This window comes from Scardinius erythrophthalmus, assembly GCF_964197995.2.
Source record: "Scardinius erythrophthalmus genome assembly, chromosome: 16".
NCBI classification, from domain to species: Eukaryota; Metazoa; Chordata; class Actinopteri; order Cypriniformes; family Leuciscidae; genus Scardinius; species Scardinius erythrophthalmus.
Genome location: NC_138236.1, coordinates 13,565,888 through 13,636,798, shown reverse-complemented (window position 1 = coordinate 13,636,798; position 70,911 = coordinate 13,565,888). Strand labels below are relative to the sequence as shown.

The following is a 70,911-nucleotide window of genomic DNA, read 5'->3' as shown; positions in this document are numbered from 1 at the left end:
TTTTTTTTAAATATTTTCTTGCACGGATTAATTGTTCACCACAAGACTAGTAATATGCGCTAACAAAGTAAATAGGGTCAATTTTGATTTCATGGGGACTTTAAATGTTTAACTGCCGTTTTCTCAAAATGATTTTTTTGCGTTTTTTTGTCATTCTCCAGCACAAACATCTCAGCCTATGTAGCACCTATGTACACCAAACTTTCCAGTTATACACTTAGCAGTATTCTGAAGATATTTTCAGAGGGATTTGTTAATAAATCATTCCTGGCCTGATTTATGTGACATTTTAATCAAAAAAATATGGCGAAAATCAATTTATTATGGCTATGGACAGTATATTTTGATTTCCTAGGTAATGAAAGTTTTTATTTTCATCTTGTGTGTAAATAAAATGAAAAAAGAATTTTACACCTGGCTTTATCATATGTTCAGATCTATCTACCGAAAATATATGCAAAATCGTGCATATTTAATTAGATAATGCCTAATTTGCATAATTAAACATACAAATTTCTAAAACTTGTAATACATTTTTTATATATACTTGTGTAAGTAATCAACTGAGGAAGTTTCATGGTGATATCTATTATTTTAAAATTTTACCCTATTCACCTGTAGTGTCTCGCCTTAAAGGGGTGGTTCGGGATTTTTGACATCGGACCTCATTTTTAAGTCAGCCTGGTTGTTATTCATCAGTGGAGACATTTTTTTTTTTTAAATTATCCAGTCCTTATATTTGGATAGATAGCCGATGCTAGGCTAGCGCAAGTCAAGGGTAGATGTTAGCCAGCCATTAAAAAACGTTTTACCCACTCCACAGTGCACCAAACGCAAATCAATTATAACACTAGACTATCGATGCAAATGTACGTTGAGAGAATAATGTTAGAAATCAAACTTACCTTTCATCTCAATGATCCCAAAGGAACTAGTTTCTCAGCAGCTGCGGAATTTTACTTTGCTCCAGTTAGTAATGCGGCAAAAAGTAAACACAGAAAAGAAGCGCACTACAGTGTGTGCAGTACATGTGTGTACCGGCTCACTCGGTTGCCTAGGTAATCAATATCACTCCGCTGCTGCTGTAGACAAGGCTTATGATTACAGGGAACAAATTATAACTAATGCAATGTGATGAAAGGTAAGTTTGATTTCTAACATTATTCTCTCAACGGACATTTGCATCGATAGTCTAGTGTTATAATTGATTTGCGTTTGGTGCACTGTGGAGTGGGTAAAACGGTTTTTAATGGCTGGCTAACATCTACCCTTGACTCGCGCTAGCCTAGCATCGGCTAACTATCCAAATATAAGGACTGGATAATTTTTTAAAAAAAATGTCTCCACTGATGAATAACAACCAGGCTGACTTAAAAATGAGGTCCGATGTCAAAAATCCCGAACCACCCCTTTAATTCAGCCATATCCAAAGCATGCTGGGAACTAACAAGCACCGCCCAGTTTCAGTTAATGCAACACAAAACACAAATCATTCATGTAATCCAACACAAACGGATTAAGTAAATTTATATTTTACATATAGCAGATTGAACACAATCCAATTAAATTAGGTCAAAATGTATAACAATTGTGTTGCTTAAGCTCATTTTAATTAAGCAATTTGAACAAGCAGCAAAAATAATTTTGTTCAGTGAGGGGCCTCGATAAAATACTGCATACAACCTGTCCTATATTTGATCTTAGGATCACATCTCCGCCTTGTAAACGCCGCCTAATTAATGTCATTAACATAGAGCATTAGTAAACGTCCAAAAGATATAATTGCTTAGATTTTCAAATACCATACGGCAGCTCTCTGCTACAAGGAAAAGTGCGTACGTCTGCTTACACTGCGCTTAGCACCTTTCCACGTCAAATATCGTTTTTATCATAGACTGTAAGGTTTTTATCCATAACATTGGCGTAGATTTTAGCGTATACGCACACTCTAAGTTGAAATCTGTGAAATCACATTTTATAAATGAGGTGTCCACATTCTTTTTGCAGTAGTGTTCCAAGACCGCATGCTTGTTAACTTCCTTGACATGCTTTTATTAGTGCGCAGCACAACAATCGAAGTCCCACGTCTACTTTTGTTTCTGTGAAATTTAAGATGCAACACATGACTCATGTTTAATCTACGTTTTTGTCTGTATCTTGTCAGTCACACTCCCCACCTGTAAACCACAGAGAGTGATTCAAATGTTATCTGACGTGTTTTCGCCGGTATAAATATTGTTTTTGGACTTGACATCTCACGGAAATAATGTGTGAACACTTATATAACACTTATAAAAGAAATATATAGTGTGATAGTGTTAATTATACGACATAAAAACAAACTTTGAACTTTTCACCATTTCACTGAGCAAGAATGGCACTTGGCTTAAAGGAGAACTCCGGTCAATTTTAACATTGAGCTCATTTTTTTGTACATTTGGAGTGCTGTCAATACAGAGAACAACGACAAAAATCGGTGTTGCCTACACCGAGTTATTCTATTTTTAAAATTTGCACCCTGTTGACTTCAATGGGGCAAGTTTTAAACCTGCTTTTAGCCTCTTAACATCCTTGATGTGTCATTACAAGTGCACAGAAAATGTGAGTGATTCCTTCAGAGTGAACACGAGTGAACTGACTGCAGTAGATGTGAAAGATATGTATAAAAATTATGTTATTTAAGCCAGCGCAAATACCTGTGTTTACATCCTGTTTTCGGTTGAAGTCCAAAGTAGTCGATTGCCGAGTTCAAGCGCATAGGTTTAGTTACCTATGATCACGCGCGTGAAATCGGTAATCGACTACTTTGGACGACTACTTTGCATTTTCTGTGCACTTGTAATGACACATCAAGGATGTTAAGAGGCTAAAAAGCAGGTTTAAAACTTGCCCCATTGAAGTCAACAGGGTGCAAATTTTAAAAATAGAATAACTCGGTGTAGGCAACACCGATTTTTGTCGTTGTTCTCTGTATTGACAGCACTCCAAATGTACAAAAAAATGAGCTCAATGTTAAAATTGACCGGAGTTCTCCTTTAATATAACAGCCTTTAATTAGCAATTCATAAGGTGTCTGCGTTTCACTGAACTGCTTTTCTTTGCAAATATAATGGACACCTTTGTTACGCATGAGCTTTGTCCATAAGCACAAGGGCAAGGGTGATTCTACAACTGCAGGTAGCGTACATTCGGTGTCTTTTTTTAAACGTTCTTTTTTACATTTTTAATTATTTCAATAATTTGTTAATCATTGTCATGGATCACAAGATGTTACAGGCCGTAACGATATATGTTGTGTAAAAAGTGTCTTATATAGCTGAAAATCATGATTTCTTGTCCGAATTAGTCCGTGTATTTTTCCCATTGTGTAAAATATTTAATTTTGGTAATATTTATTTTATTTATAAAATCCCTAAATAGTAATTTCCCAAATTCTACAACATTAAATTGCTTCAAAATAACTTTTATCTTATGAAAATGTGTCCATAAATCTTGCGTCAATTCTGTTACGTATCATACTTTGCTATAAATTGGTGGAATTATCTCCCACAACTATGGAAGATACAGGAAATCATTTTTCCCCCACTGATGAGATCTGAAGCACTGAAAGGTGTGCGTGCTCTCTCTGAGAAAATATTTGAATCTAAAAAGTTGTTACACTAAGAGTTTTGTAAAATGTCAAAATTGTGCTAACACAGTATCAAAAGGAAAAAGAAATTTATCACGGATCACACAGTGGGTTTTAATCATGATTTCATTAGTGCCATGTGCTCTTAGCATTTATACTGGCAGTTTTTGGCTAAAAAATTTAAAATGGTCAATTCTGTTACAGGCAAACCAAGCTAGAGTAACAATGTTGACAGTATGTAACACAATTGACAGTAACAGAGTTGACAAACAATACTACAGTATTGTTTGTCAATTGTGTTACATACTGTCAACATTGTTACTCTAGCTTGGTTTGCCGGTCTCATCTTACAATAAGATAAAGGAAAGAATTTCTGTTAGTGAACAGTTTTTTCCTTAACTTTGAAATGCAAAATGTATCTCCAATTATAGGATCACTCATAAGTTCAGCTGTTTAAAACAGTTTTTGGTCATGACTCAAGGCTGCGCTTCGCAAGAAAGCAGACTATGTTCAGCAAGGACTTCTGCACCTTATTGCTCAATTAAACCACAGTACACTTATTTAAATGTGTAACAGAACATTTTATTTCCTATATTATTTCACACAATATCAACATTTGTCCTCGAGGAAAGCAATGATCTCCTCTCTCCTCTATACTGAAGGGTTGTACCAATGATAACTTAAAACAGATGTTTTTTTTTTTCATATGCAAAAAAAACAAACAAACCCAAACTTAGAAAACATTGTACAAACATGATAAATTTTACAAAACTATACACAATTGAATGTGCTTGATAAAGTTTAATTTTACAATCTCAATGATTTTTTTGTAAATATACCGACTTTCCATTATTATAACTCTTATTTGGATCAAACTTGTTTCAAAGGAAAATGGGTGCAAGTGATTTACGGGCAGAACATGAGGAAGTAAATAATCACAACAAAAACAGAGAACAGAGGAACTTTGTGCCAGACAGGTTTCATGACAAAGGCAATCTTCTGCATGTAAAATTCAGTTGAAGCGATTAAAAAAAAAGAAAAAAATATAATAAGTTCCTTAAAGGAATCTTGAGTGCTAGTGGGGGACATACATATGAGAAAAAGTTCTTCGAATGAAGAATGCTATAAAAGACGCTTTCCTTATATTAGTATTTCACTGCACACCAAGACCATTTCACTGAAAAACTTCTTCCTCCTATCCTCAATGTATATATAATATACACATTTCACTACATCTCAACACTTTCTAACATGTGACATTAAATAAATCAAATTAAAGCCAGTCAGCACAAAAAGAAACACCACTTCAGGTGAGATGAGAAACCCAATGATATGCATACATACAAACAACTGCATCTTGGTGATCTTGTGACCACACTTAAATAGTTTCATGCGACGCTTTTAGCGCATTAACAGCATTAGCAAAGTGGGTGCTGAGAAGAAGTGGGCTATGTGCTGGTCTCCCAACAGCCGGAGCCCACAGACCGGTTCCTTCCAAAGAGAACAATAAATACGGCTATGAATCTCCATGGTCAGCAGTTTGCTGCTAGTTAACAAAACGCCAAAATAAATAGTGTAACTAGGCTTGACATGCCCTCAGGATGGATGCACTGTGAACAAACACAGTGGGTGTGGTGGAACATGAAATCAAGGAATACATCCAATGCAAATGTATCAATGCAAATACATTAGTTACTCTGTCTGGCCAAACACTACAATAGACCTTATGGTTTCTGCCACCTCAAAATTACATATTTGTTTGCATAGAAGCATTTGCTTAGCAAGAGAAGAGAACTGTCAGAGCTAAAGGCTGGGTGTTTGTCAAACATTTTGTTTTCTGATTGAAGAGGTAGTTTCACATTTCTCAAGGGACATGGAGTAAAGTTTACTTTACAGGACACCAGTGCCAATGTCTAATAACAACAACAACAACATCAACAACAATAATAATAAACGCAAGATGCTTTCTGTAAGTCTCAAATGGACTTAAACTACAGACTCTGAGCTTTGCCCTCCTTGGTTCACCTCACAGATCTTCTCTCTCGATAAAAGAGCTTGGAAGATGGGCAGGATGGAAATAGAAGATTTAGTGGGTTGGGTTTGGGGGGGGCGCAGGTGTCATCTCTGCTGTGAGTAGCAGGTCCGGGCCTCCGTGTCTCGGAGCGAGGCTGGAGCGGAGGTCCTGCGCTGCAGAGAGGGAGGGAGAGGAGACTCCAAGCAGGATGGAGGAAGCAAGGCCTGAAGATTGGCCAGAAGCACAGGTGTAAGGGTTAGAGCTGGAAGCCCTCCATCGGTCCCTCAGGCTGCTGGAAAATGTACTGGCCCTGATTCTGATCCACCTGCGGAACGATGCTAGCGTCCTCCTCCTCCACCCCGAAGTAGTGCTCGATCAGGTCAAAGGCCTTCTGGTAAATCTCCTGGTTCTCGTGGCTCTGCAGGAACTCAATCTTGTCTAAGCCTGAGGGGGAACATCAGTCAAAATAGAAACAAACAAGTGTTTGCATGAACGAAAAGCATGACAATTCAAAATGTTTACATAATTAAAAAAATAAAATAAAAAATAGGCCTGCAAAAAACAGCAGCTAATCAAACACAAATATGCTATTATTTAATAATAATAGAATTATAACTAACAATAATAATGTTTTCAAGTATAAAATAATAATATCCACCACCGCCAACCTGATAATCATACGTTGTTCCCACACCTCTTTTAATAATACATTTCCATTAGTTTTCCAGTTGTTTGAGATTATTGGATAATGATTTTTAAATCATTTTCTAAAGATTCAATTGCTCACAAAAGTAAATATTTTCAAACTTAATTACAAATATTTATAATGTTGAATTTCTAAACCTGGAAATCAAAGTTCTCTAAAAAAAAAAAAAAAATGTAAAGGTGACAAGTATGAGGTGACGCATGCCTACCGTAAGCCTCTTCAATGAGGGCACAATAAGGGTTGAGGCCTGATCCATTCTGTTTGGACTCTTGTTCTCCCAGTCTAAGAATGTTCTCCAGACCGTTCAGAGCCACCTGCACAATCTTGGAGTCCATTACCGTGAGCAGGTCACACATGGGCTTTATGGTGTTGAGAGAAACCAAGTACCTGAGTGTAAAACAAAACATTACAACCATTTAAAAAGTATGCTTTAAACCCCAGAACACATAGCTTTCTCTCCTATAATGTACATGTAGGGTTAAACATAACATATCTAAAATTTAGTAATTTAGGACTTCTTGGATCACTTGGATTTTGTTTTTCTGCATTTTAACATGATTAATAGAGTTCATGTTTTTATTATTAAGTGAAGTAAATGACTGTGTTAAATTGGCAGCCCTAGTATTTACATAAGCACAAAAAATATTGTATAAAAAAATAATAAAAATCACCTTAATGATGACTATTACTGCCATCTACAGGCCAGAAATGTACCATGCACTTTGATCCTACTCAGTGGTTTAATGACTGTTATTAGTCTAACTCAAATCCCTTCATAATTTATGGAATGATATTCCGGACATTATTCAAAAGGAATTGCAAATTGTATTTGCAATTGCGTTTTCAAATTGTGCACGCATAAAATGTGACATAATCCAAACGCAAATGCAAATCGCGCATTACCGTTTGCATTTTCGTTTAAGCGAACGCACAGTGACAGCCAAATTTAAAATGGAAATGCAAAGTCCGTTTGCAACTGTGTTTCCCATATCTTACGAGTCTTGACCCTGTCATATTTAAATAGCAATTTCAATTACCAAGTCTGCTTTTTCACTTTCTCAGCGTCGCGTATGTAGCCAGCCAAAACTCAAATGAAATCGCAATTCCCTTAGTATTTCCATTTCCGATGCCTTACACGGAAACCTGTCAATCAGCGTCAAGGGTGGGATTATGCTATGGGGCGTGTTCATGTTGGGACGTGACGTCACTCACAGTCGACGGTTAAGAGGTGATGCCCTGAACGACAGACGCCGATTTATTTTAAACAATGGAGGTAGTTGGTGAAATTGTGGAGCATGTTGTGGAGGACCTTATGATGCTCGCGCAGCAAGTTGATGACAGTACATCCTCTACAGATGTAGGTAATGTAACAAAAGTCACAAAATTCCATGACACCGAGATAAAGATTTGGTTTTGGTTTAGTTTAAAATGAATATTTCTTAAACCCTCATGTTGTCTTTGGGTTCTGTTTGGATCTCATTTGATATTTTCCCCCCATTCAAAAAAACATATCTCCCTTATCTCAGTGTCATGGAATTTTGTGACTTTTGTTACATTATTTGTCTAAACACACAAAAAAACCTGGGTTTGATTTAATTGGTCTGAAAGTAGCCTATGTATAATTTTGTTTTTGTCCATTTCACAGTTGAGATTAATTTAAAATGATTAAATCCCACATAAATCTAAACAAATAGACTACACCATAAATGTAAAGTGGAACAAACATTCTCTCTCTCTCTCTCTCACACACACACACACACACACACACACACACACACACACACACACACACACACACCAGCCGCGGCGCTACATTTGAGGTCCGGGCCCATCCATTTCTACTATGGTTTTGTACGTTTCTTCATTCGGATCTATTTGCGATCCATTCAATTCTAAACAACGCAGTTTACATGCTTTGTCCTTGTTACATTATTCATTAAGTGATAATAATAATTATAATAATAATTAGTGACATAATTATCAGTGAACTTGATAAATGTTGCAGATATGTTTTACTATGCATGCAAACAAATGCCTTTCAACTTATGCGTGCAAAATTCAGAATAAAATGAATGTGCAGCAATTTGTACAAATAGAGAGTCTGTATACTAGCCTATACATGTTGTAGCCATTAAATAAGCTCATTTAGTTTCATATTTGTTAAAATATTATAATGTTATTTTTTCATCTATGTTGATTATGAAAAGTGAACCGCACGAGTAAGATAGGATGCGCAATATATCGAGAGATGTGGGTCAGACATGATTTTGACCACTTTTTGTTTTGTAGAAAGCCTTTTTAAGTGAATTTCGTTTTATATAAATTGTATCTTAATTTTAATATTTTTTTTATCAACCAATAATTTTTTTATTGCCTGGATTTAATAAATTAAAAAGGAAATATAGCAGACAATAAAATCATTGAGGCGCCCACGCGGTCATTGCATTGCTCGTGAACAGGAGCGCATCTCATCCTAACTTAACGAAACTCAACGTATGCCTCACAGACATGAAATATATCTTAAGAAAGCCCAAAATGTATTTTTAACAATTTAAAACAAAAAGAAAAAGGCTACTCTCTGATTATGTAATCCATGATGTGCATTTCTCTCTATAGGCGCGTTCACTATATGGAGATGACGATCGTCAACTTCATCTTTACAGCTGTTGTTGCTGTTAATAAACTAAAAAAATAATAGGCCTATAATTTTATTAAACAATAAATTAAATTAAACTGTAATTGTCTTAAAAAAGCAGCAAAAAAAATCCGTTGTTTTTTTTTAAACCTATGCTAACTACGCATTAAATTCAGGTATAGTTAGTCGCTGTCCTCGGTGCCGCAGAAAAGCACTGAAACGGAGATGAAGGGGAACCCGTTTTTTGTTTTTGGCTTATTTTAACTGGCCCATCCAGTTTTCTGGAGGCCCACCTACAATCAAAATCCTGCGCCGCTAGTGACACACACACACACACACACACACACACACACACAGGTTTAACTGCAACAGACAGCATTTTTATTGAATTTCGCAAATTGAGAACACTTATTTGAAGGGGTGAGACCTAGCACCGACACTCATCTCTTGTGGTATGTCCAGTAAAGGACGTCCAGGTTCTTTAGTTGTCCTGTCCTTCACAAAAAGCCTATTAGCTACTTCACTGAGGTTGGCGAAGACAACATTACTGATGTTGCTGTTGGTCAAGGCCACGAAAACATTTAACTTATCCAAAATGAAATGGCTTCTGAGTAAGAGGACATCTGTAGAGGATGTACTGTCATCAACTTGCTGCGCGAGCATCATAAGGTCCTCCACAATTTCACCAACTACCTCCATTGTTTAAAATAAATCGCCGTCTGTCTGTTCAGGGCATCACCTCTTAACCGTCGACTGTGAGTGACGTCACGTCCCAACACGAACACGCCCCATAGCATAATCCCACCCTTGACGCTGATTGACAGGTTTCCGTGTAAGGCATCGGAAATGGAAATACTAAGGGAATTGCGATTTCATTTGAGTTTTGGCTGGCTACATACGCGACGCTGAGAAAGTGAAAAAGCAGACGTGGTAATTGAAATTGCTATTTAAATATGACAGGGTCAAGACTCGTAAGATATGGGAAACACAGTTGCAAACGGACTTTGCATTTCCATTTTAAATTTGGCAGTCACTGTGCGTTCGCTTAAACGAAAATGCAAACGGTAATGCGCGATTTGCATTTGCGTTTGGATTATGTCACATTTTATGCGTGCACAATTTGAAAACGCAATTGCAAATACAATTTGCAATTCCTTTTGAAAAATGTCCGGAAAATCATTCCATAATAATTACTAAGCTCTTCGAGTCCTGTCTTAAGACAGATTATGGGTAAATGACAACCTGAGGCAGCATGTGGGTGGTTTACCATGCGTTATATAAGCAAACTAAGATCAACATTCTCAGAACATTCGAAAAATAATGAGCGGCAATGAGTCCTCCTCAATAATAATTAATCCTTTCAAATTCCTAGAATGAGGTAAAAAGCAAAGCAAGAGAGCCCACAGTGCACCTCATCTGCTCTGGCGTGCCTCCCGAGGTGGCGTTGGTTATTGCCCACGCGGCCTCCTTCCTTGTGCGGAACTCTGCTTTTTGCAGAATCTCGATTAGCACTGGGAATATGTTGGCATCGATCACCGCCTGCAACAGAAAGAGCATCAAGCCACAGGTGTTCAGATACAATGTGTTGTGTAATAATCTTCTAGTGTCACAGTCTGGCTGAAGCACCTGTATTTGCACTCTGTTCCCAGCAGTGATATTGGAGACTGTCCAACAGGCCTCTTTTTTGATGGATTCCTTCGGACTGCTGAGTAGATGGAGCAGGCAGGGCAGAGCGGAGCAGTTCAGAATCACCTGACATAGGACAGAGCAGCACAACAGATCAGAAAACTGCTCCTATTGTTTGACTATGTGGACAACTTAGCATGTCACAAAGGAGCTACACTACCTGGGTCTGAATATCATCTCCTGTTACAATGTTCCCCACCGCTCTCAGTGCAGGAGACACCACTTTGTAATCACTGTGCCTGTGAATGGCCAACACACATGGATTTTATGCCAAAGTCAGTGGTAAAACAGATACAAGGTTTATTGCTTGTGTTAGCATGCCTGTTACTCACATGAGCAACTCCACCAGCCTGCGGCACACGCCCGAGTCAATTACTGTCTGGATTTTGTCGTTGGGTCCATCTGACAGATATGAAAGTGCCCAGCAGGCATCTGCAAGAACATCAGGATCACTGCTGAAGAGCAATCTGGAGAGCACGCTCAGACAGGGCGACACCTGTGTAGCAGGAACATTTGCTTGTTCAAGTATATGTATCATGTTTACAGAGGAAAAACGCTTGATAGAACAAAGAGTGTGTTTGTGTGCATGACTGAAATGTGATAACTATCCATTTAGAATGTGGTTTCTCTAGAACTGGTTTGCGAACTCACCTTTGCAAAGTCCGGAGGTGGATTTTTCCCTCTGCACAGGTTGGACAGCGCCCACACGGCGTTCCGGGTGGTAGTGAGCCGATTAGATTTGGCAAGCAACCTGCAGAGACGAGGGGATTGGGGAGAAATAAAACCGATGTACTTCACAATCAGACCACTAGATGGGGGTCATGTTACAGACAAACTACCGATGAAAAAATGCCATAGCACAGTGAAACATAGGCCTACCATCTCAAGTAACAAAGCACACACCAGCAATTTGATAGTGGGAAACATCAGAATGACATGAGGAAGTGAGGTTTATTCAGTGTCAGCTGTTCTTATAAGGACATGGCTCATAATCAAAAGACTTCAACAAGATTTTAATTCTTTGAACACGGAGAGATTCCATGATTTTTAACCCCTTTAAAATCCATACAATGAGAGAAAAAAAAAATGTAAGAACAGGAAGGGTTTTTTTGGAACCTAGAAAACAAACCAAAGTGTTATGGTTTGAACTGTTAGCTTGGTCCAGTTAGACATCTGGGGGCGCATTACAGAATACAGATACTAACTTAAGAATCCTATCTTATCTGTTTGGTAACCATAGCAATTTCAGTTAGGCCCTCATTTAGGACAAAAGCTAATACACAATGACATTTCTTAAGTGCATAATATTATCTCAACTACTGATTAGAAAAGGGTATTACAAAAGCATCCTAACTCCACAAAAAATCCTAAAAACTGTCTTAACTTTAGGACGACAGTGGAGGACGAGAGAGGAGAGAGCCTGGCTTATTTTGCATTGTGTTTAGTTTAAAACAGAGTTTTTCTAGTCTTGAGTTGGAAACATAAGTAGCAGCCTAATGTTAACATGGCCGATCGCTCTAACATTAATGTTAACCTAGATAAATGTGCGCTTTATTTGTGTTTGTGCGTTGTGGAAGCTAAATTAGTACGTTTACTGCATGCTTAACTTAATGTGCATTTCCTATACTGTGGAGATGACGAGTCAGAAATCACTAGTTTATTAATAAATTGTTCAAACGTTCAGCCTCTCTGCCGTTTTTTCCAACACATTCATAATCATTACTGTTGCCGTTGCGCTGCAGCAAGCTGTGTGTGCAAGCTTGAGTGCTTAATTTATATTTTAAATGCTCATTATTATAGTTTAGAGAGTATTACTCTGTAATGTAGAACAATGTAACAATATTCTGAAACCAGTTTCCGATGCCACTCCATATATTCAAGTAATTAAATTAGATCATAAACTTCAGACAAGAAAACTTTGTAGTCGGTGGCAGCCCTAGTTAACGGTGTCCAATTTGTTTGAAGGGCTCTTTTAAACCGACTTATATTTTCCATGTCTATATTTAACGTCACAGCTCAAAATATTTGCTTGTTCAGGGTTTGGAACTGTGTGCGTTTATGCCATTTTCATGACATTAGGGATCGGGAAATATGTAGGGACCTGCGCTATTGAGATAACGAATAGCTTCCAGCAGGTATTATGCACTTCTTTAAAAGCAACGAATATAAACGCATGCAATTGCAGTTTTGGGATGAGTAGAAGGAACTCACTGCTGAAGAGAGGGCAAGATGCCACAGTTGAGGACATAGTCTCTGCACTCTGCATTATCCCCAGCAATATTTCCTAATGCCCACACTGCCTGCAAAAACAGTTATACACAACAGATCACTTTCATGGTGCTGTGGAGATCTAATAAACCAGCTATTGGCTGAAAGGCATGAACTAGGTTAAAATCTGCAAATATCACCTGCTCTTGTACATCCTCATACTCTGAGTTGAGCAGCTCTATGAAGATAGGCACGGCCCCTGTCTCAATGACCACCTTGGTGTGTTGGAAGGTCCCTGAGGCAATGTTGGTCAGGGCCCAGGCTGCTTCAAACTGGTAAAAACAAGCAACAATACCATCTTAAAGCTAGGCTGTAATGGCAATTTAGCTTTCAAAGGGCTTTTAATATGACATGTTCTTACCTGCAGAGTGCAGTTATCACTCCTTTTTAGGAATTCAACAAATCGGTTGACAACACCAGGTGTGAGGATGACCTCATCAATGGGAGGATTGGGCTCTGAGGGAAATTAATAACATCTTAATCTTTAAATGATTGTAATCCTTGAATCTATGAGACTTAGGAATGAAGCCACCAACCTTTAGAGAGTAACTTTCTGAACTTCTGAGTGGCTATGAGCTGCTGGTCTGGATCCTCAGAGAACATCATTTGAATCATGTCTTGGGTTATAACTCCATCCTGCACAGATTGACACAATAATGTTCATACTAGATGTGTTTTTTTAGTTAAAAAGGTTTAAAATGTATCAGGAAAATGGACAAAAATGTGCCAGTATTGGTTTTGTAATGCAAGATGTAAATTAGGGCTGCACAATATGAGGAAAAGCTGCGATGTGCGATAACATTGTTTAATATTGCGATGACGATATGACTTGCGATAAATATTCAAATGTGAATGTTAGCTATAGCTAACAACAATTCCTGAATTTTTTTTTTTTTTTTTTAAATAGACATTGTAAAATAGAATATACTGTTCCCATGTCTTAGTGCTTTAATAGGTTATTTGCGTGATAGGTCAAACGTTTATTACCAGCCTGGATTACTATTTAGCGCGAGTGAGTGAGCGAGGGACAGTGTGTGTGTGTGTGTGTGTGTGTGTGTGTGTGTGTGTGTGTGCGAGCGAGCGAGCGACAGTGTGTGTGTGTGTGTGTGCGAGTGAATGTGTGCGTGTGACGGCACGCGATGACTGGTCGGAAAGCAACGTGTAGTCTGACATGTTTCTTGTCCATGACACGACAAGATTTTAGGAGTCAAAATCGAGTAATCTGACACCGTGACTATCGTAACAGACAAAAATCTTGTAATCTGAACCAGGTGTTATTCATCGTGTCAGGCTGTCTGTTGCGATGTGTTCATCGCGCGAGTTCATATCGCGATGACGATGAAAATTCGATGTATCGTTCAGCCCTAATGTAAATGTGTTTCCACAGAAATATTAAGCAGCACAACCGTTTCACATTTAACACTGGTATAAGAAGAACATTTTCTTGCGCACCAAATCAGGATATCAAAATGATTTCTGACAGATCATATGACATTGAAGAGCAATGGCTGCTGAAAATTAATTTTTCCGATCACAGGAAAAAATGTGAAAATATAAAAATAAAATAAATCAACATTTTAAAATGTATAAAAATGGAAAACTCATTTTAAATAGTAATAACTTTTCACAATATTTGTTAAAATGTATTTTTGCACCAAAAAAGTGCAACCTTTGGAGTATAAAATATATATGACTTGATGATTAATTTATATTAATATAATGATATAATTTATATTACATAATTTTATACCATGCTTCCTTATTACACAACATTTACAGCTGTGCTAGATTTAAAGTGCTGTATAGTCAATATGCTTATAATTATGATGATAATATAAATATTTAAATATAATAAATATATAAATATGGCAACCATGGCAAAAGTACTGACACTTATGTCTGTTCTCTGTGAATTTGACTGTAATCATCTGTGTAAGGGAAAGATTGTTTAGATATTGTTTGACTGGATTACTTACACCTGATACAGGTACAGTGGAGCTGATATCAGGGTCTTGAATGGGGCATTCAAGCATGGACTCATCACCAGGTGGTATACACACATTCCTCCTCTTGAACAGCTACAGAGAAGATATAACAATTTAATTTCCTATGTACAAAGAACTGATATGTTAAATAAACAAATCCAGTAATATAACCCTTCAATATACACAGTTTTATTCCATAATGTACAATCAATCCTTCATAAACACAAATGTAATTTAATGTGTTTGTATAATAAGGAAGAAACAATGATGGCAAACCTGCTCCTCCCTCTTCTGTTTACGGAGCTGTATCCCCTCCTCCTCTCTCCGTCTCCGCATTTCCTGGGTGTTCAGGGCTTTATTCTTGTAGCTCTTCATTCGATAGTTTTCTTTGCCCGGGCTTGCCATTGCATCTTCAGATTAGAGAAAAGAATGAGGTCAGATGCACATTCTGATACTTAATTTCTGTTATCTATTCTGCACATAAACTTTAGAAATGCAATGCATACAAGATACATAACTGGTTGAACCAGTATGCAATTCTCCTCATAATTTGAGCCAAATAGCATGTGAAGACCAAAGGAATGGTTTATCTGAAATCAATTATGGTTTTCACATTGTCAATACAAGCATTTCCTGTGTAACACCAGTGCTAACTGACACTTTGCATGCTGAACTTCCTTCATTATCCGTTTAATGTTCTTCTTCTTTAAGAACAGTGTTGGGTGTAATGCATTACTAACTGTAATTAATTACTTTAATTTAAAGGAATAGTTCACCCAAAAATGATAATTCTGTCATTATTACTCACCCTCATGTCGTTCCAAACCCGTAAGATACTCGTTCGTCTGAGCGATTTCTGTCCCTCCATTGACAGCTACGCAACTACTATTTTGAACTACTTATTTTGAATGTTTTATTCCAAATTCTCTGAAGAGACACGATCACTTTATATGATGAACAGATTGAATTTAGGGTTTTATTCACATAAACACTGATCAGTGAACATAAACAGAAGCTCAACCGAACTTGCTTGATGCACGAGAACAAACCTCATTGGTTCTCTAACCAAGCGGCAACCTGCTGTCTGTTAGCTGTCACCTCACCTCAGCTAACTGACCCTTCGCTAAGCCATGCCCAAAAACCGCCTCAGGCCAATTGTGGCTTAGGTCTGGCAAGCTTTCAAGCGAGGGAAACATGCCGAAGCGTTGTGCGTATGGATTGTGCAAATCTGATACCCGATATCCTAAAAGTTTGGACGGGGGGTGGAATATTTTCCCTTCCCGAAACCTAAAACCTAAGGGGAGAAATGCCGGGCGTGGATCAATCAGTGTGGGAGGCCCCATTCACAACTAAATGTCGACAGGATTAACAAAAACACAGACGTTTGCTCCAGGACGTGTGAGCAGTAGTTTGGCACGCTAAAATATAAGCGGGAAAATGTTATCATTGCAAAGTGGTCAGGCTAATAATGTCTTGTGTTAATTCCACAAGATTTATGGATAAGCTGTTTGATTTATAATTATTAGATTATTTTCAAATTTCACTTGCTGTGCATGAACATAGCTGTTCCTGAATTTGTGTTTCCCATTTGAATGGTCAGCGTATGAGGCGGCGGCTGCTTGCACTGGGATCTATAGGCTTTAGCTTCAATTGTGATGAAATTATTCTCTAATCGGTTGCATATTATGTCGTGGATATATCCCTCGAATGCATACTGTAGTCCCTTTTGTCTTGCTCTCTCAGATACTTCACCTGTTCGCCAAAAATGACCAATTATCTCCTTAGGTCTGACACCGGTGCATACATACTGTAATAGACGTGCAAGGCGCAAAAGCTTGTCAGGCGTAGCAACAGTAACTAAGGAGGGCGGGGCTTAGCGAAGGGTCAATTCTAGCCGGTTAGGGTCTCTGCCATGTTTGTGCGTTTTTTCAGGATTATTTTATACAATTATCAAATAATATGGCTTGCTATGCAGTTAACTGTACTAACAGACCATCCAAGAAGTCCAGGCTCTATTTTATCCAGTGAGTGAAATTCTAAGATGATATTATTTATTAATTTATTTTTAATAAATAAATGTATTTATTAAATACCCACGTCCCGCCTCTTATCCCATTTTCAAATATACAGGAGTGAGGGACAGCCAAGATAGGGACGGCCAGGTCTGTCCACTTTGGGCTTCAAAAATGCTCTTCAGAAACCTACGGGTGATGTCACAGACACACCATTGTTTTATACAGTCTATGTGAGTAACACAAGAGAATGAACCTCATTGGTTCTTACAGAAGCTCAAACTTACAGCGTAACACACGGGAATGAACCTCATTGGTTCTTGCGGAAGCCCAACGTAACACATGAAGAATGTACCTCGTTGGTTCTCGCACATCAAGCGAACATAGTTGCGCTTACGTTTACCACAACTGATGTGTGAGTTGATGAATGTGTTATGTGAACAAAAGCCTAAATTCAATCTGCTCATCATATAAAGCAATCGTGTCTCTTAAGAACATTTGGACTAAACCGCTCAATTCATATGGATTAGTGTTACGATCTCTTTATTAACTTTTTAAAGCGTTAAAGTGGTAGCCTAGTTGTGTAGCTGTCAAAGGGACAGAAAGCTCTCAGATTGAATCAAAAAGATCTTCATCTGTATTCTGAAGAAGAACGAGTCTTACATCTTTTGTGTAACACAGTGGAAGAAAGAAAATCATTCTGGTTGTGACTGGAACAACATGAACACAGCAGTTTCATTTTTAGGAAAAACCTTCTATTTAAGGTTCAAACCATACGTCCATCTTCTCTACCTTATAAATACTCGGTTTAGACAAATGCAGCACTTGTAAACGATGCTGTTTTAATCGGATCAGCTTATGTTGTTATGTATGAATATGGGAGGACTGGACTAATACTACACATAAAATTTGACCACACACTACATAAGCAATCATGGTTCTCATTAAACGTATAAGCCTTAGTACCAACATTGATACCACAGGTTATTTGGCTCGTCAAACAACTACATGTTCCTGGTATCCATCTATTTCCGTTGCGCATTAGAACATATTTAGTGTGCAATAGCTGGACAGTTGGAACCAAGACCATACAGGTCACAAATCAAATCAGTCATATAAAGCCACAAACACACTTTTAATACGTTAGAGGTTTATAATCACTTAACTCCAGCAGGCTTTTCCACTTTCATCCTAAACTGTGCTCTATGCTAACATGCTAACCGTGTTATGCTAGCTTGGCATAAACGTCAAAATGTTTAATTACTCTGTCTAAGGGCCATGTTACCTCATTCGCTCCCTGAAAAGAAAAGACATTTACATCTTAGATAGTGTATGATTCTCACCCATTAGTCGTGGTTCGGAGAGGGAAACGCTGGTCGTGTGTTTTTAAATATCTCTCAAGACCCTCCCGCGTTCATCCAGCTGAGGGCAATATGGCGTCGACTGTTGGCGTGAACGTCACTTCCGCTGCTGTTTCCGGTTTTCATGAGCGGCCTCATTCAATAAAAATAAATGGAAAGCGAAACGGGTTATTGTTCAAGTCAACATTTCTACCTCTAAAAAGGTAACTTATTTTGCATTCAAATAGCGATTTCGAGATAGTTTCAGAGTGAATTTTTGTTGTTGTGCAGTCAGCAGATGAAGACTTTTACATGTTATATATGTTATTGTTTGTGTTGCAGCTTTATTGTCCAGTTTTGTTGACAGACTCGATGCATAATGTCGCGTCTTAGTAAAATCCAGGTCAAATAGCCGCCTCTTGGAGTTTTGCTATTAACTTAGCTGATAATGACATTTTAAATGCGTCCCTTACAAAAATATACCAAGCTAAACACATCTGTTTCAGTTATGAGCTTTTGCCTGTCGATTGATTGTCACATAAATAAATGCGAATAAATAAATAAACAAACGTTACACAGGAGTGTAATAACATGAATTGTACATATTATATACACATAATTGTTTAATAGTAATAGTATTTATATTAAGATATTAACAGACGTTTACCATATTTATCTTTTTCCCCCACCCCTTTAGTTTTATTCCACTTGCCATTTACACTAATGGATTTTAGAGTTAATTTGCCCCAGTTTTATTGTGCTAACAAAATCTGTTGTAACTGAAATTTTGGCTGAAACTATCTTCCATTCGTTTCATCCAGCCTTGTGTGATGCCTGTGTGTGACATCTGCTGTGAAGAGCTCCCGTCTGAAGCAGAGATGAGAACCCATCTCCTCCTGAGTCACATGGAGAATGTGCTGGCCTGCCCGTTCTGCTCTTTGTCCGGGGTCTTGTACGATGAGCTGAGCTTCCACATCAACACCGCACACATAGAAAAAGACTGCAAGGACATGAATGCAACAGTGGTTGACAGTGGACAGAAAAACTCAAATGACTGGTTTGCTCAAAGTCTCAATACTTCAAGGACTTCCAGTGTGAAAAATACGCACAAGGTATCTCGAGTCTCACCCCCGTCATCTGGCCACCCTTCACCCTTTCAGGTAAGCGGGATGGCCATTCCAATTACAGGGACCACCCTTTCTCAGGAAACCTCGACTAGCTTGAAGAGTTCACCACCTGCCGCAGCCACAGCGAATGGTGCAATAAAACTGGTCAGGACTACACAAACACCCAGCACTAACCCCAGAAGAGAGAGAGAAGATGGGCATCGAAAATCAAAGCAGAAGCGTTTGTCTTCGCCTAATAAAGGTGCTCTTAACTTTACAACATAAAACTGATTTCACAGTAAGCCATTAGGGTAATACTTTTCCCTTTGTATGTTGCAGAAGGGCGATTTCCATGTCCAATGTGCAGTTTGGTCTGCAATGACTGCTTTATTCTGCAGGAGCATGTTGAGCTTCATTTACAGGACCAAGATGTGACTGAAGGTGTCTTAGTTTAAAATATCAAGAATATTTGCATGTTTACAAAGTAACGAATTGTTTATTTTACCCTCTTTTTATCACTAACGGTCTGTGATTGATGTCTGATATGGTTTGCCCTCTTAAGGGGCCGATCCTGATGTTGGCACTTCAACAGAAGCATCTTCTACAAGCAATAGTAGATCGGGTGAGTTAGCAAGGATATGGCAGCTCTGCTTATTCAAAAAGTGAATGACCAAACTAAACTGTAACTGTATAATTGGAATCTCCAGGTGTGATACGTTATGAGTGTCCAATGTGTTCTTTGAGCTGTTCCAGCAGCACCTCCCTGCAGGAGCATGTTGAGCTACACCTGGAATACGGCTCAGCGTCTGCAACAGGTATGTAGATATTATTAAGTACGCAAATGCATATGACATTTTTCATGGAATTGTTTGTAAGAGTTGCAATCTAAGTAGGTTGTCTTCACAAGTACAATGCATCAAGAAAGACACTATTGGCACAGCAGAACTTCATTTGGTTTGGGTGTTTTAAGGTCATTCATCTGGAGACCTGAATCTGGCTAGGAAGCTTCAGGAGGAAGAGGAGCAAAAGTGGAGGGAGCTAGAGAGCAGACGGGAAGCCGAGGACTTTAAGAAGCTCCAGGTAAGCTGAAGACATCTTCACTATTAGAATTCAAGGAAATGTGCTCCCAACATATACAAATTCTGTCATTTACTCACCTTCGTATCAAATCCGCCACAAAAAAAAAGCTTTATTTTATCTTCCTGTGATTTTTAGAAGCAGTTTGGACTTGATAACAGTGGTGGTTATCGCAAGCAGATGGAGAGGAATATGGAGAGGGCTGTGTCTCGAGGTCAGATGGTTCCTGCAGAGTTCCACAGGAAAAGAGTGGAGATGCTTGAATCTCTGGCCTCGGGGGTGGATGATGGCAGAAGCAAAACATCAGGTCTGATAGGGACTGCATCATAGCTATACCAGTAATCTACACATGAAAATCTGTCCAGTTCTGTATCTTTATAAGTTCAAAGTATTTATATGTTCAAAAGTTTGAATTCTCTTATTCTCATCAAAACTACAGTAAAAACCATAATATTATGAAATATTTAAAATTATTATTATTATTAATTATACATGATTTTTTTTATGAATTAATTTGTTTTTAGATGTTTTTTTTCATAAATAACAATAATTTATTATTGTTGTTATTATTATTATTTTTAATTGTATAATTGTTTTATTTAAATTATACAGAAACCTGTAGAAAATGAAACTGCATAAAGCAACTGATGGTTTAGATTTAGCTGGTTAACCTTTCTGTTTCAGGACTTATGGAAGCTCTGTATAGGTACTACCAGAGAGACGTCTCCGACTGTTCGCATGTGTGGCTCTGTGCTGAGACTGATCACTACTCCTCTTCGGAGGGTGACAAAGGTTGGGGATGTGGTTACAGAAACTTCCAGATGCTTCTTTCATCTTTGCACAGGATGGAGCAGTATAACCTTTTACCTGGTACAACATCAGCAACATCATGTATTCTCTTAGCTCCTTGTTGAGTAGTACCTATCATAAAATGTTCCTTCAGTTTCAGTTCCCAGCATCCCAAGAGTGCAGGCCATGATCGAGGAGGCGTGGGCTCAAGGCGCAGATCCTCAGGGTGCTTCACACTTCAAACATCGGCTGCAGGGGACACGGGCTTGGATAGGAGCTACAGAAATCTATGCAGTTCTCACCTCCCTTAGTGTGAAGTATGTATTGAAATCCCAAGTTTACATTCACACATACACTACCATTTAAAAGTTTGGGGTCACTAAGATTTTTGTTTTGAAAAAAATTAATACTTTTATTTAACAAGGGTGCATTAAATGTATTAAAAATGACAGTAAAGACTTATACATTGCTACAAAAATTCAATTTCAAATAAATTGTTCTTTTGAACATTGTATTCATCAAAGAATCCTGAAAAAAAAAAGAATTGCTGTTTCCTCAAAAACATATTTCTTGACAATCAAATCAGCATATTAGGATGAATTCTGAAGGAACATGTAACTCTGAAGACTGGAGTAAAGACTGTTGAAAAAATGTACATTACAGGAATAAATGACATTTTAAAATATATTAAAGTACAAAATTTACTTTAAATTGAAGCAATATTTCATGAATGGAGCATTAGTGAGCACAGAAGACTTATTTCAAAAACATTACAAAATCTTACTGACCCTAAACTCTTGAACAGGACAGTACATTTACATCTTAAATTTCCTTAACATTTTTAGAGCCCGAATTGTGGATTTTCACAAGCCCACTGGCCCAGGAGACACACACCTCAGAATGTTTGAGTGGGTAAAACAATATTTCTCACATTCTGCCAGTAGGAGTGCAAGACTGCCGCCCAAAGTAGTGCAGACAACATTACCACCTTTATACCTCCAGCACCAAGGTATTTCAAGACTCGGGTTTCTCTTGTAAACTACAGCACTTGTCCCTCATGAAAGTCTAGATAGCATTGACCTCACAGGAAAAGAATCACCGTTGTAAGATGACTTGCATGTTGTTCTGTCTTTATGATCAGGCCACAGTCGCTCGATTGTAGGAGTGGAACAGAAAGTAAATGGCAACCTGTTTCTACTCCTCTTTGATCCGGAGTTTGCACCTGGGGAAATGAGGAGAGTGTTGTCACAGAATACAGTAGCTACTATGGTACGCCGTATGCGCAAATTGCCCAGTGGCCTGAAACACAGACAGTATCAAGTGGTCGCCGTAGAAGGGTTGCTAACACCCGAAGAGAAACAGGTAATTTAGACCTACAGCTTTAGGAATTCGTTGCTTTAGTTATTTATTTGGGCATTATAACTGCTGAAATTAACTATTATTTATTTATTTGATTAATTAACTCTTCATCTTAACTCTTCATTTAGATATTTTTGTATGGTTAGTCTATGTTAAACTATTCAACTACTGAATGGCGTGTTTGTTTTTCAGAGCCGCATTCTCAATTCAAGATCACTATGTGCTGAGAAAATTCCTTGATGCAGTTGTGCACATCTGCTGCAGTTTTATGTAGTCCCAGCTACTTTTATCTACTAGTCTCTTGAAACAGACTATGAAACACTGTATTTTTGTATAAATGTCAAACAATAATAAATAAAGTTTTATCTTACTAGCTGCACAATAAGTCAGTTCATTGTCATTGTCTCATCATGTGTGAATCTTCAGTTCTTCAGATTTTGATTCATTGAATGATTAGTTCATTTTGTCTTTCAATTACAGTTTGATGCACGTGGTATCCATTGTTGACCCTATCAGTGATCAAGGGATGTTTGTCAGCCTTTAGCCTTATGCACCCTTGAGTCGATCTGAACTATCAGCGTACGACTCTGCTTTTCCAACCCCGCAGGCGAAATTCTAATAATTTACAGAACCTCACCTCATTTCTCTGTTTTATGACCAAAATGTGTAACATGCCAAAGTATGCTTCCTGATTTAATTATGGCAGATGACCTGCAAGTCACAGGACAGAGAGAAATCTCACGGTCACTCCAGAGGAGAGAAAGATAGAGAGAGATGGCAGGTAAGTGAACCACACAGCAAAACCTTAACAGGGAGCAAACCAGGGTTTGAGAAATTCTAACACACCTAATGTGGTTTTTGTACAAAAGATTACCAGGAGGGAACCAAAATTCTTATGCTATACTTAATAAGGAAAAACAATATTTTTAACATAATAAGCTTCTTCACGACTATAACTGTTATACGGAAAACTCTTAACATGGCTTAATGCATGTTTAACCTTAACAGTGGTTTTGATTGAAATAAGAATTTACAGTAGATTAAAGAAAAAGCATTTTGTTTGCCATTTCCTTCCATGAATCTCTCAGAAAAATGTATCAAATGTTTTGGGGTGTCCAGCATATTTGTGAAAATGGAAGTAGGACACCAAACATCCTTTGGATTTCTGGCCATATAGATGACCTGTGGGTCATTAGGAAAAGTGAAGAGACATTTAAACATTTGTAATAGTCTGAAGCATTTTTAAGGAGATTGGAAATGCAACACTACACTCTAAACCTTTCAATGGGACAAAAGGGTCTCTGTAGTGGAAAAAGGTTCTTTAGATTATTGTAATGTTCTTCACACTGAGAAAAACATGCTTCTTTTGAGAAACGATGACTGAAAGGTACTTTGAGGAACCCAAAATGGTTCTATGGCATTATTGTAAAAAAACACCTTTTGAACATTGGAATGGCTTATGTTGGTATGGCAGATGACACTCAGATCCTAGGGGAGGAGGAAGAAACAAACTGTTTCTCACAGTCTGAAACCTCAATCCATGGTACGCGCTCAGAATTCACCTTGCTGTAATTCACTGTTAGCACACACATAAAGTATATTTATCAAGTTCACTATCAGTAAAAATTCTTACAATAAAGATGGTCATTTCATGTTGTTCTTAAGCTGTACGACAAAAGGTTATCGAAATGTTACCAATATGCTTTTTCCAAAAGATCTTATTCTGCTGATTTTGATCCTGATTAAGAAAGTTATACAGGTGTAGAAAAACATGAGGGTGAATAAATGATGACAGAACCTTAAATTTATAATCATGAGAAGTTTTTACTGATAGTGAACTTTATACGACACATTAGCTGTGTGCTAATTTTTGGGTTGACTATATCTCTTTGCTTAAAGTACCTCTTGAATGTTTCCACCCATCTTATCATTCCTACAGTGATTATATTTGAGTAAATCATTGTATACAGATTAGAATTAAATCTGTTCTAATCGTGTACGGTTCTAAGACAGCCACTAATCTCTTCATAAGGTAGGTCATTTTTGGAGAGGCTAGCAATAGCAAGCTAGCTTTGAAATAAGATCCAACCCTCCTTTTACAGAGTAGTCTACAAAGCCACGCTTCCTTCAAAACACTTGAACGCACAGAGCAAGGAGGATTTTATGGTCCTTCGCCTTAGACATGAGTCATGACATACATATAAATAGCCTACATTTAGACCACTTAACTTAGTGATTGCAATCAGGATGTGAAGAGACTTTCATTTAGCATAACAAAACAAGTCACCTACCTTGCCTTTAACTTATTTGAAAATATTTAAACATGTTGAATTTATTTATAGATTATATAATCTCACTGCTTAACTGAGCAGGAACTGTTGGTGACTAGGCCACTTCACTGTTGCACAGAATAGTCTAGTAGCCAACTAGGTGAACCCGGAAATGTTGAGTACACCAAAGTTTTTTTGCAGAAATGTGAAGTATGTGTCCCCAGCATACAGAAACTGCCGGATGCTAATTCGCATATGTTGAGCAATTTGCATAATTAGCATAATTAGCATTATTAGCTTAATTGTCCATTTTTAGCAGATAGTTTACACTGTATGGTCAATTTCTACAATATGTGAGTGTTTTTAGAGGTTTTAGAGGATGCTGATTTCAGTTTTGGCATTTTCAGATTTCAAAGAGCTAATTGTATTACATATTTTGATTTATTTTGGAAAATTCTGATTACTTTCAGTTATAATTTTAGGTTATTTTTATGGTATACAAAATAACGTACATTTCAGAATCTTGAGTGCTCTTGTGAATATTGATGCATTGTTTACGGTGTGGTGAGGCTGAAGATTGAAGATTTTGAAGATTCAAAATTGCTTTTTGGATAAACGATGAATCTTTGTTAGGCTGAATGTTGTACATTTCTGGAGGGAAAAGCAATGCGGATATTTGACATAACTTGGATCCTGCAACTGTACGATACATATTAATGGGGTAGCTCTTTAAGACACCCAATGAGATGACATCACCTAAGCCCATCACCATGTGTGATCAACAAACTATGTACAAATACACTATATACATGCCATTCAAGACAGGCCACGCAAGTTGCTAGGGCAACTCCCGAATGGCAGAAGGACTGTCCAGGTTGTTCCGCAAGTCGCAAGATCCAACGGGCACCCAGTTAAAATTCTGCCAGATGCAAGAGTTAAAACTGAGTCTGGCCAACCCGGGTCAGCCCGCCACACCAAAGGCTAACCAAGAGGGCCTCACCTCCGCACTACACAAAGCACACACTGGCTATCACCTTCAGGCAAACTGCTATGCCTCACAATTAATTAAAAAAAGGCAGCCTCGTCATCTTCACTATCCCCGTCTGTCCTGGTGAGTCGAGCAATGGTCCAAAGACACTTATATTCTTCATTTTAGACACACCTTCATCACTGTGATGATCTTGCACAACATTGTAGGCTGACCAGTCCAGGGGAAGAGGAGTAGAATGGAAGCATCATCCCTCCTCTGTGCTCTAGAAGCCCTCTCTCGGATGCTCTCTTGGACAGTAGCTGTTCTTGGCACTTCTTTCAGAGTGGGTGGAGTCAGCTTCTTAGGGCCTGTATAATGTTCAATGGCAAGACTGCTGTTAGCTAACGGACAGAATTTCTAAGCTTGGAGCTTTGTCAGACGGGGAACGTCTGGAGTCGCCACTCCAGGGAACAGGATCCCTGCAGGATTTTGCACAAACTGAGTGGCCATGGCATGTCTTGTGCGGCAACCATTGGGTGTGAAGACTACAAGATCAAAGTTATCACCCCAACTGTGAATAGGGCCAATGCACCTCTTCAGTCCATACCCACAGGTACTTACACTGAAAAAAGTATTCATTGAACTCAATTTTAGTTCAACTTAATGCATTTGTTTAAATGTAGGTAAAATAAATTGAATGCAATCACTTACGATAAAAAAATTGATCAAATTCAATGAATCATTTATTTCAGTGTATCTGCATCATCTGAGGCGTATTTGGCAGCTGATTTCCGGAATCCGGAGGACCTCATCATATGTTACAACAAGACCATGCTCATTTAGGTTCCGAACCAGTTCTGAACTACCATGCTTATGATGAAGTTTTACAGCTAGCCCCAAAGTTGTGTGATTCCAGCTTTTACGGATGTGCTGCTGGATGCATTGAGCAAGTGTGAGTGCTGGTTTGGTCACCGTTTCTACCCTGGACACAAGACTGGAGACAAGTCTTAGGAGAGTTGGACTTGTATATTGAATGACCCTATCATGCCTAAAGCTGCCAAAGTCGTATTCACGAGGCAATGGAATATTCTGGACCTCTCCCCGCACTTTTCTGACAAACTTGTCGACATCATCATCGTCATCATTGAAGAGGCCAGTTTGTCCTACTAATTTGAGTTATTTAGCAATGTACGGCCTAAAGCCAACAATCGTCTGACATCCTTCAACTCTCAGTACAATAACGGCATCACCATAATAATCACACAGGTGTGCTAGCATTTGTTTCCGGCACAAACTCCCAGAATTAGCGACAAAAACATCATGTAATTTGGAGACAGTCCAAGTCACTGACTTGTTTGCACTCATGTGGTCTATGACCGAAGCTAGGCAGCTGTCAATTGGTTTACTAGCAGTTGCATTAGAGTCAATAGGTACCTTCCTGAAAGCATTGTAACACTTGGTGTGATACTGAGCATCAGCTGCAGGTAGGTCCATGATGCCATTCACCCGTAGTTTCAAAACTTCTGCCCAATCATCCTGCCGTTCATTAGCCTGGAAAGCCAAACCTACATCAAGATGTTAGGTCTGGCAACTCACCATTGGCACAGCTCAATCCGAGGGGCGGGATAAATGGTTGTCTTTCAAATTCCCTCTTCACGCAATAGGATAGCGCTACAACCAAACAGAGCGTTTGCCCACCAGCGGAGCTAGTTGATAGATTAAACTTTTGCCGTATCTGGTCGGCAAAACTACAAACACATCTTCCTTTTTTAAGAATGACTTAAGTGCCGTTCTTTGTTCTTTTCTCAAAGAAAAGCTTAACTCCAAGTCCTCCAGAGTCGTGGCCAAAGCCCATTGGAAAGACCGCTGTTCGCGAGCAGCAGCCGCCATTCTTTGTTTTCCAAGTAGCAGGGAATTCACGCAGAACCATCACAACTCTGCCATCATTGTTAAGCCTGCCCACCGACTCTATACATGATTTGATTGGCCTGACTAGAGTTTGGTTTTTCCAGCTCGAAAGTCAATGGAGAGTTGCTAGACTACACTGGCTGCAAAATAAATGTTGCTTCCGCTAGGGTGCATCTAGATTTCTAGGCTAGCCGTTCATCACATTTAGACAAAATCACATCTTTCAAGGGTGGAAGGCCTGGCCTATCTAAAGTCTGACATTTCTTAACTGGATTCCACCTGTTAGGATTTTTCTTCACAAATAAGACCACAGAACAAGCACTGTTCTGAATACTAAAAGGCAGAGAGTTGAGAACGAATGATTCGCTTTCCTGGCTGACTCTGACATGAGTCTGACTTGGGTTTGCTCACGTTTCTAGAGCTAGTAGTATATGAGCTGTAGCAAGATTTATGACATAGCACAGAAGCTGATGAAGCACCATCAGTAGCAATAATGTTTGACAAAGTCTCATGTATGGCTGTGTCTCCGAGCTCTTAATTAGCATAGTAGTGATTCCTTTGGACCCAGATATTTTAAAGTTGCCAACTTTTCCACTGCATGGAGCAAACACTCTTCTTTCCCGACATTTCGACCTGATCAAACCATCTCTCTTTGTTTTGAAAGTACTTAACCCTAGAGTTGAATGGTTAAATAATCCTCCACAACAACTTGAGAAAGCAGCAATAACACTGAATATCGACTGTTTTTAATCCTTTCCTTATCAAACCACAAGAAGTCTGAATTTAAAAAAAGAATCCGAAATTTTAAAATAATTGTAACTAATTTTAGAACACCAGATTCACCCACAAAATGGATCTGACTAGAAATTCACAATGTATTGAACAATACTGTCACTATAACTCTGTCCACCTTTTATCTTAATGTGAAAACATAAGTAATATCAACATTAAAATGTCTGAATTTTTACGAATATTAAGGTGATATAAGAAAAAAATATTTGCAAGGTTAATTTCGACTTTAAAACTAGACTATGCTCCCTTGCTTTACAACATACTTATTACAACTACACCAGCTAGCTACAACAGCTTATTTGCATAAAAACATAACTGGACTTCAAGAAATGTAAACAAATTTAGTTTTTTTTAGGCAACATTCACATCAAAGAGCAAGAGCTCTTGTGATTCTGAAATGTGAGATTATTGTGTTTACCATGAAAATAACCTAAAATTTTGGCCGAAATTAATAAAAAATGTCTAAATTTATCCAAATTTGTTATAGAATTACCATTTTGAATTCTGAAAGTGCCAGAAATGAAATCAGCATCCTCTAAAACCTCTAAAACCACTCACATATTGTAGAAATTGCCCATACAGTGCAAATTATGTGGTCAAAATGGACGATTAAGCTAATAATGCTAAATATGCTAATTATGCAAATTGCTCAACATATGTAAATTAGCATCCGGCAGTTTCTGTATGCTGGGGACCCATACTTCACATTTCTGCAATAAAACTTTGGTGTACTCAACATTTCCGGGTTCACAATGGGGCTCTATGAGCTGGCTACTAGACTAGAATGAGAGAAGTGTACCAACAAAATGAAAGACATTCATGTGAAGTTATGGTTAGGGTTAGGAGTTTTTCTTTTGCTATGTGAGCAAATGGGAACACAAAAAAAGAAATATATATTTAACGTAGTCTCTCATTCACCGCTATAGAAGTTTACCCAATTATGACGACTTCCGCTTCTATGAAACCCGGAAATGTAAAAAAGGTACATCTATGCTTTGAAAGATAATGTTAAAACAGCTGTTTAACCCAAATGCAAAATAAAGTGAATTTCAAAACATTATAATATTGAAAGGTAAAGAACCTCTGAATTAGAGGTATTTCACAAAGATTTCATTTTACTCAGTTTTTCCTAAAAGTGTTTTTTAAATAAACTTAATAGCCTTATATGAAGTAGGAACAGACAGAGGAAAAAGAGGTAAATGATTTTACTGAAACTCAGGTTGCACTACCTGCCAGGCCACATTTCTGGCTCAACTTAACATAAATCTTGTGTAAATGAAGCCATTCATATGAATAAAAGAACAAGTTAATGGTTTTTAATGGCAATAATTGTACAAATGAAAATGTTTGAAAGTTTTCATAAAATATTCTGCACCATAGATGGTAGTGACTGAAAAGTTTGTGTTTAGCGTGGATAAGATGAAGTCCTGCTCCACAGGAGGATATTGGCATCTATACCATTCATATCAGGTTGAGAGTTAACACAATTCAGTCTTCATCGCTGCCCAAGTCCAATGGGTTGAAATCAGGGTCGTCCTCATCCAAGTCCAAATCATCCATGTCTTGGAAGAGCGACTCATCCACTTCCACACTGCTCCCAACTACATGGAAAAAGCAGAGAAGAGCCATTTTGAACTACAATCGCAAAAAAGCAAATGGGATCCTATAAAACTTGTATTTAGAAAAATAACAAATGACATTTCTTACCATCCTCTAAGAACTGGATATCTGATGTGTCAAGATTATGGTCTGTCTCAAAGAGCTGTTTCCCTGTAATAGAAAAAAAGTAAATGAGCAGAACGTGACAACAGGTGGTAAATCAGAGGAGTAAATATCAGGTTAGTAATCCACCTGTGAGTTTAGCCTTTCCTGCCTGCTCCTCTTCTTTCTGCCTTTTACTCTTTAGTTCTGTCATTTCTTGCTCAAATCTTGCTTTCCATGATAAGAAGTTCTCAATTGTGACCACAGTGCCTTGGAATGCAAACTGTGAAAAACAAAACAGAAACAAAGATTAGTCAAGAAAAAAACATTTTCCATTTCAATATAAATTGTAGCTATGTACACTGGAGGTCAATTTTATTTTGGATAATTAAGATATTTTATGTTTTTGAAATTAGTCTCTCACCAAGGCTGCATTTATTTGATCATAAATACGGTAAAAACAGTAATATTGTGTAATATTAGTACATTTTAAAATAACTATTTGAAATATATTTTAAAATATAATAATTAATGTGATGGCACAGATGAATGTTCAGCAGCCGTTGCTACAGTCTTCAGTGTCACATGATCTTTCAGAAGTCATTCTAATATGCTGATTTAGTGATTAGTTATTATCAATTATAATTGAAGCTTAATAATTAATAATGTTATAATGTAATAATGTTAGGGTCTTATTTTTTGATCAATGTTGAAAACATTTTTGCTGCTCAATATTTTTGTGGAAAATTAGATACATTTTTTCCAGGATTCTTGGATAAATAGACCATTTATTTGAAATAGAAATGATTACTTACCCCAGACTTTTAAATGGTAGTACATCATGGTTACCACAAAAATATTAAGCAGCACAACTGTTTTCAACATTGATAATAAGAAATGTTTCATGAGCAGCAAAACTGCATATTAGAATGATTTCTGAAGGATCATGTGACACTAAAGACAGGAGTAATGATGCTGAACATTCAGCTCTGTCATCACAGGAATTAATTACCTTTGAAAGTATATTAAAATAGAAAGTTGTTTTAAATTGTTATAATAATAATAATTCACAATATTACTGGTTTTTACGTAATTATTCCACCTTAACTTTTAACCCCCAGTGTAACTACTAACAAATCTACCATTCGAGACAATAACATTCTTTAAATTATACAAAAGCAACATTGCCTCACAGTTGGGATGGACTGTTTCAACCCAAATGATTGAAATTTTGTTGGTTATAATGGGCCTCTACTGGCAGATGCTGTAATTACATCTGGCACAATTTTGCTTCATTGACAGCACAGTGCTTGTGTATTCTGGCTAAAAAAATGTTATGGAAAGAAAAATGTAAATCACAAATCTTTCATTATATAATAACAGTCTTATAAAACAGTCTTTCCATGGCAAGTTTTCGAATGGCTCTGAAAAAGTATGAAATTGACTTTGCCCTGTCTGTTGAATTTCGTGTAACAGCTCAAAACAGTCAATATCCTGAGGGTAATTATAAAAGATGCTTTTGGATTTCATGATTAATGTTACACTACCCTCAGAAGGTACATGCTCACAACAAACCTTCTCAGCTTCTTCGGCCTCCCTTTCTTTTCTTTCTTCTCTTTCTTTCTCCTCTTCTCTCCTGCTCTTAATCTGGTCTACTATTTCATTAAGTTTCTCCTGCACAGCTGTAACTAATGTGAATATCATGACCATTCCCAGGTTTTCTTCAGCCTGCAAAAGAAAGAGGTTATTAGAAAGGGCTACAGGACAGCAAAAGAAGCGTAAGCCATCATCAGTATGTCCGCTTTATCAATTGTTAATGTGTTTTTGCTGGGTATGATGTCAGGTGTGCAGACCTGTTGCTTCAAAAGCGTTAGAATGCCTTCAGCGTCTGAATCTTCCAGGTTCTCCTGTGAAAAGATCTCCCAGAGAGGGGGCTCGTCTGGATATTTCTCCAAATATGTAAACTTCAGGGTCGCCTCCACCGCTGAAACAGACAGAAATCAGTGCTGGTGGTGTTTTGAGCTAAACTTTAATGATGGAAAAAAAAGATACTGTAACATTACGTGCACTGACATTGTACTACTTTTGATGAGATAAGGCACATTAACTTACTTTCATCATTTTCTCCCGCATCAGAAGTAACTGTGATGGTGAAGCTTGTGGGCTTCTCGGAAAGCACTGTATGAATATAGATATTGCAAAGAAAAACAAACAATCTAATGAAACCTTCAGAGATCACCGCTTCCATGTTCAGCAAGTAACGTTAAACATAAATCTGATGTTTAACATAACAGTTAGCTAGTCAACTTCTTCCTGACATATCGTTGGTCATCATTGGTTATCGTTTGCATTGTTTCTTAACCTTTGACAGCTCAATCTGCGGCTATAAAGAAAGATATCAAAGAGATGACTGAGTCGCCCGTATGATTAACTAACTTTATTTCATGAAAAGCTAGGCAGCTAATGGAAAGCGTAACGAAGTTATGGACATAAAAACCATATACTTTGCGTTCTATCTTACCTGTAAATGAGTCTGGGTAAATGGACTCTATTGCTTCTAGTTCATTCCTCTGCTCCTCGCCGTAGTCTGTCATTTTATGTCACAAATGTCCATAGATTAGAGCTTGCATGGAAGAAACGTGTGCTAAGGCCTGTCCAGCATCGATGTTATCTGGGATCTTCAATGATGTCTGAGCTTGCGTCTGGGTGGCGTGAGTAACCATATCTATGTGAGTAACACCCCACTTTTACTCGTTCTGCTAAACATTAGTACAATTGTAGTAATTCGTGCTATCACACTATTGAATCTGTTGCAATGGATTGTATATATAATAAACAATGGATAAAAGAAAAACACATATAAAAAGGCTCGAATCTGGCATGGATTATTATAGCCTGACGGTCCAGCCGCTTTCCTAAAACTGCCTCTCTACTCCACTATCAAAGCAAGTTTATATTTGTTTAATAAATGTCAACTTATATCTGTAATTATATTAGATTTAATCAGTTTTAAATCATAACATCCAGGAATTAATTTATAATCGTTGTCTTTTATATTAAGCCTACTTCTTTATTTAAAGTGTAATTTTAGCTGAGCATGCTGCCCATTTCACAAACCCTTTTTAAATCGCTTTTATGAATTAAATAGACGCTGATGGAGGTGAGGCAATAAGAAAAATAATAATTAAAAATAAATAACTACATAAATAAATAAATATAAATGTATATATGAATAAATTCAGTATATTTAAGTTCAGTAATTTCACTTAAATGGCAGTGAAAATGACCTATTAGTTGTCATTTAAGTGAAATTACTGAACTTAAATATAGCCTACGAGCTTGATAAAAAATTATAATTCTAGAAGAAAATTTCAGATGGCACTTAGGCTAGAGGCTTTTGCCTCTGACCTAGCCTACACTTCCATATGTAGCCTATATATATTGATAGTACAGGCAAGTAACTACAAAAATGAAGCCCTTCCCTAGATATGGTTTTGTGTAGGCTACAGTTAGGCCTATATGCTGCTGAAACAGCGGAGACCATTAAATTCTATGAAACTAAGATTCTTACTTCAGCTTTTGTTGTAGGCTAATAGCTGGCACAGTCCGCTATTGCAGGCTGCCTAGGGCGACAAATGTGTTGGGGGCGCGGACGCACTCTAGTGTCGCCCTATCTACTTCCCATATTAATCATAAAATTAGAACGAAACGCGAAATAAAACATGTTTATTAAACATGAGCAAAGGGCGCCCCCTCAACCACACGTTTAATTACTTGTCAACCTGATTATTAGATTGAATTTATGATTTTTGTCGACCATTTCTGGATTGGCGGGGGGCGGGAGGGTTGCGTTACGTTACGTTAGGGAAGTGCTCAGCTGCTGCCGCGTTGATCGAAAATGAAGCAGTCTAAACCTCTGGTGCACAGGGACGAAAACGGAGAAAGGAAGAAGATAAAAAAATAATGCTCAGTATAGAGTAAGTCTTCTCATCTTAGCTATTAAGGTGTCCAATGAAATAAATTTACTTAGTATTGTAGCCTACATCACCTAATATTGGACGTTTCATTGCTGTCACTAAGCTATAGTTTGCTAGCTATAGTTACTTTGAAGGTGAATAGAAATGGCAGAAACAACTGTTAATATTTTATTATTTGAGATAGAGCTAAAAGAACTTAAATATTTTAATTTTGTAGTGGTACATACATTATCCATTAAACCAGTTTAATGGTCATAATTTGCTTAAATTAATCCAATTTGGTAAATATCCTTGAACATTCTTTGTAGAATTTGTGTATAAACAATTTACAGTTGATTCTTCAAGTAATAATTTGCTTGTTGAAGTGTTGGAGTGACTATTAGAGCATTTTTGTTTGTTCATCAATGAACATTCCTTGTAGCATTTTTGTATGTGCAATTTATTAGAGTGTATCATTTAAGTAATATTTTGCTTGTTGAAGTGTTGGAGTGACTACAGGTGAAACTCGAAAAATTAGAATATCGTGCAAAAGGTCATTTATTTCAATTATTCAACTTATAAGGTGAAACTAATATATTATATAGACTCATTACATGCAAAGTGAGATATTTCAAGACTTTGTTATGGCTTACAGCTTATGTCATATCAATTCATATCAATTCTAATTTGCTGTGATTTTGAATTTGGGGTTTTCATAAGCTGTAAGCCATAATCATCAAAATTATAACAAATAAAGGCTTGACACTTATCAAGTTTCTTATTTCTTATTTTCTTATAAAGAGCGGGGGGGGGGGGGGGGGGCTGATTGCAGGTATCAGGTTGACCACCGCCACAGGCTATATATAAACACAATATGAAAGTTCAACAGTAGGCCTACGCATCATTCAATTATGCGCAATTTTTTTTTTTTTTTTTTTTGGTCTGTCTGGTAGATGTGCGTTTGTCACTGTAGTTCACATGCATATGAGCTGCATGTCATTTAGTTCGGTTTACAAAATGATTCATTAATTTTTATGTTTTGGGCCAAACTCACAAGTGTATTGATCTATATCAGGGGCCTACACCACGAAGCCGGTTTAGATGGCTAGCCCGATATGTTTTAGTTTAGTTTGCGGCTTTTGCGCCTTCCCTGGGTTTTAGGTACCATGAAAGTGGTTTGGCTTTTAGCAGTTCCAAGAGGTGGCAAACCGAACTTGGACCAATCGGCTGAGAGCAAAGTGACGCATGTCTGATGCGATGAAGTCACTCCACCTGTTTCCACTCCGAATTAAAGATCACGCAGCAAATTATTTTAAAGATAAAATCGTCCGGCTTTTAATAATGCTTATAGAATAATAGAATAATTATAATAATAATTGTGTATGATTCAGATATTATTTATGTAGCCTAATTATATTGTGCCCTTGCACATTTAGAATTTTAGTTTATTAATTATTATTACCCACAGTTTAATTGAATACATATATAAAGGTAGGCTAATATAAATAGGCTACACTTTAGAATCAATAGATAAAGCTATAAAATTACTACATGTGAGCTCAAATGTTACATTTTCTCTACCTTTATCAAATGTATAAACTAACTTCACAACTTTTACTTGCACTGATATAGCAAGATATTTTATTTTAGTTGTCCTATTTCATAGACAGCTATTTTCTTCTAGCTGTGTAAATTTGTTTAAATTCTTTATATTTTTCAATCTCGTAATATTCTATAGTGAATCGCGCTGCTTCTCTCGCGAAAAATGAATCTCAGTTTCACTCTTTCTCAGCATGTGATTGGTTGTTCGCTACTGATGTCACACCTAAACTCCTAAACTTAGGATCAAAGCCTGAGTTGACAGAGAAAGTTGATGATCAGCATCATGGTACCTACAAAGCCTGGTTGGATTGGTTTGGTTTTGTCAACTCAAAACTAATCCTGTAACCCTGAGTTTGTTCAACTTACCATGATGGTACAGGCCCCAGGTTTTGTTAGTAAAACCTTTTATTAGTAATATCAAAGTACTTTTATTTTGCCATATTTGAAAGTGAAGAGAGACAGGACAAGACATGTTTTAGATAGCTAGATAGAAGATAGATAGATAGATAGAATCTTTATTGTCATTATACACGTATTGTACAACGAAATTGGATGCAATCTAATTAGTGCAACATTAAACAAAGTACAAATATAATATACAAAATAAAATAAATAAAATAAAAATTCTAAAGAGAATAAAAGAATAAAACACATCTCCCAAAAACACAACAGATCAATACACTTTATAATAAATTATTCATCTCCTAATACTGTATTTCAAATTGTGTTTAGTGCTGCTATTGCTTTTGGATAAAAACTGTTTTTTAATCTATTTGTTCGTGTCTTCATTGTCCTGTAACGTCTCCCAGAGGGCAGCAATTCAAACAGGGAATGTCCGGGATGAGATGGATCCTTTAGTATGTTCTGTGCTTTTTTGAGGCAGCGCAAACTATAAAGATCCTTTAGGGAGGGGAGAGGGCAGCCAATAATCTTCTGGGCGGTGGTGACGACCCTCTGGAGTGCTTTCCTCTCTGTCTCTGTGCAGCTCGCGAACCACACACAGATACAATAAGTCAGTATGCTCTCTATGGAGCAGTGGTAGAAAGACATAAGCACTTTTTGGGTCAGATGGTTCTTCCTAAGAATCCTCAGGAAGTAAAGTCTCTGCTGTGCCTTCTTAACCAATACTGTGATGTTAGTGCTCCAGGTTAGGTCCTCCTCTATGTACACGCCCAAGAACCGGAAGTCCGGGACCCTCTTCACACATTCCCCGCTGATGAAAAGGGGCTGAATATCGGTTTTATTTTTCTTGTAGTCTATTATCAACTCCTTGGTTTTGGTGGTGTTGAGGACCAGGTTGTTATCCATGCACCACACAGACAGCCGCTCCACCTCATCTCGATAAGCGGAGTTTTGTTACTTCTAATCAGTATTTTTAACTTTTCGCACACTTAAACTTGAATTAAACTGCCTCACAATGAATAACATATATTGTTGTTGTTTTTATTATTATCATTATTATTATTGTTATGTTTTGACTTGCAGTCCACTGACCAACGACCTGAGCATGTGCTTCACTTTCACAGCAGGAAATAACCACCACAAACATGCCGGAAATCAGCATTTTGTGTAATTATTTTGATATTCTATAGTAACTGGTACTGTTTATGCTTTTTGAAAAGCTATGCTAACAGAAACTTGTTTTGATCAAAGGGTCCCTATTCAGATATGTGGGTCAAAATGACTGAAGAAAAGTGTCGGGGACTCTAAATGTGGTTTTCCTGTTTGTCAAAACTTAAAACCTGCAGAGGAAATAAGCAGTGTGGTTTACATGTTTACATGTTCTATATTTTGTTGGATGGCAATGTGATAGCAAAGTACAATGTACAAAGCAAAGTACAAAGTACAATGTGATCATATTGTACATTTTAATCAGTATTGTTCAACTGGATAATTACATACAGAGGTTGTCATGCATTAAAGTGCATTGAACACTGCTTTATAAGAGCATAAGAGAGCTCTTGATTCACAGAAGGCCTAAATGACAAATGGAAAATTCATTTCCTTGACTTTGAAAAACCTGAAATGCAACATTCAAACAATATGCAAATTGGATGTTGTTATTGAAAACACTACAGACACTCAAATCTGTCTGAGTTTGTTCATTGGAGTATAAAATGCAACAAAAATATTTGCAGTCTGAATTGCATCAGGACCACCTCCTAAGTGGATAAAACAAAACTTCCAGTTACTTTATTTTACATACAGGTTGTAGCTACCAAACCAAAATCTAATTCTGCTTAGATTCACAGTGGTTTTTCGTCTTCAAAGTCATATTCTTGGCTATTCAATTATCAGTCCATGCAGCTTTGTGCCTCTAAGCCATCTCTATGCCATCTTCCCCCTCTATAACAGGACGCTTCTCAGGGCTGAAGTCTCGATCTGTGCGCTCCACGTATCTCTGCAGTGTGCTGTAGTACTGTTCGCTTTTTTTAAAGGTGTATACAGTAGAGACTGCCTCCCAGGCCTTGTGATTTGGAAAGTGAAATTCTTCAGGGCATTTGTTGTCAAAGAAACTCTTGAGGTTTCTCTCTGCTAGTTTGGTGGCATAATCTTCCGCAAAAGTGTCAAACTTTTCCTTTTCCTTCTCCATGTAGATTCTCTGGAAATTTAATTGAAGGTAGCTTACTTGAGAGCGACAGTTCTTAAAGCAAGTCCCGATCAGCGCTACTATTGCTGATATGATAATGATGGACCAGCCGAGCATCTGCGAACATAAATCAATCAGTTGAATGTAATAAAATATTTACTAATTATTACACAGCTCTCTGGTAAACTTGATATGAAATATTACTAAGTTGTGATAATTCTAAAATGTTAAGATGCGGTCACATTAGGCTACCCAAAATTTCCAGGCAAAAAATATCAATTGTATTTGTCAATATGGTAGCAAAGCATAAAGCATGGTGCACACAGAAGTCACATACAAATCAGTTATAAACTGTGGTGAATCCACATGACCAGCTTAAACCTGTTACTAAATCTGCGGAAATCTTTCGCTCCCACCTGAAATTCTCAATTCGTGGATTAGAAATGACAGCATTTCGTCAGCGAAAATTTGCAAAAGACAGTAATTGTGACCATATCTCTAAAGCGTTCCTTAAAGGCCCCCAAATCAAGCTTTTAATTTTGTCTATATGTGGAGTTTTTAATATGCTTTTAAAGAAATCAATGTGCAAATTCATAAATCAACACCATTGCTGAGTATTTTCTGCTTAAAACTACAGTGAACCAAAGACAGTCTCAAAATCGCAGTTTGAAATCGCTGGTGTTTCTGATGTCACAAACTACCTTGTAACCAATCAGGTCAATGTGTGATCATCAATGAGTGGATTTCTGAGCCGGGGCGAGTGAGTAGAGGAGGGGCTAATTTGCATAGAACCGCATATACTAAATGAGGCAAGGGTGTGGAGTTACATTCAAGCTAGTTTAAGGCAGGAATATTTTTTAAAGGCAAGGAAAAAAGGTTTAAATATGTAATTTTGGTGATGAAAGATGAGTTTTAAGAGATAAAATTTATTGACTGGGGGGACTTTAAGAAAAAAAAAAGTCCACTACACGGAGCAAAACAAATAGCCATAAGACGAACACTGCAATACATTGGCCTTTCGTGGAATGGATGTTAAAGGTTCTTCATGTAGCCTAACCATAAATGCTAATAAAGAACCTTTATTTTTAAGAGTGTAATATAGTCTGTGCTCACCTGTGACTGGGCTCGCAGCATCAACAGCAGTTCCATATTTTCATTTGTAGGCAACTGAGACTTGCCGCAGGGAACTCGGGGCAACTCTTCCCGGCACGTAGGTGTCTTGTTTTGGCAGAAAATTTTCACCACCATATTTTCATCCAGGCCACTGACAGCACACTCATAAAAAGTTCCATTTAACAGTGCTACAGTAAGCCACATAATAGGGGCAATGAAGGCTCCAGTTAGCACTTTCACAAACACTGACAAGCATCCCATAATGTTACCCTTAGGGCATAGTTTGGTAGGGTTGAGACAACACCCAGTATATAACCGCCAAAGTCGTGCACTGACAAAGAGACCAATTGTTAACAAGACGACTGCAGGGCCCAGCAGGAAAGCTAATCCATAGGCAAAATTCTGTCCTCGGTTGCACGGACACTGGAAAGACACCATGGAGAAGATTCTTTCACTACCTATTGTCAAAATAGCCATGAAGCTGTAGCCAATAGTGCTCTTCTGATTCGTGAGGAACTTCAGGACAGTCTTAAAAGAATCCATAGCTGGTACAGACATAGCTGGTAAACACTCCAAATGAGTTGGTAAACTGAGAGAAATGGATTATGCAATGGCGCTCCCTTTTCTGGCTCTATATGAATTTGTTTTCCACACCCTCCTTTCTCTTCTCCTTTTCTGTCTGGCATTTACCACAGCTCATCAAATCCCTCCCCTGTCCATCCTCCTCCCCTATCAGTAAAGGACCGTGACAAAAACCAGCTCATCAGGTTCTGGTGGAAGTCAAAACCGGCTACAGATGTGTATAGAGACACATTTACCCATCATGCAACATCAGTCAAACAAACAAAACCCCAACGCTACATGTTGGATTAGAGAGGTATAAACTGATCTGTGGAACTGACAATGAGCTTATTATTATTATTGGAATTCTGGAATCTGGAGGATGGAATGTGGAAATCTAGAGGCAGGAAATTACCCGACATCTTTAAGACAGCAAATGTGTTAGATCAAATAAAGAGGTGTATTGCAACATAATGCTTTACATTAGTAAAAAAGGGAAGCAAGTTGTTCTGGGTGTGAGGAGACAGTTTCTGTTCTGCTCTTATTGTGCCCCAGTGTTATGCACTGCACTTTTCACATAAAGTATCCGCTTTAACGCTAACCGCAAATAGAGCTTAATGAATATTGATTTTTTTTAAAGTGTGCTTTTAGCAGTGTGATTGTCAAATTGTACATGATTACTTCACGAAAAAAGCCTCAAAGTGCTGCCTGTTGAAATATGAGATCACTAATCATCATGTGCATGAAATAAGTTGAAATGACACCAACAATCTAACATTATAATGCAACTACTTTAAGGTCAGGGCACAGCTGTTTAAATAAATATGGATGTTGTTCATTTTCTGACAAAAAACATCTTTGTTGAAAAAGATTAGAAAAATCTGAAAACTTTTATTTATTTATAAAATTATAAAAATACTTTTTATCTGCAACACTGTAAAAAAAGGTTGCATTACATTTTTAAGTACAATCAACTTGGATGTTTAAGTCAATCTGAAGATTATAACAAATTTTACAGTGCATAAAAGTTTTTTAATATTCATATGAAAAATTATATTGAAAGAACAAAAAAAGTTAAACAATAACAAAATTCAAAAGAAACAAATGACTTAAAAAGAACAATGAACTGACACTGTAAAAGGCACAGAAAATGAAGCGAGGCAAGTCATCTTTACGGCTGTATGGTAAGAGCTGTCAAATAAACAGCATGCACGTCTACAGGACCAGTTTGCCCTCGTCCACAAATGCAAGTGCTGCTGGGTTTGCAAATTCATTTTCAGACTTCACTGAAGCCCTCATTGCTGGATTCTCAAGGTCCTCACAAGTGCACACATATTTGTGCAGGATGCTGTAGTATTCGTCCATGCTCCGGAACTTGTAGAAGGAGGAGATCTTCTGCCAGGCCTGTCTGGGAGGACTCTTCATAGGAATGGGTTTGGTTAACTCAAAGAAACTTGTTATGTTTCTCCTAGCTAGTTTTTCGGCATGCTGAGATGTATAGCTGTCCAAAAACTCACTCTCCTTCTGAGTGTACATCCTCCAAAACCTCAGCTGCATGTAACTGATTGGAGAATAGCATCTGGCCATGCATGTGAGCAGAAAGGTGAACATCATGACAGTAGCTATCAGGATCCATCCAAGAACCTAGAAGTATAGTCCAGATATTAGCCCAGAGAGGTATGTAACTAACATCAGATGTGTTGAAGCACAGACACTAAAAATCATTTTAAGATTATCATAGAGGACCTTATGAACGCAAATGACAAAAATAAAAATAACCCTTTATAGGCTACCTAGAAAAATTGGTATAGCACTTTATTTTACAGTCCTGTTCCACATATTCATATACTTATTAGCAATTACAATAACTGGTTTATATACGTCATAAACAAATATATGAGTAGTAAGTTATGATAACATATGTTTTTACATTGCTTTAACTCATCAAAATAAGTTAAGCAATTTTCAACTTTTTATATAAGTTATACAAGATTCAGCTCATTTTTTAATGTCAGATTAATGTATTTTAAGTTAAAATGACTTAAACATCCAAGTTGTAACTAAAAATTTAAGGCAGACTTTTCTATTTTTAGCTTATTTTATTTATTTACAGTGAACCTATCCCTAAATCCCTTAGTTAACAAAACAACAACAACAAAAAACAACAAAAAATAAATATATATATATTGTTTAATATTTAAATATTTTTTTTCTGAGTTTTATTTGATATCTAGGCTATTTTGACATGATTTAATTTAAACGGATTTCATTTTCTTGGACAAATACTAAAATGATACCAAAATTCCTTCCGCCTGCAGCTCACCTGCGACTCCGCGCGTATAATGGAGAGAACAGCCGCTCTCTCACTTTGTGGAATTGCAGTTCCATCACAAGGGAATTTCTCCAACTCCGTCCTACAGTGGGGATACTTTTCGTTGCAAAGGTGGCGTCTAAAGAGTGTAATGTTGGCGCCAGTCATTGAGCACTCAAAATACACCCCTTTGAGCAGAGCAACTGCGATCCAGCTGAGAGGTGCGACCATTGCAGTCATGGTGATTTGAAGAAACACACACAAAAAGCCAAATGCGTAATTAAAACGACATAATTTCGATTTCCTAAGGCACAGACCTGTGAACAGTTTCCATGTTTTATTGCTCAACATGTAACTAAGGATGAGCAGTGCAACTGCGGGTACGAGTAGGCAGACGTTTCCATAAATGAAATTCCAATCATTGCAAGGACACTTAAAAGCAAAGACCGAGAAGACGTGCTCGCCACCCGCAGTTATAAGAGCAATTAATCCGAATCCTAAATTGGTCTGCTGTTTCTGAGTGAAGCTAAGCAAAGGTTTTAACTTATCCATGCCTGCAGCTGACGGCCGTAAGCCCTTTGTTCATGAAATGACACTCTTAGTTCCGTTATGAGACTGCTGAGGTTTTTTTAACGTGTAATGTCTGCTTTTCAGCTGTAGTGGGAGAATTACTTTATGAGAAAAATAATAATAAAACAACAACAACAACATAATTTAGCCTATAGTGTTATTTTTACACACCAGTTAAAGGCATTATAAACGGCAAAACATGTAATGCCTTTAGTGGCGTGTGAAGGCAATCTGTATTCAAGCACAACCAACCAGTGCTAAATCTAAACCAGTGGTTCTCCTCCAGGGGGCTACACCAAACTTCCAATGGGGCCTCAACATGACTTATTATTTAAGTTATTTAAATTTTAATTAATTTGTGATTTTTTTTTTTTTACCTGGAAAAGTCATGCAAATTAATAAAATCTTTAAACGCCATCATGGGCATTTTTATAGGCTACAGAATATAGGCCTAGCTTGGCCTAAATATGTATTATGCCTTGCTCAAAAATATTCTACTCTGAATTTTTACGCAATTAAATAATTTCCCTTAATCATAAAAATTAAGGGGGGTTAGGCCACATACTAGTCCTAGGATACTATTTAATTAAAATATAGCCTAATAATTCCCTTTAAAATAATTATACAGATGTATTCAATAATTAAGTTATAAAACAGCATATCAAATATCAACATATGCCTCATTCTGATTCAATAAGAAAATGACAGAATGTTTTTGGCTATGGTTTGTACTTCATATTCGGCGCCTCGTGGACACGCATGATCCCGGGCATGTGACCGCAAGAGGCGGGGACTGATTAAGACCGTTAGAGTAGCTCAGACGCATCGGGCATAGACATAGCGAGTTACACCCACAGTCTCTGCACAGTTTTCTCCTGGGGGTCGATGCAGATATTTTGTTTGGGTCAGTCAAAGTTGATAAGTGACCGACGTCGGATAAAATCAGTTTGACCGAGAGAAGAAGACACTGGACGCGAAGGTACACTGTGTACGTGCGCTTTTTATCCGGTGAATGTTTGTATATTTACGATTTGTCTAACATACAGAAACGTTTAGACTGTTTACAGATGGATGCTGAAGGGATGTACCGAAACAGTTCACAGCTAAATGTCATGAGGTTGCAGTTGGGCGGGTCTTCAGTGAGGATTACATTTATCGTTGCCCAAATTTTCTTGGTTCTGCCCTGTTGCTAGGAGACCTTAGTTGAGGTTTTAAAGTGATTGTGGAAGCCAAGGACTCGCGACCAAGCACTATAATCTGCATTTAGTGACAGTTCTTCTTTGGATCCGTAACGCAATTAACTTGTCAACATAATATCATTAATAGACAATATATCATCCGCCTACATGTTGTTATTACTATTATTATTGTTGTTATTATTATTATTTTATTAATATATCCTACACGTTGATTTTAACGCGACGGTACCTTAAACTGTCATTCAGTCACCTTTAGTTTGATGGATTAAGGGTGGACTCCGGTTAAGTAGGTCAATGACGGCTAGAATGATGGACTGGACCATTTGAGTGACAGTCACTATTAGGAAATTATTATTACTCTCAATTCTTACAGATATTAAGAAAATATCTGTACTACTACTGTATCATTAGTTTCATTTCTCTTTTTTCCCTCTTCTTTTCTCCTCCATTGACCGTGGACTACAATCTGCTGATTGAAGGTCATCTTGTAATCAGATCAATATGTGCTGGGATGGCTCAGACACAATGGGCCATTAGGCTCCAATAAGTCCTGCATCAGGTCGCCTAGGCTACTCTCATCAGTCTTGATACCATTTGACCATCACATGAGGCTCTATGAAAGGAGATGCACAGACTGATTTTGGATCAGAATGAACTTAGCCTGTAGCTGTTTTGTATCCAAACACATTGCGCATCAATAGGGTGAGTGGTGTTTTTAATATTTCTTCTATTTTGTTCTCTTTGGATGAATATTATTGCATGATGAATCTCTTGAAAAACATCATATATTTCATATTTTTATTTATTATATTTTTATTCTCCTGCTTTTCATACATTAAATAATGCATGTAATTAGGATTAGTTCATTGAAAAAGAAAAATTCTGTCATTAATTAAAGGGGTGATTAATTAAAGATCTGTATTAACATTACTCACCCTTATGTCGTTCCAAATCTGTAAGTCTTTCATTCATCTTCGGAACACAAATAAAGATATTTTTTATGAAATCTGAGAGATTTCTGTCCCTCCATTGACAGCCACGCAACTAATACTTTGATGCTTCAAAAAGTTCATAAAGAGATTGTAAAACTAATCCATATGAATCGAGCGGTTTAGTCCAAATTTTCTGAAGAGACGCGGTCGCTTTAGCCTATACGATGAGCAGATTGAATTTAGGCTTTTATTCACATAAACATTGATCAGAGAACATAAATAGAAGCTCAACCGAACCTGCTTGATGCAAGAGAACAAACCTCATTGGCTCTTGCGGAAGCTCAAACTTGTGTAACACACAAGAATGAATTTCATTGGTTCTCGCACATCAAGCAAGCATGCGTGAGCTTCCGTTTACCATGTGTGCGTTGATGAATGTTTATGTGAATAAAAGCCTAAATTCAATCTGTTCATCATATAAAGTGATTGTGTCTCATCAGAAAATTTGGACTAAACCGCTCAATTCATATGGATTAGTTTCTCTTTATGAACTTTTTGAAGCGTCAAAGTGGTAGTTGTGTAGATGGTCAATGGAGGGACATAAATCTCTCAAGATTTCATTAAAATATATTCAATATATTCAAAATATAGCCTTATGGGTATGGAACGACATGAGGGTGAGTAAATAATACTTGGGTGAACTAACTGTTTAAGAACTTTTTGCCATTGTACCGTTATTTTCATAGCAGTTAGGCACATATCACCCCAAAATTATACGTTATTTAATTCGTACTGATGTTTTAATTTTTGGTTTGTTGCAATTGTCAATACTCTCAATTCTTATTAGCTTTTTTTTATTGTAAGATAGTAATAAAAATTGATGATAATCTTAATTATTTATTTTATTCTTTATATTTAAAAAAGTAAATCAGCATAAAGCTAGTGCAACAGTTGCTACCATAATGTATAAATGCAATTTATATAATGTATAATTAATTTTTTTGTAGTACAGTATCTGGGGAGGAAATGTGTATAATTGTAATGAAATTAATGTCAGACAGACTTCACTTTCAGCCTAGAAAGCTTATAGCATGTAGCATAGGCTATAGCTTAGGCCTATATCATGGGGCAGTTGGGACACTTGCGGCCTAATGGTTAGAGAGTCAGCCTTGTAAACCGAAGGTTGTGGGATTGATTGTAAACATCGGTAGGAAATGACTGAGGTGCCCTTGAGCAAGACACTTAACCCGCAATCTCTCCCCGGGCACTTCAGTGAATGGCTGCCCGCTGCTCTGGGTGTGTGTGTCCACGGTTTGCAGTGTGTGTGTTAATTACTCACTGCTCCTAATGTGTGTGCACTAACTTGGATGGGTTGAATGCAGAGGACAAATTCCGACAAAAATCACTCCGATTATTAGGATCACATCAACTAGAAATACCAAGGGTTCACTCTAAGCATGGAGAGTCCGCTTTTAGCTATTATGCCAGCGGCAGCTGGAACCAGCTTCCAGAAGAGATCAGATGTGCTCCTACAGTAGTCACATTCAAATCCAGACCTATGATCCAGACTCAAAACACATCTGTTTAGCTGTGCATTTACTGAATGAGTACTGTGCCACTGTACGTCAGATTGATTACACTATATTTTATTTCTGCATCCTCCTTTTAATTCTAAACTCAAATGGCACTGAAAATGGGATGAGAGACAAACATAAATTACTTAAAGGAGAACTCCGGTCAATTTTAACATTGAGCTCATTTTTTAGTAAATTTGGAGTGCTGTCAGTACAGAGAACAACGACAAAAATCGGTGTTGCCTACACCGTGTTATCCTCCTTTTAAAATTTGCACCCTGTTGACTTCAATGGGGCAAGTTTTAAACCTGCTTTTAGCCTCTTAACATCCTTGATGTGTCATTACAAGTGCACAGAAAATGTGAGTGATTCCTTCAGAGTGATCACGGGTGAATCTGATCGGTCGAAGTCCACAGTAGTCGATTGTCGAGTTCATGCGCAAAGGTTTAGTATCTATGATCATGCGCGTCAACTCGACAATCGACTACTGTGGACTTCGACCGAAAACAGGAAGAAAATACAGGTATGAGTGCAGGTATGATTCCTATCTAAAGCATTTTGAATAACTGTTTTAATTGTCCTTGCTTTTATTTTGTGATTATTTTTCTATGTAAAGCACTTTGAATTGCCATAGTGTATGAAATGTGCTGTATAAATAAACTTGCAAAGAGTTTGGGTTGCCATACTTGGCCTTCATACATCAGATATGTTTCTTGAGGGATATTTCACTCCGTTTTGTAAAGGCGAATCATTTAAATCTTTAAAAGCTCTTCATCTCAGAAGCTCCATCGAGATGCTCAGATATTCAGGCCATCATAGGCTTCTCAGATATGCAGGCTTTGTCCTTATTCACTCTCAGTCTTTGCTGTTTCTGTTCTCTCACTGTAGAGTGCTGCACATGCTCAGTCGGGCCTGTCTGGTGTTTTGTTGTATCAACAGGAAGCACTCCTTCCTCTGCCTCCTCTCTCCTCCAGGAGTATGCCCTCTGAGCCTCCTCCCAGGTACATTCTGCACACTCACACACTCAGTCTACCTTAAGAGATGACCATGTCCTCACGTCTTTGGTGAGTTTTAATTTGATGTAGATGCTGTTGGATTTGATGGGAGATGTTGTGACACGGTCAGCGTTATTTAAAGAGCTCTGGAGGATATCTGAGGTCATCTGAAGCTTTCTTCTCCCAGAAGGCTGTAATAATCTGTGTAAACTAATACTGTAAAACATTTTTGTTAAATTTACTGAAAAAAAAATTAAAAATATATATATACAATGATGATGTCACTGACATTGTGGGAGGCATTTTGGTGTCTATTTTGTCCAATTCTGGCTTTGCGTATAAGATTCAAATAATATAGGAATAATATCAACCAGTATTCAAATCTGTTTGTTACTGCAAAATACAATACAATAATGAAACTAACATGAATGAAATAACGTACAATGTTAACTAACAAAAAAGTATGAAATAAAATATCAACAAATGTGATGGTTCATGCAGGAACTTTTGTCAAAACCGATATTCATATAAATTCAAAGGAGGTTCATACTTTTTACTCATTGCCAATGTAATTTTGTTGTAAAAGAGTATATATATTGTCTTGTTAAAAGTGTTGTAAATATAGAAATTAAAATTTTAATTTTATTTTTTTATTATTGAAATAAAGTATATATAATATAATACATGAAATATATTTTACTGAAATATTTGAAAAATAAATGTATTTTCAATAAATTAACAATAACAAATATGCTCAATAAATTAATAATATCAAATCTTTAATAAATACATTTAAAACATTTATCTTTAAATTTTGACAGTAAAATTACATGTGGTGTTTTACTAATCATATTTTTAATGTGGTAAGGTAACTTAAAGTTATTATTATTATTTTTTTTCAGTGTACAGAATTAAGGCCCTTTCACACCGGATGCGTAACGAAAAAGCGAAACGAAACAGCGAATAGTTCGTGTGCGAATAGTTCGCGTCAAAACCATTCACATCAGCCGCGACGCGAATTTGCGACGTCTATGACGTTCAGAGAGCTTCAACATTCCAAAACTTTCGCGCCGACAGCTGAGAAAACATGGAGATGTCACGTGTACCGACAGACACTTCATCATCATCATCCAGTGAAGACAAGCTTTTCATTTTCTTTAAAAGACAGAAAAGAAGGTTTTGGGTGCACCCAATCTTAAAGAACGGAGAGTCTGAAGGGGAATATGCTAATGTGCACAGTTTTTTTGCATCTTCAACTAAACACAGTGCGTTTTGAAATGTCACTATACATTACATGTAACACATGAAGTAAGTTAAAAATCATTTAACTAGAAACGTCTCGGGTTACGACTGTAACCCTTGTTCCCCGAGAAGGGAACGAGACACTGCGTCGTCGTCGTGACGACACTATGGGAACGCCCCCAGCGTAACGCATCTGAAGCATGAATGAAATCTGTCCAATCCTGATTGGTGCTACGTCATGACGTAGTAGATGACGGCATACCCGGAAGATACAAAGGGACGCCGGCTCATACACACGTTAGCTACTTTGCGATGAAGCAAGCGCTCTGAACGTGATAGGTGTGGCGGCGAGACGCAGTGTCTCGTTCCCTTCTCGGGGAACAAGGGTTACAGTCGTAACCCGAGACGTTCCCCTTCGAGGGAACTCGCACTGCGTCGTCGTCGTGACGACACTATGGGAACGCAATGCCCACTATGCCACACCGTAAGCACGCCACCCTAGTGTGAAGCTGGAGACCAGGCACATTTAGGACGCGATCACTCTGGCGCCAGGCGTCACAGGGAGTTGCAGACTATAAAATCGTATGAAGGTGTGCGGAGTGGCCCACCCAGCCGCTTCGCAAATATCCTGAAGCGAAGCTCCAGAAAGGAGAGCTACCGAGGAGGCCATGCTCCTGGTAGAATGAGCCCTCACGGCCATAGGTGAAGGCAGATTGCGCACCTGATAAGCCGTGGCTATAGCCTGGACAATCCAATTACTGATTGTCTGTTTGGATGCAGGCAGCCCTTTCTTGGGTGAACCAAAGCACACCAACAACTGGTCTGACTTCCTCCACTGAGAGGACCTCTCAAGGTACACTCTCAGGGCTCTGACTGGGCAGAGCAGGTGAAGTCTCCCCTCTTCCGCCGTCGCGTGAGGTGGAGGATGGAAGGCCTGAAGAACCACTGACCGTGCCACATTAGATGGCACCTTGGGCACATAGCCCGGTCTAGGATGTAAGATGGCCTTAACTCCGCCGGGGGCAAACTCCAGGCAAGTTGGCATTATAGCCAAGGCCTGGAGATCCCCCACTCTCCTCAGAGAGGTGATAGCCAGGAGAAAGGCCACCTTAAGGGTCAGGTTCTTTGCCTCAGCCGACTCCAGTGGCTCGAAGGGGGCCTCAGCCAACCCCTCAAGTACCATTGCCAAGTCCCAGGTTGGGACTCTGGAGCGAGCCGCAGGCCTCATCCTCCGAACCCCACGGAGGAAACGTACAACCAGATGGTGCTTCCCCAAAGGCCCATCACCTACAGGCGAGTGGAAAGCCGCAATGGCAGCCACATACACCTTAAGTGTGGACGGGGTTAGACCGGCGGAGAAGCGATCTTGGAGGAACTCCAGCACTGAAGCCACTGGGCAGTTAACTGGGTCCACCTCACGCTCTCTACACCAAGTGGAAAACACATTCCACTTCAGGCTGTACAGTCTCCTGGTAGAAGGAGCCCTGGAGCTGAGTAAGGTCTCGACAACATCTGCTGACAGGCCAGCCTCTAGGTACCGAGCCCCCTCAGGGGCCAGACCCAGAGGTTCCAAAGCTCTGGCCGGGGGTGAAATATTGTACCCCCTGCCTGCGACAGCAGATCCCTCCTCAGAGGGACCTGCCACGGGAGGCCGTCCAGCAGTGTTACAATGTCCGAGAACCATACCCGGGTCGGCCAGCGGGGTGCTACTAAAAGTAGACTGATCCCCTCCCGGCGGACCCGTTCCAGGACTCCCGGGAGCAGAGCGATCGGGGGAAATGCATACAGACGCAGCCTCGGCCACGTCTGCATCTCTGAGAGAGAACCACAGTGGACAGTGGGACGTCTCTTGAGACGCGAAAAGATCCACTTCCACTGGGCCGAATCTCATGCACATGGCTTCCACCACCTCTGGGTGGAGACGCCACTCCCCGGGCCTCAGCCCCTGCCTCGACAGGATGTCTGCTCCCTGATTTTGGTCCCCGGGGACGTACATCGCTCTGAGAGACGACAGTTTCCCCTGGGACCACAGGAGGATCTGGTGTGCCAGTCTGCATAGAGGGCGCGACCTCAGACCCCCCTGATGATTCAGATACGCGACTACAGAAGTGTTGTCCGAGCGTATCAGGACATGGTGGCCGCGGAGGTCTGGGAAAAAGCTCCTCAGAGCTTTGTAGACCGCCAGCATTTCCAGGCAGTTGATGTGCCAGGAAGAGTGCCGGGTCTCCCACAGACCTCTTGCAAAGCGGCCGTCCATGACCGCGCCCCAACCAGTGAGGGAGGCATCTGTTGAAACGGTTTTCCGGCAACATGATGCTCCCAGCACTGGTCCCTGGGACAGGAACCAAGGTTTCCTCCATATGACGAGAGAACGAAGGCATCTGCGCGTTACTCTGATCATACGGAACGGATTTCCCCTCGGGGAAAACCCCTTGGCTCTCAACCACCACTGTAGGGGTCTCATGTGTAGCAGGCCAAAAGGTATGACGTTGGACGCTGCTGCCATGTGCCCCAGCAGTATCTGAAACTGCTTTACAGTGAGGTTGTGGCCTAGCTTCACTCTGGAGACCATCGCCTGTATGGAACCCACCCGAGCAGGAGACATTTGTGCCCGCATCGTCGTGGAGTCCCATACCACTCCCAGGAACGTAGTCCTCTGGGAGGGCGTCAACACGCTTTTCTTTGTGTTGAGTCTCAGCCCCAAGCACCTGATATGGGCCAGAACGACATCTCGATGCCGAACTGCCATATCGTACGACTTGGCTAATATTAGCCAGTCGTCGATGTAATTGAGTACACGAATGCCCTGGAGTCTCAGCGGAGCCAGTGCTGCATCCATGCACTTGGTGAAGGTGCGAGGGGAAAGAGCTAGGCCAAAGGGAAGAACCCGATATTGGTACGCTTCGCCCCCGAAAGCAAACCTCAGGAACTTCCTGTGACATGGAAGGATGGAAATATGGAAGTATGCGTCCTTTAGATCTATCGTGACGAACCAGTCCTCGAACTGGATCTGACTCACGATGGCTGGAATTGTGAGCATCTTGAACCTGAATCTCCTCAGAGAACGATTCAAGTGCCTGAGATCTATTATTGGACGCAACCCCCCATCCTTCTTGGGAACTATGAAGTACCGGCTGTAGAACCCGGACTCCCTGTGTGGCAGAGGAACACGTTCTATGGCCTCTTTTACCAACAGGGATTGAACTTCTTGTTCCATAACCCGAACCTGCTCTGGGCCTACCACAGTCCAGACCACCCCGTTGAACTTCGGGGGAGGGGAGCTGAACTGCAGTCTGTAACCCAGCTCTACAGTACGCAGGGCCCACGCAGATATATTCGGAAGGCATGACCATGCGCCGAGATAATCTACTAAGGGAACCAGCCTCTCGAGGCTGGCCTCGGGTATCAACCGAGCCTCGTTCCCGACCCCCTGAAGCGGCTGACCGGCAGGGAGCAGTCGAGAATGATTTTCGGTGGGCGAACGCGTTCGCTGCCCAGCCACAGGTCTTTTTAGAGGTGGCTGGAGCGGCGTGCGTACGCGGGAAATCAGTGTGGCCCGAAACGTACTGGACGGCGGGAGCACAGCACTGATTCCCCGAGAGCTCCGGGACGGAGGCGACCTCAATCGCTCCATCCCGGGGGGGACAGCTCTCAGCGATCCGGCCACGCCTAGGACCGCTTAAAGGAAGCCTTCTTCGCCTGAAGGACGGTCCTCAGATCGACCTTAGGCTGGGAGGGCTTACCTCGAGAGCGTCGCCTCCTTCGCCAGGCTCCCTCGGGAGGGGCGCGGGAGGTGACACTCTCTTTTTGCACCTGACGGTACGAGGAGCTGGCAGACGGCTGAGGCTGCCTTTCCTTAGATGCAGCCTTCTTAGAGGAGCTGGAGCGACGGGGGAGGTATTGCTGGAAGGCAGCTGACTGCTTTTTCACTTCTTGAAACCTTCCAACAACAGAATCAACCGCACCGCCGAAAAGGCCAGAAGGCGAGATCGGGGAATCCAAGAGGAAATGCTTTTCTCTCTCCTTCATCCCTGATAAATTTAACCATAAGTGTCTCTCGACGCACACCAAACCAGCCATGGAGCGGCCGATGGCACGGGCCGTCTCCTTGGTGATGCGGAGAGACAAATCAGTGGCCTTCCTGAGCTCCACAATATCCTCTGGAGATGGCCCTTGGCCTTCATCCAGCTCCTTAAGGAGGTCGGCCTGATAGGCTTGCAACACTGCCATCGTGTGTAAACAGCCACTAGCCCGCCCAGCCGCCATATATGCCCTGCCCACCAGCGCTGAAGTGTCACGACACGGCTTAGTGGGCAGTACCGGAGCCTTAAGGGACGATGCGGCCTCAGGGGAGAGATAACTGGCGAGAGCCTCCTCAACCCGAGGCAATCTCCCATAACCAGATTCAGCCGCCCCCAAAACATTTGCAAAATCAAGAACTGGGGGATTAGAGACCCTGGCTGAAAATGGTTTGTCCCACGACTTACACAACTCGTTGTGCAAGTCAGGGAAAAAAGGCAGACCCCGGCGTGGAGGTTGAGATCTACGCTTGAAAAACCTCTCATCCAGCTTACTGGGCGGCTGGATTTGAGGTTCTTCCTGTGGCCAATCGATATTAAGTTTGGCCACAGCGCGCGTCAACACCTCTACAAGCTCCTCTTGAGCGGGTGCGTGTGCTGGCGTTTGTGCTTCTAACGCCGCATCAGCCACCTCGATGTTTAAATCATCTGACTCCTCAGAGCCAGACAATTGCAACATCTGTTCCTCCGCCTCGCGGGAAGAAGCCGCCTCGCGGGCTTCCACACGGGGCGGGAGAACGTCTGAATCTTCAGACGAGGACTGGGAAGATGCCGTAGCAGTCCCATGTCCCGCTGATAGATCCATTTGTGAGCCCCACGTTCTGCGACGCCGCTCTACCTCGGCAACAGCGGGCCCAGAACCGCGAGGCTCGCGAGCCTGGCCGTGCTGGTCAAACACGGCGAGCCGTGAGCGCAACGTTCTCAGCGGCAGCTTGTCACACTCGCTACAAGCGGCTCCCTCGAGAGCCGCCCTCGCGTGCTGCACACCGAGACAATGCACACACAACTGGTGTGTGTCCGAGCCCGTAATATAGCGCGGGCACGGATGCACACATTTCTTAAACTGCTCGCTCATTTTGATGCTTGTACTCAGATAAGGACAGACAACAATAAATAAGACTTACAAACACAGAGCGCTTCAGCTGAAGAGCAAAAAGCGTGTGTATGAGCCGGCGTCCCTTTGTATCTTCCGGGTATGCCGTCATCTACTACGTCATGACGTAGCACCAATCAGGATTGGACAGATTTCATTCATGCTTCAGATGCGTTACGCTGGGGGCGTTCCCATAGTGTCGTCACGACGACGACGCAGTGCGAGTTCCCTCGAAAGGGAACTGTAGATATCACACAAAGAATGTATAGTATACTAAAAGCAGCCCTAAATAGTCTCACTACATTTTGTTACGTGTTCAAAGTAAACACGGTCTCTGTCTCTATCTTTGACGATAATATTGTTAGCTTTCTATCCCAAATATAGTTTAGCCTGCTAGCCTACACAGCACAGGACTATACAATGACTAAAACTATCACACAACATACTCACAGTCGTGATAACCGTGTTGGTTGGCAATGCTACGCCACACATTGTCTTTCAAATCGTTGTCCTTTTAGTTTGTGATTGGCTGAAGCCTTTTCTGTCGCCGCAAAAGTAAAAAAAAATTGACATAGAAGCGAAAAAAATAAAAGTCGTTTTTTGCCGTTTTTTCGCCGCAGCACGTTCGTTAACTCATTACACAAACAGCTGATGAAAAAATAAAACCATCGCGCAAATTATTTGTGCGTCAAAATCGCGTCCAGTGTGAAAGGGCCTTTAGAGCTAAATCTGAATGTGTTGTGCTGAAAAGAGCTATTCAGGGCAATGGGAGCAGTGAGAATCAATGACATCTCACATTCTGAATAGGCGTATTGATAGATCTAGTGAACAGCAGGGAAAAACACACACACACACACACACACACACACACATACACACTTCATTGTTTCTGGGCACAGGCTTCCATGATGAGTTGTTCACAAACTCCAAGCATGGGCTTGTCTTGCAGTGTTTCTCTTGTGTCTCAGCTCTCAGGACATGCTGACAGGACAGAGGCTGTGTCAATCCAAATCCCACCAGGACTCTGTCCTCTCTGCCCTTAATCAGCAGCGCAAGGACGGACTGCTCTGCGATGTCACCCTGGTCGCCGGGGAACAGAAGTTCCATGCTCATAAGGCGGTCCTGGCAGCCTGCAGCGATTACTTCCGGGTGAGATTGTACACTGTACAGGTTCCATGTCGCTAACCCCAGAAACATGATCAGTGAGAGTGTTTGCCACACAAGCTTATGCTGGTATCTATTAAATGAACAGTTCTCTCAAAAATCTTGTCATTCCATATCAATGGAAGCACATTTCCGCCACATAGGAAAGAAATCATGCTTTGGTAAATCATAATTATGACATAAAAAGTCATAATCCTGTAGGGATGGGAATTGATAAGAATTTAACGATTCCGATTCCATTATCGATATTGCTTATCGATCCGATTCCTTATCGATTCTCTTATCGATTCTTATTGGGTGAGGGAATAAGTACAAATTTGTTTGTATTAACTCGCTTTAATATCTGATCAGAAGACACAGCACAGAGTATACACAAATTATGTGTAGCAACCTCAGAACAAACCTAAAAGTAGGTGAGCTACTTCTCAAAGTAAAGTCCAGGGACCTATAGCCTAGGGCAGTGTTTCTCAACCTGTGTGCCTTGAAAGATTATCAAGAAGAGTGCCTTAGGATTAGGAAATTGACAATTTTCACATTCATTGGTCCAGACAAAAAAAATAAATAAAACTGCCATTTATGTGCCATAAAAACTAAAAACACAGACTGAAAACAGTTTAGGAAGAGCTTGTGTCTTTTGGAATATTAACAGTGCTCATTTGGATTAGGCTATTGAGTTACTAAAACAATCTTTGTCAAATAATACACAGGTTTTCTTCACATTTTGAACGTTTTTGTTTCCATTTGTTTAATTTCAAGATCTGATGTTACTTATCCATTGTTGTTTTTACAGCTACAAAGCTGGGAGCACTAAATGATATTCAGTCACATTATAGGCCTACACGCTTTTAACATTAAATAAAGCACAAAAATAGTACCTGATATTATCATTGCCACACTTTGAGATTGTTGTTCCAGCGCGACGTCGCAGTAAAATAGGATCCGTTTCAAATAGAATCGTCGCGTGTCGCGGCTGGTTAAACTTTGATTAACATGGAAAATGATACTTTTTATCGCGTGTCGCGCCGTCGCGTCGCATGTAGTTAGGACGCGGTCAGAGCGCTTCTGCCTCGATGCCATGTTTGCTCATAGTGTTTGCTACGTTCTGAACCAAAACAACGCAGCACGTGTGTGACGTCGTGTCACATTTGAACGAGCGGAACCGATAAGCGGAATCGTTAAGCAGGCATGCTAACGGTTCCAAGGAATCGATTCACTGGGCACCGGTTCTGAAGAAGAACCGGTTCTCGGTTCCCATCCCTATAATCCTGAGATAAATAGTGAAAATTATGGCATACTAAGACAAAATGTTGACCTTATCTCATAATTACGACCAAAGCACCAGCTTTACCAAAGCATGATTTTTTTTTTTCCTTTTGTGGTGGAACAGAGCTTCCATCCATACATATCCATTCTTTCTTGGAACTGAAGAGGAGATGTTAGGTACAAAGTTCATGCTGCTCTTCTCCATAAAATAAAAGTAAATGGGGATGAGTGCTGCCAAGATCTGAAAATAATACATTCAAATGTGGTGTGTCAAAATGTTTTATAGCAGGTTTGAAATCAGTGTGAAATGAAGGGAGCTATACAGCATCGTTGTCTTTGTTTATATGGAAAAGCAGTGTAAACACACTATTGAATATCTCCTTTTGTGTTCCACAGAAGTTATACGTGTTTGGAACAATTTGATAGTGAGTAAACGACAGGATTTTCCTTTCAGCTGCACAATCCTGATGCAAATATGTACTGTTCACACGGGAGACAAGAGAGCAACACACGGGAAATGAAAAGTCAGCAGAGGTCTGAAAACCATATCAGTGAGATTTGATTTTGGTTTGTTCAGAAGATTACAAAGAAGAAATACATCCAGCCCTGCAACAGAGGGAAAGATTATGTGCACAGTCCAAAGAACAGAATTAAATAGGGCAGGTATATTTATCTCTATATGTCTCCTGGCAAGCTCTCCACCTCTGTTGGGCTGAAATGATAAGATATAATCCCTTGTTTTTGATTTTAGCCCTTGGTTTCTAATGAGGACACCTTCTGCTGTTGTTAAGGCGAGTCATAGCTTATGTAAAACATGGGCTGATCCAAAGCTTTAGTCAATCAAGCTGTTGGCTCTGTTTGACAGCTACCCTTTGACATAGTATGCCTGTAAGGTTTGTATTATTCCTGATTTCTATTAGGTGGAATGGTTGAATAGGTTTAAATAGACAGGAGTGTACACGTGTGGATGAGCATGTGTTTTATGCCCTATCGTGATTACCAAAATGAGTTTTGTTTTGGAAATTAATAACAATTGCCAGTATTTAACTGACATAATGGTCCTACCTGGTTTGTGAATTAATTATACCTCCAATTTTAGGGCTTGTTGGAGAGAGGCGTAGTATTCATCATCTGAAACACACGTGGGTGAAAATCCATTAGGTGGATAGAGGGAAGGAGGGACGCAAGTCATATGAATACAGTATCATAGAAAGGTGGGCTATTTTGACTCGGTCCAGTAAGCAACGATCATACAACCATCCAGAACATCCAGAAAGAGAATTTCAAGAAAACCTCTCAGAACCCATAGCAACCACTTAGTTGTTAGAATGGTGGCAGTGAGGTTTGTACGGTCAAACGCCAGTCACATTTTCTTTAGAAAATGTAAAAATCACACCAGTTTACCCAGTGTCACCTGTCTTGTTCTATTTTTAGGCTGGATGTCCCTGAGAAATGAAAGGATATTGCACCCTTTCGAGATTTAACACCTCAGTGGCACTAATGAATAAATGTGAAAGGTGTAATCTGCGCCTGTGGCACTGGCACAAACACTGTAATTATGACTGTAGCAATGTTAGAGGATCAGGGAAGAAGGAGGCGGGAACCGGCGAACGTTCAAACACTTTTAATTCCGTAAAAAACAACAACAACAAAATGAAAGTAAAAGCGGCAGCCCCTCACGGACGACTGCCGCACACACATAAACAAAACATAATATGTCCAGGCCTGGTCCTCTCTTGTCCTTCACTGTTGTCACTCCTCTTTTTATGCTTTCGAAGGTCTTCTGTGAGAGATACGAGACTGGTGCGGCGTGCAGGCCTCGCCCCGTTCTCTCACTGCTCTCGGCCCTACCCTTCTAAACACAATGACATTACACATTTGACCAGAGAAGTTCGTACTGCAAATGATATATACTTATATACTGTAAATATAAATGTGTAGCAAATTTGTATCTTTAACGAGTAATAACATGAGCAACAATCATGAGTAATGATACTTACACAAGCTTGCTTCATTTACTGAATATAATGATTAGACCGACTGATTAAAACTGTTAATACATCTTTTTATTCATTAAAAAATCAGTGCATAAAAGCTCATAAAAGTAATTTGTTCGGGAATCAGACTACACTGGCAGTGTTGTAACTATATTGTTTTTGTCTGCAGTCCGTGAAGGCAACTCAATAGTTTTTTTGATTTTAGTTTAGTTTTTTTTTAATTTTGTGGTACACAGTCTTTTTATTCTATTGCATTGCACTTGCAGTCACAGCTCATGTGAAATATGATTTGTTTTGAATGGTGCGGAAGAGTCAGCAGCTGCTGCTTAGATTCACGGTGCAGCAATGCCGGTAACACTGATGTGAGGCATTGAATCATTCTGTATTTTCATATGGCTCAAAAAGCATGCATTGTAAACTAATTAGCTCACAAAGCTGCTGTCTGACCAGCCTGCATTGCTTTTCCAAGGTTAGAAGTCACTCAGCCAGACATGTGACACAGGACTGGTCATGCTTATTACCCACAATCCCCCTCCAAAAAAGCCCTAAGTCTTGCTTATGGGCAGTGGTGTCCCAGTAAGGAGCTCTCTGAGTAGCTGTCAACAATCCAACAACCATCAGCTCTGAGTCCTTTAAAATATCTGAATGTGAGCCAAGGTCAGTCATTAAAAACGTACTGCTCTTTAAATAGAAAATAGAAAAACACGGTATACTTTACCAGGCACTTTAAATGTGACATACTACTGGTGGAACAGTTTCTGAGGGTGAGGTGACAACGATAAAAGATGATAAACACTTTGCATCTATTTTCAGCACACGGCGGCTTCAGATGGAGCTAAGACCTGCATTAAATGTCTATTGATTCTTTCAAAAGACTGTTGACACTAATTTCAATCCAGAACCAGACTTAATCTGTGCCTGAGAGTTATTACTCTGATTTTGGGAGGCATATATATATATATATATATATATATATATATATATATATATATATATATATATATATATATATATATATATATATATATATTAAAATAGATAGATAGATAAGATTACAGTTTTTTTTTTTTATTTCACGCTGGAAGTTCATCATTAGGAGCAGTTAGGTTTGATCAGTGGAGTTGGTGCAATGATGATCCAATGTCCTTTGACTTCCTCTTCACCATGGGCTTTGATCAATGACCATCCTACACTCACTCTGTGACAGCAATCAATGCTTTTGATTAGTGTACTCCTGCCAGAGAACACAGCGGGACAGCACTGGCCTCTTGGTCTCTTTATTCTGCGCGCGTGTGTGTGAGAAAGTACAGTATGTACTGATTGATGGCCATGGACTCACTTTCATTCTCAGTGTGAAACTCTTTAGACTTGAATGAACAGTTTTTTGACATTTTGCTTTAATAGCTATTTACAGGATGCTATATTACTGTTGTTCTGTGGTGCATCCTGCTTATGAGTTTGTGTGTGTGTATCTTCAGGCCATGTTCAGTCTGTGTATGGTGGAGAGTGAGGCAGATGAGGTAACTCTCCAGGGTGTGACTAGCGTCGGACTGAAGCACGCACTGGACTTCGCCTACACAGGCCAGGTAAATTCAGCATAGCCCACACAGTAGCATATGGCCCAGAACATGCAAAACAAACAAAATGTGCAGTGCCTCAAGCAAAGACAGGTCTCTAGATTCTGGAAAGACCCCATTATGAATCATATGTAGCAGATAAGTGAAATAATTTATTCTGGAGCTTCACAAATGGGCTTATTGAAATTCTAAATCTGGTTAAATGTAATACTAGGTTATCTTATTTCATGTTAGTTTGAAGATTTCACACTATACTATTGGTAAACCCAGAGTTTATGTTCTTAGTTGCATTATTCATGAAGTCACTAACACTGATTGAACAAATATAGATTGGAACAAGCATGTGATTTCCAATTGTGAAAATGTCATGTAGGCCCACTCTGGCTGTTTTAAGTAACCTGAAACATACAAAAGCAAAAACAAATAAAGCAATGTCTGATTTACTCCAGTTAATGCTTTTGCCGTCACCTTTTTGTCATGTCAGTTGTTTAGTTTAATTGGTTGTCTGTTGCTAAACAACTTTTACATTCAAGCACTGCTAACAGATATATCCTAAGGGATAGAGACGGTCCAATATTATATACTGTTGTAAAGTTTGGGTTCAGTAAGATTTAATTTAATTTAAATTTAATGAAATAAATTAATAATTTTATTCAGCAAGGATTCATAAAATCAATCAAAAGTGACAGAAAAGACATTTATAATTTTACAAAATATTTCTATTTCAAATAAATGCTGTTCTTTTGAACTTTCTATTCAACAAAGAATTCCTCAAAAATAAGAAGCACTTTTTTCAACATTGATAATAATAAATGCTTCTCGAGCACCAAATCATCGAAGGCTCATGAGACACTGAAGAAAGAAGTAAATTCAGTTATTTTAAATTGTAATAATATTAGCTTTTCAATCTAAGCATTATACATATGTAAATACCTTTAATATAGTAGCTGCTATAAACGTCTTTTATAGAGCAGGCTTATGCAACACGTTTATACAAGTTTCAACACAAGGTCCCTGCTCCATATCTTTCTTCATTAAGGAGTCCTTGGCCTGAAAAAGTTTGAAGGCCCCTGCTTTTAACATGGAATTAGGAAAGCAAGGTTGCGGTTTCTTACAATAGTCTTACTCAGGTTCTTTGTCTGTAGATCATGCTGGAGCCAGGAGTGATACAAGACGTCCTGTCTGCTGGAAGCCACCTTCAGCTGCTGGAACTGCTCAGTCTCTGTTCCTACTATCTCATTCAGGTGTGTTCAGGTTATTTCTGCCTTGAAAACTTGCAACGTTATGATAAAGCTTATTTTGTGTTTTCAGCAAGTACTACATATAACGTTACTGTGTAATCAGTAATAATTTTGTAAAGTTCTACTCATTTCATGCATCTTACAGGCTCATTTTTATCACCATCATTGATTCACTCTTCATTTATTTGAGTTTTTTTCTTCCAAAGTTTTACATGCTCTTTTCAATTTGATTCCAATGAACGCATATTCTGGAGCCTTTAAGCTTAAAAAAGACACAAATAACCATGATAGTGGTCTCTATATGACTCTGTGTTATTCCAAGGTTTTTTGAAGCCTTTGTGCGAAAAACCTATTTATCATTCCCTAATAATTTTTCCCTCTTTCTGCAGAATTCCATTGATTTCCCCCATAATTCAGCCCAGAAAATTTGAAAAAGATATGCAGATTCCACCTGAACCTGTTCATTGCTCATCACTGCCTTTAAAATTTGCTTGTTGTTCATTTTAACCAGTAGATGGCAGTCAGTCTCTGTGTGAAGAATCTTTCTTCATCCTGCAGATGTGGAGCATCCTGACTAGATTTGTCTCTGTTGTTCCTTCTTTTACAGTCTGTTTTTGGATATTGTGGACTTTCATGAGATTTAGCTCATTTGAGCTCCCATTAATCATTTATCATAACTTAATTTTTTATCATAACTTTATTTTTTATTATTTACTGTATTACAATATTAAATGACTGTGTGTATTCATGGGGGTATCTATTATTGTATGCGTTTGTGTGCTTGTATGTTTCAAGGCATGTACGATTTCATTTTAGACTGTAAGGCTCAACTAGTTTTCATGCATGAATAAAACACCCCCTCTGACCTTGAATCTGTTTGTATTTATATCTGTGCCTGTAGGAGCTGAACAGTTTTAACTACCTGGACCTGTACAGGCTGGCAGACCTCTTCCACTTGCCGGCCCTGGAGGAAGCAGTGGTGGGCTTTCTGGTGGATCACCTCTCTGAGCTCCAGAAGAACAGGCAAGAGGAAGTGCTGCTCCTACCTTATCGGCTCCTCAGGGAAGTGCTAAAAAGCGACCGCCTCACCTCCCTCAGTGAGGAGGAGATATGGCAGGTGTGTGGGCCGCAAATTCACAGACTTTAACTCTTCAAAACATCTCTGAACTGCTTTGGTAGCTTACATGCTTTAATGCAAAATATCAACATGGGGTTTAAAATTCTGAAAACTTTACAACAAAGAACAGTTATGAAATATGTAAGTTTCTATGTCATTTCTAGTTCATGCTCTTTGGAACATCTCAAATCATGTTGGACAATGTGATCATCAGGTTTTACACAAACTTGCAGCTCAAGTGCTGTTGTCAAAAAAGCAAAAGAAAGACACACCACCACTTTGTAATTAATGTAATTTTTTTAGTTCAACTTTACAGTCAAATAAGTATGCATTTAATATAATTTGGTAATGTAATTATTATTATTTTTTTTAGAAAAGAACATCTTTTGGACCCCATGACAATCTCTATAACAGCTACCAAACACAAAGCATCATTAAGTAAATCTGAATGCTTAAGGTCATATTCACACAAACTCTGCCTGTTTAATTTACGATGTAAGTGAGAAAAAAAGGTGTACGGACCAATGTGAGCGTGTGTGTGTATGTATGTACACTCGGGCGGAGGCTGTAGTCAGGGGGCTGTGGTGTGACTATTCATTTGCACCAATCAGGCGCCCCCCCACCACCCCTCCCACAACCAGGCTCTCTCTGATTAGGCCCACCGCGGCTCCATCAGCGCCTCAATCCCCCAGCTGTCACTCCGGCCGCCCTACTGATTGAAAACAATCAGGCCTCTGATGGCACAATTACCCTGACCCTTTAACCAGTCGCTGCTGCCATAATCAGGCCCTGATTAGGCTGCTTTGGGCCTCCTTCACTTTGCAGAGAAGGTTAATTTGGGCATCAGACGGAAGCGTGATGGGCACAGGGGCTGGTGCTGCCGTCCGCCAGTCCGAACGTGCGCCCGCCAATACTACCCTCGATATAGTTTGGCTGTCAATCATCGTCATGCAGAGTTCTCGGAGTCTCACGCTCTGGAAATCACATTTTCTTCCTCTTTGTTTTTTTTTTGTTCTTTTTTTCTTCTCTCGCACTCACTCTCTGTCTGTCTTTCTCTGTGCGGGAGTGGGTGGGGGAGTTCATTTATTTTCTGCCCCGAGGAAGTTCTCTGATCCAGTGTGACCTTCACAGTCAGCAGACGCTGCCTTGCTCACACCTCACTCTCTCTCTCTCTCTCTCTGTCTCTCTCCTTCCCTCTCCCATTTTCCACTCTCACTTATTCTCTTTCTTCTCTTCTGCTGGCTGTGAAAAGGAGGAGAGTTGAAAAAAAACAACTACTAAAATTCAGAGAAAGGAAGAAGGCGAAACAGAACCTCAATAGAGCGTTGCATGATTAATGATGCTAGGAATGGAGGGTTTTGCTGAAATCTATGTACAATTAAAGCTTAAATGTGTAATTATGTAGGAATGCACACTATATAGGTACCATAAAGGTTATTGCTCAATATTACAGACCTTTTCATTTATAAGAATCGGTCCATTTCGGATATATATTGGCTGATAGATTGTCCATGCTCAATTGCCATGTAATGCTCACTTGAAGTTAATCAATGTTTAATACATTAAGAATCGAGTAATCCATAATAATACATGAATATCCATTTTTCATACTGCACATTATAATGTTGTGATGCCTAAATGAACTTGTAGCATTTAAACTGATTATTTTCTAGTGTTTTTTAGGTAATATAATATGAATTTTTATATATCAGCAAATTATTGCTCATCAGCCATAATACTATACTCACTTCGAGCATTTAGACAATTTTATTCTTTATCTATTGTGTTTTATTTATTCATATTTTTTAGACAATTTAGTGTACAATTTTATATACCAACCATTTATCTTTTATCAGCAATAACATACAAATAATTATAGGTTTATTGGTATTGGACATAATTTTAATATTAGTAAAAAATGTAAGCATTTTTTATTTCATTTGAAAAACTACTTAATCCTTAATATGTGCAAGTACACCATAAGTAGTTTAATGGTCTCTAAAAGGAACTCTATTTGAGCATCTAACAGCGCAAAATCATCTCAACCAATGGCGTGGGTTTTGGGGCTGGATTACCTATTAGAACGACCAATGGCAGATGGGGGAAATGTTATGGAAATGTTAGGGAAACCTGTCTGACAGCGATCATTATCTCTGCAATTCGGTGCTGCTAATAGCTCAGAAATATCACAGTGTACCTCCCTAAAATTAGTGCACTGGGAATCATTCTGTGTAAGTACAATGAAATCTAACCATTTCACAGATGAAATACTCCCAAGAAAAAATATATTGCAAGCATTTAAATTTGCCATTTGTGTGTAGGAGACAGCTGCGGAACGTCTAGAGGTGGTGGCCCATGATCTCGGGATGCTATAATAAGTTCTCTGTCTCAGGCTGATTGTGTTAAAAGCCACTTTGTTTCCACAAGAGTGGCATCGCTTATCTCCAGCCATCTCCACCGTACTCGCATGCCTCTGCAGCTAAACAGTCTAGATTGCTCTCAAGTTCAATTAACTCCCCTTTGTCTAACTCCCTTGGCTGTGCCGGAATGCGTATGTGTGTATGCTTCACACGCACACCTCATGAGTACGTGTGTGTGTGCGTGTTCACAGACCCCCCCCCGTCTCATCTGCAGCTGTCTTCTCATCACTGTATAGAGACACAATATCTTAAGCATTAGCATGCAATGATACAAAACGTTGGCCCTGCGTAGACAGACAGTATTGTGTGGATGGTGTGAGCTGCAGCCTGTAATATGAGCAGTGTGATCTCCTGATCCCGAATCGGTGCTGAATACTGATGAGCCACTCTGCCCTGCTGTAGTTATTGGTGCGTTGGCTGGAGCATGACTGCAGATACCAGTACATGGAGGAACTGCTGCAAAACGTGCGCTACGGCCTGATGGAGGTCTCCGCCCTGCACCGTGTGGCCAGTAGCCACCCCTTCCTCAACTCCAGCAGCACCGTCGCCGCCCTGGTGGAGGAGGCATTGGACTACCACCGCTCTGTATTTGCACAGCCTTTACGTCAGACGTCCCGCACCACGCCTCGCTTTCAGTCACTAACATTATATATCATCGGCGGGCGCAAACGGGAGGTCAGCCGCGTGCGGGAGCTGCGGTTCTTCAACCCCGCCACGCAGGAGCACACGCGTGTCGCCGGGGGTTCGAACTGGAGTGAATTAGCCCCCATGCCTGCTGGACGGAGTCACCACTGTGTGGCTGTCATGGGCAACTTCCTGTTCGTGTCTGGCGGGGAGGTGGAACACGCCACTGGAAGGACATGCGCGGTGAGGACGGCGTGCCGGTACGATCCAAGGGTGAACCGCTGGATTGATATTGCACCAATGAAGGCGTGCAGGGAGCACTTTGTGCTGGGAGCTCTGGGACAGTATCTCTATGCCGTCGGGGGGAGGAATGAACTGAGGCAGGTTCTGCCCAGCGTGGAGCGCTACTGCCCCAAGAGGAACAAGTGGACCTACGTGCAACCTTTCGACCGTTCGCTGTCCTGTCATGCAGGATGCGTGGCTGACGGGCTGCTCTGGGTCTCAGGTAATAATAGATTCCTTCACATTTACCCCACCACTCTGTATATATCAGGAATCTCCCAATGCATTTCTAGGCCCAAGACTTAAAAGCATTACTAGCATCAGTTTAACATAAAAAGATGGCTTCTTCTATTGCAGGTGGTGTCACTAACACAGCTCAGTACCAGAATCGACTGATGGTGTATGACCCAGGACAGGTAAAATTTTTGCATCTTTCTCATCTTAAAAAATGTAAATATTATAGATATTACATAATTATGATATAAATTATAATACGATTAATTAGAAAGTAATACTTTTATTTAGCACAGCAAGGATGCATTAAATTGATCAACATTATAATAAAGACATTTTTAATGTTACAAAATATTTATTTTCCTTAAATGCTGTTTATTTGAACTTTCTATTAATCTAGAATCCTGAAAAAATGTATAACGTTTCCACAAAAAAATTAAGCAGCACAACTGGTTTCAACATTGATAATAATAAGAATCATTTTCTTGAACACCCAATCAGCATATTAGAATTATTTCTAAAGGATCATGTGACACTGATCCTTTGCTATCACAGGAATCAATTATATTTTAAAATATATTAAAATAGAAAACAGTTTAAATTGTAATCATATTTCACAAAAAATTACTTTTTTTTATGGTATTTTTGATAAAAAATAAATGCAACAAACAAACAAAAACAATACACCCCTCCCCCAAAACCCACACAAGGGACTTATGTCCAATACAAATCCTCTAAACACCATTGTAATTTATTAATGTAAAAAGACTTAAAAATAAGCATCGTATAACTTCTGTGGTCAGTGCAACTGTGTGTTTTTCAAAGAGAGAGATATAAAGAAAGAGAGGAGGAAAGAACAGGAGGCAGAGGCTCATTGGTATTCAAAGTGGCTTTGCATTCACCTGCCAGGAACAGCAACCCCCCACCCACAATACCCTCAACAGATGGTCGCCAAACACACATGTGTATATTCACACTCTCACTCACCACTGCTCGTGCAATCTCTGCATGAACACACACCTTTCGCAAATAAATGCACACGCACCGGAACATGCAAAAGAAATGAATGCTAAACGTTTCTTTTGACAAAGTATTTTTTTTTAAATGTAAAAAAAAAAAAAAAAAAAAAAATATATATATACATATATATATATATAAATTAAATACTTTGTCAAAGCAAACATTTTACATTGTTTTTTGCATGTTCCAGTGCATGTGCAATGCAATGTCAAACTATACAATTGACCAGCAAAAATTATTTTACCATAAATTTGTTAAGCGCTCTTCATAGTCAATTGTATAGTTTGAATTGACGTGTTTCTAAGAATAATTTAAAATGAGAATAATTCAGTTTTTATGTTGTTCTTTCTTTTGTAATTTCCTCTCCATAATAGAATCAATGGCTAGCGCGCAGTCCCATGTTGCAGAGGAGGGTGTACCATGTGATGGCGGCAGTCAAAAGGCAGCTATATGTGCTTGGGGGGAACGATCTAGACTACAACAATGACCGCATCCTGGTTAGACACATCGACTCTTACGACATGGACATGGACCAGTGGACACGCTGCACCTTCAGTCTCCTCACAGGTCACCACACGCACTATAACTATGGAATAGATATGATTATTCACCTATTTACCTACACATTTTCTTTTCTCTTTAAAACTTAGATTTACTGTATATACTGTATTTTTTTCTGTATTTATTACTGATTCTAGTACCCCTTACAAAAAGTACTAAGCTGGTAATGTGTGCAAAAATCAACCTAGTTTAGCTGGTAAGACATTTTTAGAAGTGATCCAATCAAAACATTTTCACAAACTGTCAAGATTAATACAGTGTCCACTGTGCCTGAAAGGGTTATTAGACCATGGTAATGATTTTTTTTTGTAAGCGTAATCTCTACATTCTCCTCATAGGCCAAAATGAGGCAGGAGTGTCTGTCCATGATGACAGGATCTATGTGGTTGGTGGATATTCCATCTGGACAAATGAACCCCTTGCTTGCATTCAGGTGAGTTGACTCGAATGGTGCTTATGTTTGAATGACATGTTGAATAATTAATGTTGAAATCCTATCATTTGTCTATTTGGCAGGTGCTAGATGTGAGCACCAAGGGTAAAGAGGAGGTTTTTTATGGGCCAACGCTCCCATTCGCTTCGAATGGAGTGGCGACATGTTTCTTGCCTGCACCGTACTTTACCTGCCCCAACCTGCAGACCCTACAAGTGCCACATCACAGGATAGGGGCTCTCTAATCTAGGATATTCCCACAAACACACTATGAACCAGTGGAATCATGTAAGAGCCTATTCTACTCCCACAAATTGTTGACGGGTGTATGGAGTGGAGTCATCGTTGATCATACATTGATCATGTTGAGCCAGTATGAAGTGTTCTGATGGATGTGGCAACATTCAAAAAGAAGTTCAAGAGTTTTTTTTATTGTCAAGCTTGACTGACGTTCATACATTTCTGAACTGGATATGCTATGGTGCTGCACCATGCTAATCCAGTTTAACAAGCAGTGTGTAAATCTGGCTGAATGATTTAGAGACACTTTATGGCCCAGTCCAAAATGGTACACCTGTAGACTGTAGGTTGTCCAATTTGTCGTTTTAACACTCTTTTACTCAACAATCCATGCACAATTACAACAAGGGAAAAATGCAAGGGCGGCATTTGGGACAGGGCCGAAGTGTCTGGGACCTGTTTTCATAGAGTCTAGAATTCAATCCACTCTCCACTCTGACCTTAATGTTCTGGGACTATAATGTTAAAATCGGCCAAACGTGAGTTTCCATTCCATGTCATTTCTCAGCCTGTGACAAACTGTACTTTCTATCAAAACTCAGGATGAAGAAGACCGTATTGTTTACTGAATGTGTATGACCACAGCTGACGACAAATACACACACAGCATCTTCACAATCTGCGTCAGCAGTGGCATCTTGACTGTTCTCCATCCTACCACCAAAAACTGCCCATTCCATAAGAAAACATGTAAGGGCACACTTTTTTTACATAATGTATCTAATAAATTTATGCAGTTGTTCAATAATGATTAAACTGGTGATTTGTTTAATCTTTGACTTGACCTTATTGCATATGCATTTGTTGGAGTTTCCCTTTCAGACGCAAAATTTATGGGAGGAGAGTATTTAAATGAATCACGCAAGGTGATTTACTAAGGTTTGTGCTCATCAAGTAACTGGTATTTGCACCATTATTTATCGCCCAAAAAAAGCACGTCTTAAATCAGACGCTAACTCGCGCTGGTATCGCTTGGTTGGTCATTATGGAAATGATGCGGTTGTGTCTGCGTATTTTAACTTGCGTGTCGTCAGTAGATCAAGCGCAGATCTTTCCACTCCCATCGGCGCTATTTTGGAATTGCGCTTGCATGCTAATTTGCCCTGTTTAGTAAATCCAGAGTTTTGTCCAGAGTTTTTAAACTCAGATGTTTATCCAACCCCTAGAGATTCTGACCAATTAGGTATGTTCTTTGGTTCAGGATGTGACTATTTCTCTTCCTCTCACATAAATGACATGTTATCGGATTAGTCACATGGTCTCTTAACTTTCCAGCTCTAGCTGGGTATGATTTAGATATGCATTTTATGAGAGTACAATACATTTTACATGGATTTGATCCTACCGTAATTTAAACAAGACACACCTCCAATAAACCATTCAATAGTAACAACTGCATGAATTATGTGTGATCTAAGCATAATGGTCACATATGTAGGTTGTAGACATGATATATAATTATGCAGTTGATCAATGTTTGATTTTAAGTCTTTCTAGCATTATTTGGATTGATCTGATGCATTTTGATATGTAAAGGCAGTCTCTGATTTTAAAGAGGATTTCAGTCCTGCAAACTCAAAAAGAGGTCTCACAAGGACGTCTTCTTTAGGCCTCTGTCTTAGGAATCAACCCCCCTTTGGCGTTAACTCATGAGTTTTATCGTAAGATTCAAGATGTGCCCTATCTGAACCCATTTGTCTTGGTTAAACTGCCTAAAGTTGACAACGCTCTTCCTTTAGTTTGGGACCATCTCTTACAAGCATGCATTGTCTTAATCCTGCTTATATGGACTTTCTAGACTGGCTGACAGACTGTGTGTGTTTGGGTAGCGTGTGTATGGCTCGATGGTGTTTTAAGCCCCCAATGGCTCCTTCCAGGCACCTAACCCTAACCTCAACCTTAAACCTACCCATCCCCTCGCTGCCTGGAAGGCGCCGTTGGGGGCTAAAAACACCAAACACCGTGTGTATGCATGTATCCACACATGCACAGGTTCAAGGGCTCAATGTTTGCAAGCACACATGCAAATATGTGTACATAAACATAATTAACATGCTCCTGAAAACCAACATTTTTTCTGATTTTCAGTCTCTCCCATTCACTTTCAATGGCCCATTGGAACACCACAAGTGTAACACTGTGCCATTTTGTACAAAATAAAAGTTTTTCAAAACAAAATTCCTGGTGAATCAACAGTGCCAATTTTCTTCAGATTTTATTGATCATTTCCAAAATGATTCAAAAATAAAAAAAAATGTACTTAAAAAATGAGATGCCTACTCTCAAATAAATGAGGCCTACGATTAATCAGATGCAAATAGAAATATAAAACCAATCCTAATTGAAAGAGAACAAGTTGATAAAAAGATTGAATCCAATATTGGGTGATAAAAAAGCATAACAAGTGATTTATAAGCTATTTTTTGTAGGCCGGTCATTTTTGACCGGGAACACCACAAGTGTGACAATGTGCCATTTTGTACAAAATAAAAGTTTTTCAAAACAAAATTCCTGGTGAAAAATTAAAGTAGACTAGTGTGATCAACAGTGCCAATTTTCTTCAGATTTTATTAAATATTTCCAAAATTATTCAAAAATAATGTTTTTTTACTCAA

The 70,911-nt window shown here is 39.3% G+C and overlaps 6 protein-coding genes across 12 annotated transcripts; 2 read left to right on the top strand and 4 right to left on the bottom strand.

Moving 5' to 3' along the window:
- Positions 1–4,191: 4,191 nt before the first annotated feature.
- kpna5 (karyopherin alpha 5 (importin alpha 6)) lies at positions 4,192–18,412 on the bottom strand. Its single transcript, XM_081389451.1, has 14 exons — positions 18,278–18,412; positions 15,199–15,332; positions 14,914–15,015; positions 13,474–13,573; positions 13,299–13,393; positions 13,078–13,209; positions 12,881–12,969; positions 11,321–11,420; positions 11,002–11,165; positions 10,830–10,908; positions 10,610–10,735; positions 10,395–10,522; positions 6,557–6,735; positions 4,192–6,086 (listed from the first exon to the last, which is right to left on the bottom strand). Exons 1-14 carry the CDS (start codon positions 18,279–18,281, stop codon positions 5,899–5,901), a joined length of 1,620 nt encoding a protein of 539 aa, XP_081245577.1. The 5' UTR covers positions 18,282–18,412; the 3' UTR covers positions 4,192–5,898.
- On the top strand, positions 18,361–22,990 carry zufsp (zinc finger containing ubiquitin peptidase 1). The gene is made up of 12 exons (XM_081389443.1): positions 18,361–18,498; positions 19,096–19,642; positions 19,720–19,821; positions 19,943–20,002; positions 20,088–20,195; positions 20,351–20,460; positions 20,596–20,764; positions 21,142–21,327; positions 21,401–21,563; positions 22,092–22,255; positions 22,388–22,608; positions 22,798–22,990. The coding sequence occupies exons 2-12, from the start codon at positions 19,105–19,107 to the stop codon at positions 22,843–22,845; spliced, it is 1,869 nt and encodes a 622-aa protein (XP_081245569.1). The 5' UTR covers positions 18,361–18,498; positions 19,096–19,104; the 3' UTR covers positions 22,846–22,990.
- A 6,855-nt stretch (positions 22,991–29,845) lies between these two features.
- rwdd1 (RWD domain containing 1) lies at positions 29,846–33,177 on the bottom strand. Its single transcript, XM_081389459.1, has 7 exons — positions 32,768–33,177; positions 32,359–32,424; positions 32,100–32,230; positions 31,822–31,974; positions 30,397–30,529; positions 30,253–30,315; positions 29,846–30,146 (listed from the first exon to the last, which is right to left on the bottom strand). Exons 1-7 carry the CDS (start codon positions 32,838–32,840, stop codon positions 30,034–30,036), a joined length of 732 nt encoding a protein of 243 aa, XP_081245585.1. The 5' UTR covers positions 32,841–33,177; the 3' UTR covers positions 29,846–30,033.
- Positions 33,178–37,280: 4,103 nt separating this feature from the next.
- LOC308704854 (calcium homeostasis modulator protein 5-like) lies at positions 37,281–40,188 on the bottom strand. Its single transcript, XM_081389457.1, has 2 exons — positions 39,508–40,188; positions 37,281–38,511 (listed from the first exon to the last, which is right to left on the bottom strand). Exons 1-2 carry the CDS (start codon positions 40,063–40,065, stop codon positions 38,122–38,124), a joined length of 948 nt encoding a protein of 315 aa, XP_081245583.1. The 5' UTR covers positions 40,066–40,188; the 3' UTR covers positions 37,281–38,121.
- A 754-nt stretch (positions 40,189–40,942) lies between these two features.
- On the bottom strand, positions 40,943–42,982 carry calhm6 (calcium homeostasis modulator family member 6). The gene is made up of 2 exons (XM_081389465.1): positions 42,392–42,982; positions 40,943–41,712 (listed from the first exon to the last, which is right to left on the bottom strand). Exons 1-2 carry the CDS (start codon positions 42,929–42,931, stop codon positions 41,284–41,286), a joined length of 969 nt encoding a protein of 322 aa, XP_081245591.1. The 5' UTR covers positions 42,932–42,982; the 3' UTR covers positions 40,943–41,283.
- A 742-nt stretch (positions 42,983–43,724) lies between these two features.
- On the top strand, positions 43,725–69,079 carry klhl32 (kelch-like family member 32). 7 transcript variants are annotated; one of them, XM_081389449.1, is made up of 13 exons: positions 43,725–43,937; positions 44,628–44,850; positions 47,543–47,655; positions 55,032–55,212; positions 59,966–60,073; positions 61,210–61,308; positions 62,207–62,422; positions 65,245–65,971; positions 66,106–66,164; positions 67,377–67,569; positions 67,902–67,996; positions 68,080–68,284; positions 68,839–69,066. In XM_081389449.1, the coding sequence occupies exons 3-12, from the start codon at positions 47,633–47,635 to the stop codon at positions 68,239–68,241; spliced, it is 1,863 nt and encodes a 620-aa protein (XP_081245575.1). In that variant the 5' UTR covers positions 43,725–43,937; positions 44,628–44,850; positions 47,543–47,632; the 3' UTR covers positions 68,242–68,284; positions 68,839–69,066. The 7 variants fall into 7 exon arrangements, with proteins under 7 accessions (XP_081245575.1, XP_081245570.1, XP_081245576.1 ...); XM_081389450.1 differs by having other exon boundaries at positions 43,733–43,928; XM_081389444.1 differs by having other exon boundaries at positions 68,080–69,079.
- Positions 69,080–70,911: the final 1,832 nt, after the last annotated feature.

What these genes read in the sequence shown, in the direction of transcription:
- klhl32 (XM_081389444.1), top strand. Translation starts at nt 47,633, where the DNA reads ATGCCCTCTGAGCCTCCTCCCAG. An exon ending in CGGGCTGCTCTGGGTCTCAG is followed by an intron (nt 65,972 to 66,105) that starts GTAATAATAGAT and finishes CTTCTATTGCAG; the next exon opens with GTGGTGTCACTAACACAGCT. An exon ending in AACCCCTTGCTTGCATTCAG is followed by an intron (nt 67,997 to 68,079) that starts GTGAGTTGACTC and finishes TCTATTTGGCAG; the next exon opens with GTGCTAGATGTGAGCACCAA.
- LOC308704854 (XM_081389457.1), bottom strand. Translation starts at nt 40,065, where the DNA reads ATGTCTGTACCAGCTATGGATTCTTTTAAGACTGTCCTGAAGTTCCTC. An exon ending in TGCTGCGAGCCCAGTCACAG is followed by an intron (nt 38,512 to 39,507) that starts GTGAGCACAGAC and finishes TTATGTTCGCAG; the next exon opens with ATGCTCGGCTGGTCCATCAT.
- calhm6 (XM_081389465.1), bottom strand. Translation starts at nt 42,931, where the DNA reads ATGGATAAGTTAAAACCTTTGCTTAGCTTCACTCAGAAACAGCAGACC. An exon ending in TTATACGCGCGGAGTCGCAG is followed by an intron (nt 41,713 to 42,391) that starts GTGAGCTGCAGG and finishes CTATACTTCTAG; the next exon opens with GTTCTTGGATGGATCCTGAT.
- rwdd1 (XM_081389459.1), bottom strand. Translation starts at nt 32,840, where the DNA reads ATGACAGACTACGGCGAGGAGCAGAGGAATGAACTAGAAGCAATAGAG. An exon ending in TTACCCAGACTCATTTACAG is followed by an intron (nt 32,425 to 32,767) that starts GTAAGATAGAAC and finishes ATATTCATACAG; the next exon opens with TGCTTTCCGAGAAGCCCACA. An exon ending in TGCGGGAGAAAATGATGAAA is followed by an intron (nt 32,231 to 32,358) that starts GTAAGTTAATGT and finishes TGTCTGTTTCAG; the next exon opens with CGGTGGAGGCGACCCTGAAG.
- kpna5 (XM_081389451.1), bottom strand. An exon ending in CAGAAAGTTACTCTCTAAAG is followed by an intron (nt 13,394 to 13,473) that starts GTTGGTGGCTTC and finishes AATTTCCCTCAG; the next exon opens with AGCCCAATCCTCCCATTGAT. An exon ending in CACCTCCGGACTTTGCAAAG is followed by an intron (nt 11,166 to 11,320) that starts GTGAGTTCGCAA and finishes CCTGCTACACAG; the next exon opens with GTGTCGCCCTGTCTGAGCGT.
- zufsp (XM_081389443.1), top strand. Translation starts at nt 19,105, where the DNA reads ATGCCTGTGTGTGACATCTGCTGTGAAGAGCTCCCGTCTGAAGCAGAG. An exon ending in TTTGTCTTCGCCTAATAAAG is followed by an intron (nt 19,643 to 19,719) that starts GTGCTCTTAACT and finishes TGTATGTTGCAG; the next exon opens with AAGGGCGATTTCCATGTCCA. An exon ending in TAACACCCGAAGAGAAACAG is followed by an intron (nt 22,609 to 22,797) that starts GTAATTTAGACC and finishes TTTGTTTTTCAG; the next exon opens with AGCCGCATTCTCAATTCAAG.